Here is a 72,089-nt window from a genome sequence, read left to right on the forward strand (position 1 = left end):
TTGAGAAAAAGATTTTTTAACTTCGTAATGATCCTTGTTTGGATATATACAAAGTGTTGTCTTTTTTAAAGTTTTGTTTTGGAAAAACAGTGATATGTGAAACTGTAATACCCGGTATTATATTGTCCGATTTATCATCATTAATATAATGTGATATGATTAGTGAGACAAATATAATACACCTTTTATTAGTAGGCTTAATGTAATAATTAGGCCAATTAGTAACTATGGGGGCATTATAGTACTTTCACCCTTAATATAGAATTGGGACTTGTTTGGATCCCTCATTCTTTCCTTATTCAAACCAGAATTTTGTGAAGGAGAATAGAAGAGAGGAAGAAACGTGAAAGAAGAGGAAGAGAAGAGAAGAGTCCCAATTTGGTCCAAGCTCCACTCTTGCATGCAACAGAATCTGTCCAAGCTTTGATCCTACCATAATCTTCACCTTGCTCTCAGCATCATCATCATTCTCTTCATCAAGTTCAGATTTTTGAGGTGAGTCCATAGTTAGATGCTTTGGGGTTGCATGTTAGGGTTATGATTGGGGTTTGGGAGTGTGAGATAATTAATAAACATATGATGCTAAATATGTTAATTTCTCGTGTTGATCTTTGTATGCTGATGTTCTTAACTGCATTTGCGTAATATAAATTCGTTGGGACTGTTTTGAGGATGCAGGGAATCAATTAGAGGGGTTTGGGTCTGGTTTAGAACTCCTAAAATGCAGATTTTTGGGTCTGTCAGCGATGTAACCAGTTACATGGTTGACGTAACCGGTTACATGTGTGAAAAAGGGTGAAAAAAGCAGTTTTACAGTGATGTAACCGGTTACATGATTCATGTAACCCGTTACATTGCTGTTGGGCAGATTTTCCAAAACTTCGGAAATTCATAACTTTTATGTCGTAAGTCCGTTTCGCGCAAACTTTATATCGTTGGAAAGCTAGCGACATGTACTATCTAATGAAATAGGTCCCCAAACCAGAATGTTTGATTTGATAATGTTGGAACCCCACTTAGTGAACCTCGTCGGGCGAGATTTTACATTACTAATTCCCCCGAGAGCAGTTCTGTTCCGAATAGAGAACCGAACGCCTCATTAGGCGTGTGAGACTTGTTTAAATTATATTTGAACATGTTAATGCTATTAATGATCATGGATGTGTTGATTCTCAATATGCGGATCATTAATTAATGCATTATATTGATATGCTTTATGATGATCATATTATGTTTATCCGTCCGTTCGATTGACGTTCGGAGATTGTTGCTTGTTTGTGGCATGATGCTTTGTGTGATAATGATCATTAATTCCCGTTGTTTCGGTTAAAAATTCAGGATTGATTGTATTGTGTGATTGACGCTTGTTATGCGTGTGGTATGCTAGAATCGAAGTGGGCCACTACTAGGTGGTAAGGCACCATTGTATATGGACTAGTTTCCAATTACCATTGCGATGTGCTCTTGAGTTTCCGTATGGGGTTTTACTCACTTGTTGTTAACACATTGGCGTTCTTGGTATGATTAACACACCTGAACTACCGTTGCAGTGTGCTTGTGAGGGTCTGGAGGCATTTTACTCACTTGCTGTATACACACTCGCGTGCTCCGTATGATGGCGTTATGCGGATAAGTAAGCCTACGCATAACAGGTAAACCATCTCTAGTGATACCATGTAGGCTACATCATTAGGTTCCTACCCGGATGGGCTCATGCGTCGAGACGGCGTGTTGCACTTGCTGTTAACACCACGTGCGTACAGATGGTTAATGGGACGGTGTCGCCTCTTAGGCAAGGTCATCTCGCAGCCAAGTAGGCTTGTGCGAACCCATTTAATCACTCTTGCAGGGTGCTTGTGCAAGTCTCTTGACAAATAGGCATGGGTGAACCCACCGAGGGTGTGCGTGCAGCCTTGGTAGTTTGGTTGTTACCACTTCTGGATTCCCCGTACATGGGTATGGGTCTTCATAGGTGTTTGTTGTACTATTGTGTACTGTGATGCGATGACTCCTATGGTGGACGATTCATGTGTTTGCTCCGTACTTGTACCGGATGTGAGGTTGAACCCCGGATCAATGGTGGATTTGGTTTGTGATGCATGTACCCTGTAGAACCGAGTGGACCCATAGGATAGGAGGACTCACTGAGATTTAGTAATCTCACCCCAATCAACTTATATTTTTTTCAGGTGCAGTTAGTAGCGTTTGGTCAGTAACAGGTTTGGACTGAAGACTTGGAAGTGGTGTTGGCTCGAAGACCTCGTTGGTTTTGACATTCCGCTGTGCAAGATCCATTGAAGACTCATGTATTATGCTTCTTAGTAGAAAGTCATGTTGTATTTTATATGGATTTTTATATAACTATAGCTTTTGTATGTACTCAATATCAATTTTAACGTTTCATGCATAATATACTAGTCAGTTATGTATGGGGTGTTACAGAAACGTTTGTTGTTTTGAGCAAGCAATTAGGAGATCTACCCTAAGTTTATAAGGTCATTTCTTATTTCATTTAGAAAGTTTTCCTTGACTGGATACAGAAAGAAATTATTTGAATCGTATTTGAAACAGTAGAATTGATTTAGAAAAGAGTAACAGAGGGATTACCCTAAGAGGTGCAAGTGTGATTGTGTTTTATTTTCAGATATGTTATCTTTGAAATTAGTTATCTAGCGCTTCAGTTATTATTCTTGTCATACACGCAATTTTATATGTACAGAAATTAAAGTGCGAGAATGTAAAATGCAGAAAATAAATCTACGCTATTACATCGATTGTGCGAGAAATGTAAACTACACTATTTACATGAATTTGACAACCTATACACTTATCTATGAATTTAAATTGCAATAAGATAAAAGGAAAATATTTTTGGATTTTTGGATGGTTCATTTTAATTAAAATTAATGCATAATTAATTTAATTAAAATGTTAGGAATTAGAAATAAAATTTAAACCTAAAAAATTAAGTTTAAAATATGTCCAAATTGTGTGTCAATTAATTTTAAAATAAAATTAATTTTTTTTGTGCTTTTTTGAAATTGTTTTGGAGATTATTAAGTTAATTAACATATAATTATACAAATAATTATACACATAAATCAAACTTAAAGAGAAAAATATTCTAAATATGTACAAAATTAGTTTATAATATATAAACTTAGTTTAATAAAAGAAAATATTTTTTTTTATTTTTTTGATAGGTTAGAAATAATTAAAAGATAAATATATAAATATATATTAATTAATTAAACAAAATATTTTAATTATGAAGAAAAATAAAATATTTTTACGTCAAAAATTAATATATTATTTTATCACCCTAAAAATATTTTTTGTATAATTTTTTGATTTTTTAAACTATTTTTAATCAAATTAAAAGAGAAATTAAATTAATTAAAGAAATATAGAAAAATTAAATAAAAGGATCCTGTGTGGTTGACTGGAGAGTCCATGATATGGACTAACAAGGCATGTGCGTTGGATGAATGATCAGATTGATCATGTGGCTCAGATGTTGAGGGCGCGTGGTATGGCGTAGACAGCAAAGCATCAGAGTAGTTAGATTTAAAAAAAAAAACGCGTGCAGGGCAGCCAATAAGAGGCTGCCACGACTTCGTCTTCAACCTCCTCTCCGTAGCCAAAAGTCTGCAAGCGTAGCTAAAGCTTTTAGTGACGGTTTTTGTCCGTAGCTACAATACCTGTACATATCAAAATTTCATACAAGCAATATAAATTATTTAAGAGACCATGGTTCAGCTTAAAATCGTCCCCTGAGTTCAAATATGTCACTGGTTTCTTCTAATTTTTCCTAAATCAAAGGATCCCAAATTTTAGCTTAAGAACCCTAGAATGGTATCTCCATGGATACACGACCAAACCTTAATTAAATGTCCAGAATCATTCAGAGCACCAAACTAAACACAAATATGGGATTACATCTTATTGAATGTGCGTGAATAATCAAATTCGAGTTTGTTTTTATTTGAGCAAACCGTGAGCTATATGTGCGTGTTTTTGAGGTTTCAAGGCTTGAAATTGATCTGGTTTGCTTCAGGGATGTTTGAGGATCGTGTTTAGATAGTTATTTGGAATTGAATCTAGCTCAAACTAAAAATTCAAATTTTCAATTTCTTTGAAATTTTCAAGTTGGTACAAGTATGTTTCTGGTTCAGAATTCGTGTGTCTGTGTTGCTGAAGTGTTTTAAGCTATTATATAGGCAAGATTGGTGCTGCAAACTTAAGCTAACAAGCTTTTCTTCCATACTTGAGTGCCTTTAAATCTTTGAATATTTTATGAATAAAAACTTTGAATTTCTTAGCCATGGCTTCAATTTTCTTCACCCCTCTTGCTATAGGCCTGCTGTACATCTCTATGCTGCATAGTTTGGATCAATTTTGATGGCTCATGCTAAGGACAAAAGCCTTGAATCATTATCTTGAACTATTTCTTTTTTAATTTAACCTTAAATGGAATAAAATTAAATTAAAAAAGAAATAAAAATGTCATGGGCCTTATGTTGGTCGTGGGAGCCCTTTAACATCATTAGAAACATGTTTGGATCATGAATACTTGGCCTCTTTTGGAAAAAAAACATTTTTGATCAATGTTGGTTTCATGCATTTTCCTAAAAAATAGCCAACTTCAACAAGGCATAACTCCCTCAATTTTGATCATATGAAGGAGTTCTTGTACTTTTTAGAAACCTCAAGATGTCTTCTACAAGCTAGTAAGGAAACTTTTTGCATTTGGAGAAGTTATCTTGATGTTATGGGCTTTGACAAAAAACCACTTTTTGTTGACTTTGAAAATGACCTGTAATGTCTTGGCTCATATTTTTCAATGGTAAATCCAATGACCATGGGATCAATTTCATTTGAAAGATAATTGAATTTCCTTCAAAAAAAACTTTGGTTGGAATTTTTTGAATGAACGAGGAGAGAGTTATGACCGGTCAAAGTTCAGTTGACTTTTCAGGAGAAAACCCTAATTTTGAAACTTAGGGTTTTGTTGACTTCTGAACTTTTCTTGATGAATTATGATCAACCATTGATCAAATGATGAACAAAATATGGATGTTGACGAAAATATTTCATTTTTGACTGTCTATTGACTTTTCGGTCAAACTGGTCGTCCGTTGACTGTGTGAGCTGCTGACTGTGCGTCCGAGCGAATCGAAGTTTGAAAATTTGTCTAGTGGTACTTTGAGACATATGGAGATCCATGAAATCCATTTGAGGTCTCAAAAAACTTGTTCTCCTGAAAAAAAAAACAAAAACCCTAATTAGGGACTGTTTGTGTAGGAGACAGTTAAGCGTACCTGATTTTTGTGCAGTGTTGAGTCTTTTGCTGATCATGTGATTATCAGAAGACTTCTAGAACAAAAATCTTGGAATTTTGAAATGCAAAAGATTGATTTGACTGATAGGACAAACACGGAGAATCGTGCCGTCAGCGGGTTTGACTGTTAACTGGCTGTCTGGGAATTAACATAATAGTTAAAGTGAAAACTTAACAGTTAAAGTTAATTTTTTTCTTTTTGTTTTTTATTGTGTTAATGGTGAAAATTTATTTACATGAGTTGTTAAAAAAACACAAACATAATAAAATAAAATATACCGTACGCGAACGAAATTACCGATAATAATCTTAAAAAGATTTAATGCACAGAAAAATAAATATTTAACTAGCAATAAACACACATAATATATCTTGATAATTAAACGACAGTACGACAGACAATACAACACTTAATACTGACAGTACAAATATTACATAATATAATGAATAGTATGACAAATATAATGAAAGGTACATTATTTGAAAGCGAAAGATACGACAAACTTTAAGTATGACGATTAAAAACCCATGCTATAAATAACAACATATAGATGCACGGGAGTGTAAGCATCCCAGGTCCGCATTTTTCAGGACTATGCAGGCAGAAAAAGGACATGATCACCACCAAAACAGTGATGACCATAAGAAAAAACGTATCCATCCACTTTGCCATTTTTGCCGGGGAAGAAGAGAAAATATCTATGAGATAGAAATTTGGGAGATGAGTGAAATTTGATGTGAGAATTTATGGAAAAAATGAGGGGTATATATAGAGTGAAAAGAAGGATGGAGACGTTGGGGAATGAAGTGATACCGTACAAAAAAGGAAAATTTGAGTGGTAGTAGGATTTGAAAGAAAGTGTATGGTAGGGTTTGAAAAGAAAGATGTATGGAATAAAGTTAGGATTTGATTTGAAAGAAAGAGATTTGAAAAGAAAGGAAGAGATTTGAAAACAAAGGAAGAGATTTGAAAACAATAATATAGTACAAAAATTAGTGGGAGACAAAAACTAATAATAATTTAATTGTTACCAGTGCAGTCTGAATCCCCGGACTTTGCGCCTGCAAAAATTTAATTTTGTACCAATTGCGTCAGTATTATTTATCTGAAAATAAATCTCAAATAAATAGCGTGTGAAGTGATAAACAGTATTTGGCGTTTGTGTAAGAATAAATTCAACAGTAAACCAAAATACCGTATAAAAAATATTCTAAAAACCAAGTATTCATAAAATCATGATTTTTATGAAATAAAATCCAAGATTATATGAAACTCCCAATTTTTAGACAGAAGTCTGTTGCATTCTCTCTGAAAAAAGATGCGGGCATATTTTGGGGTATAACACATATGAATCTTTATTATTCTTTTTGATGTCTGACAAAAAGGGGGAGAAACGTATTACTGAATTGATTTTATTATATCAATTGCCAGGCTTAAGTCTCAAACATTTTTGTTCTAACAAAAATTGCAAAGTTCTGCATCTGAAAGTTTTTTGCAAGAATGTAATGCTCTAAAGATATCAATTAGAGGAGAGACGTATTTTGATGCTCTGAAGATCTTAAAATCTATGAATGAAATTTCAAAGATCTGAAGCAAACAAAATTTGATGCTTTGATACGCTAGTCTCTAAAGAAAATTCAAAGCCTTAATGTTGTCCAAAGGAAGCTCTGAATCATTTTTAGATAAAGCTCAACTTTAAAGTCTCTTCTGAAGTGGAAAATACTCAAGGAAGTCCATTTATATTAAATTCATCTGGTATTAATTTCAGGGGGAGATTATTCTACTTTCTGATTAGTTTGCATTGCTATATTTGTTTGTTGTCTCTTTCATCTTTATTCTGGATACAAATTCATATCAATTCTATATGTTTTTGTCATCATAAAAAAGGGGGAGATTGTTAGAACATGAAATGTTCTAATCATATTTTCTAGTTTTGATGATAACATTAGAATGAATTTTGTATAAGACAATGTGGTACTCTAATAAGTTACTTTTTCCATTTCAGGAAAAGTATAAAAGAATATGCAATATCTTATCTTTCAGATGCTCTAACCTAGATGTTCTGGATGGCTACATCAGAACATGGTCTTGAAGACATCAGAACATGGTCTTGAAGTTATCAGATCATGACTATTAGAAGCATGCTTTGAAGCTCTAAAGGTATCATGCTCTAAGGAACTTCCATAGTCTGAAGCGTTGAAGTTCTATCTTGCACCAAACGCTGGAAACTCTGATGAACAAAGCAAATCCCAAAGTCTGATTCCAGAAGAAAGCAAATGATGAAAAGCTAGAAAGGCTAGTCTGTGTGTCTAACAAAAGGAACGTTAGAAGTATGGCTACAAAAGGCAAAGTCAGAAAAAGCAGTTGAAGCAAGGCTTGAGGTAGTTGACACAAGCATGTAACATTAAATGCAGCATGTACTATACACGCAAAGCATTAAATCCAGAACTGTTCAACGATCACATTCTCACGCCTATAAAAGGAACATGTCAGCCCGAGAAAAAGGCTACAACTTACATTAGAACTTACAACACACTATAAATTTTCCTCACGCAAAAAGCTCTTGAACAAAGCAAGAAATCTTCATCTTCAAGCTCACATACTTTTGTTTATTTAGTGAGTTCTAGATCATAAATTTAAAGAAAAATCACTTAGTGATTACAGATTTTTAGAAGCATCATTAATCTCTGTATTTTATTATATCTTTGTAAACCAAAAATCCTTGAGTGATCAAGTTGTGATCTGTAGACTCAAGAAGACTTAGAGGTTGATCTAAGTGGAGAACCATTGTAATGAGTTTTTTTATTAGTGGATTAAATCCTCAGTGGAGGTAAATCACCTGTGAGGGTGGACTGGAGGTAGTTTAAGTTCAAACGAACCAGGATAAAAATAATTATGCTCATTATTTTTATTTTCCAAAAAGAAACAACCCTTATTCAATCCCCCCCTTTTCTAAGTGTTTTTCACTCCTTCAGTTTGTTCCTGCTAAAATACATGATGAAGGAAAGATGTCTGATCCAATGTCACAACATCGTGACAGATCACAAAAAACTCATACCATAGTCAAATCCCAACCTATGAAATGTTAGTTATGTGGAAGAAACGGTCACTCAGAGCAAGTCTGTCAGAAGCTTCATGGATATTCGAAATATTCATCTTAATCCAGTACAAACTCTTTACAAATCAAGACTAAGAAGAGCTAGAGAGTAAGAAATATCATTGCTCATACCTCTCTTAAAACTTGATCAAATGAAGACTGGTATTTTGACAGTAGATGCTCCAGGCACATGACAGGAGTAATGAACTTATTAGAAGATACCAAACCTCATACAACTAGTTATGTTACCTTTGGAGATGGTGTCAAATGAGTAATTAAAGGCGTTCGAAGACTAGTTTGTGAAGTATCTCCTAAGCTTGATAGAGTCATGTTTTTACAAGGGCTGGATGCCAACCTAATGAGCATTAGTTAGCTATGTGATCAAGGTCTGAAGGTAAACTTTACTAATTCAGAATGTCTGGTCGCTAATAAAGAAAATGAAGTACTAGTGAAAAGAGACATATCTAATGATAATTGCAATCTATGGACACCTCATGGAATCGGTGATACCTCTACCTATATGTTGTCCAAACAAGATGAAGCCAGTCGATGGCATTAAAAACTCGACCACTTACACTTAAAGGGTGTGAAGAAAATTAGGTCTAAAGAGACTATTAGAGGCATGCTGAAACTCAAAATTGAAAAAGGAAGAATCTGTGGATAATGTCAGATAGGAAAGCATACCAAGATCTCACACCAGAAGCTTTAACATCATACCACTACAAAAGTTCTGGAACGTCTTCATATGGATCTGATGAGACTTATGCAAGTTGAAAGTCTTGGTGCAAAAAGGTGTGCATATGTTATTGTTGATGATTTTTCTACATTCACTTGTGTAAATTTCATTAAAGAAAAACCAAAAGTTTTTTAGGTCTTCAAAGAGCTATGCCAAAAACTTCAAAGAAAGAAGGAAAGTAACATTGTTAGGATTAGATGTGACCATGGTAGGGAGTTTGAAAGTAGCAAGTTTGCTAAATTTTGCACCTAAGAAGGTATCACTCATGAATTTTCATCTCCTATTTCTCCCCAACATAATGGAGGTTTGGAAAGAAATAAGAGAACTTTATAAGAATCAACAGGAGTCATGTTTCATGCAAAGAAGTTACCATATCATTTTTGGGTAGAAGCTATGAATACAACTTGTTATATCCATAATAGAGTTATCTTAAGGACTGGAACAAAAACCACTCTATATGAGTTATGGAAAAGAAGGAAACCTACTATCAAATACTTCCATGTCTTTGGAAGTAAGTGCTACATCTTAGCTAATCGTGAATAGAGGAGAAAATGGATCCCAAAAGTGAGGAAGGAATATTTCTTGGCTACTCAACAAATAGTAGAGCCTACATAGTTTTTAACACTAGAACCCAAGTCATGATGGAATCAATAAATGTAGTGATTGATGACTTAAGCACAAACAATTATCTAAATGTTAAAGAAAATATTGGAAAATCCTTCCAAACGGATGATGAGCCAGAGAATATGGAAGAAGACAACACCAATGTTGAAACAGCTGATGTTGAACCTGAAGATATTCAAGTCAATAAAGGGCCCTCAATCAGAATTCAAAAAGACGACCCAAAAGAACTTATTGTAGGAAATCCTAACCAAGGGATTACAACAAGATCAAGGGAAGTAGTTTCTAACTCTTGCTGTGTTTTTAAGATTGAACCCAAGAATGTAAAGGAAGACTTAACAGATAAATTCTAGATTAATGTCATGCAAGAAGAACTTGGTTAGTTTAAAAGGATTGAAGTTTGGGAATTAGTTCCTAGGCCTGGTGGAACAAATGTTATTGGTACAACGTGGATTTTCAAAAACAAAAAAGATGAAAGTGGAGTTGCTACCAGAATTAAGGTCGGGCTTGTGGCACAAGGCTACACCCAAATTGAAGGAGTAGACTTTGATGATACCTTTGCTCCAGTTGCCAAACTTGAATCAATTAGGCTTCTGTTAAGAGTGGCCTGCTTGTTGAAATTTAAACTGTTTCAAATGGATGTGAAAAGTTCCTTTCTAAATGGTACTTACACGAAAAAAGTTTATGTTGATCAACCAAAGGGATTCATGGACCCTACTTATCCAGCTCATGTGTTTAAGTTAAACAAAGCTCTCTAGGGTTTGAAGCAAGCTCCCAGATCTTGGTATGAAAGGTTAATATAATTTCTTGTTAACAATGGTTATAGGAAAGGAAAAATAGACAAGATCTTGTTTGTCAAGGAGAATGATGGCAAACTTATGATTTCTCAAATATATCTTGACGATATTGTATTTGGAGGGATGTCAGACCAAATGGTGGAACACTTTATCAAACAAATGCAATCAGAATTTGAGATGAGTCTTGTTGGTGAATTAACATATTTTCTTGGAATTCAAGTGTAACAGATGGATGACTCCATCTTCATCTCTCAAAGTAAGTATGCTGAGAACATAGTAAAGAAGTTTGGCATGGAAAATGCAAGTCACAAAAGGACACCTTCTCCTACTCATTTGAAATTATCGAAGGATGAAGAAGGTGTTGTTATTGATTAAAGCCTTTACAAAAGTATGATTGGAAGTTTGCTATACCTTACCATTAGATATCTGATTTTATATTTGTTATGGGAGTGTGTGCGAGATATCAAGTGGAGCCAAAGATAAGTCACATCAATCAGGTGAAACACATCTTTAAGTATATAAATGGTACTGATGACTACGGTATGTTATACACTCATGGTTCAGGAGCCATGCTAGAAGGCTATTGTGATGCAGATTGGGATGGTAGTGTTGATGATAGAAAAAGCACGTCTGGTGGATGTTTCTTCTTGGGAAACAACATGATTTCCTAGTTTAGTAAGAAGCAGAACTTTGTTTCTCTGTCTACTGCTGAAGTTGAGTATATTGCAGCTGGAAGCAGTTGTTCTCAACTTATGTGGATGAAACAAATGTTGAAGGAATGTAATGTCGACCAAGATGTCATGACATTATATTGTGATAGTCAGAGTGTTATCAATATTTCAAAAAATCCAATTCAACACAGCAGGATAAGGCACATTGATATTTGTCACCATTTTATCAGAGATCTTGTTGAAGATAGTGTAATCACTCTAGAACATATACTCAACGAGAAACAACTGGCCGATATTTTTACCAAAGCTTTGGATGCAAATCAGTTTGAAAAACTGAAGGGTGAACTAGGAATTTGCATTATGGAAGAGTTATAGCAATTACAAACATGGAAGAATGGAATTGTTACTGCATCTTTCCTCTATTTTCTGAGGCTAGTGAAGCCTACTCAAATTTCTATGAACAAGGGATGGAACAAAAGATCTATGCAAAATAGCCATAAGGAGTGCAGAAGGATCTTTGATAGGGGTAAGGGGTGGAAGACAACCTGAAAGTGATTTTGTTTTTGTGTTTCCATCAGCTATGTGTGTTCCTTGATTGTAATATTTGTATGCTTCCATTTTTTTTATATTTACTCTATTTTTTAATCAATTTTTGGCTAAAAGGGGGGAGTAAAGTGTCAAGTTGTTTGTCCTGATATTTGTATGCTTCCATTTGTTTACATTTACTCTATTTTTTTTGTCAATTTTGGGCTAAAGGGGGGAGTAAAGTGTTAGGTTGTTTGTCCTGATATTAAGACACATATTCTGCAACTAGCTATTATGGTTGCCTGCTGCAACTATTTAGGGGGGCAGGATAACTTGTCATGCTGGTTGATTGTGTTGCTGCTAGAACTCAAGACTAGAGTCTAGAGACTAAAGAATGTGTGCAAGATGTTCTAACGTCCTGCCTAATGTGAGGCGTTTTATTATCTTATGTTTCATATGCCTCTGATGTGTAAATTGGGATAGTTCATGTTCTGGTATCCCTTTTGAGGGGGAGTACTAGTTCTAAATAAAAGGGGGAGTAATGTACCTTTCTATTTGTACAAGCTCCAAAGAGCTCTGAAGAAGAAGACATTTGTGTAACTGTTGTGTATCTCTAATATATCTTTGTAGTTTGTTGTAAATTTACATGCTATCATGTAAATGTGATTTATCTCCAGGACTTAATTGTGTTTTGGTTGTTTTTGCCAAAATTTTCCAAAGAGGGATTGTTCACTCCATGGTTTTGTGATTGGCATTAATTTTGCTAAAATATGGTTCTTAACTGATGTTGAGCAAGATGTTGAATCATCTTGACCAGCTTTCATGACAAGTTCAGCTATTATGTGTTTTGACATATGTTCTACCAAATATTGTGACATCCTACACCAGAAGATCCTGAATGGTTTTTATCCTTGAAATATTTGATTGAAAAATATAAGAATCTAAAATATTCATATACTCATTACAGGCGCGGGGAATCAAGATATTTGTTTTGGTTTTTAGAAAAACTCTTTGAGGTTTTTTTTTTAAAACTAAAATTTGGTTTGATTTGATTTATTCCTATTTTGTGAGAAGATCTTGTAGCTGTTTCAAAAAGGAGAGGATAGAATTTATTTTAGAGTCTAAGCTCATACTGTAAGAGTCTATAAATAAGAACTTGGGAAACCTAGTTTTGCAAGCATTCACAAATAGAAACCGTGTGTGCAAAATAAGGACTGTTGTTTTGGGATTCCTTCAAGTTCTTCGTGTGTTTTACTTTTTGTGTCACTCATGTATCTTCTGATATATTAAGGTGGACGTGTGTTCTCACTCTTGAAGCTTTTATGCAAAAGAGTTGAGTATTGTTCTTGATGAAAGCTTTTAAGCAAGATCAAATATTGTTCTTAGTTAAGGTTCTTGACTAAGTATTGTTTATTTGGAAGTGTAATCTTTATATTTGGTTCCTTTGGTCACAGGGTGTGTGACTGTTATATCATTGCGGTGATTGGAAGTGGGATGTCTATTTCTCATATCTAGATGTTATTTCAAGGTAGAAGTTGCACTGGGTAAGGATTAGGAGAGAAGTTGTAAAACTGGGATTGTTTAGGCTTTGAACTAGTACTGCTAATAGTGGATTTCCTTCCTGGCTTGATATCCCCCAAATTAGGTGTTATTAGACTGAACTAGATTAACAATTCCTTGTGTTCTTTATCATTCTGCATTTAGTTTTCATTTTTGATAATTGGGTTGTAAGTTAGCAGATGTTATAACATATGTCTTAACATTATGTTGTTAGGACATCTGTCTTGACATCTATTGTGTAAGTGCCAAAATTTCATCCCTTTAAACCTTGCTCTGCAATTATAAAGCTCAGTAATTCAAAACCATGTTTTATAATCCTAAAACTTAGCACCCAAAAACATTTTTTCCACTTTGGCCCTTCTTTCTTTTAAGGGGGACTACAAATGCTCTGACTTCCCTAATGCATAAAAGGGGTATGTAGGCACAAGATATGATGTCTTGCCGAGCATATTAAAACTCTTTTCTCACCACCCACTCTTTTCCCCAATAATTATAACAAGAGTAAACCTAAATATACATATTTCTAAGAGGTTCCTATAGAGTACTATAGATACATAGGGTGTTAATCCCTTCCCTTTGTATAACAAACCCCCGAACCTAAGATCTCTATTTATTTTATTAGTTTTGATTTAAAAACCTCTTAGGCTTTGATTTCGTTCTTTTCCCATTACCTTTGGAAATAATAAAGCGTGGTGGCGACTCTCATACATGTGGTAACATGAACTCCTTTGAGTTAAATGTTGTAGCTTTAACTTAATGTTTAGGTCTTTACTTTCAAACTTTGAAGTCTTGTTAGATATTTGGAATCCAATGATCCATGTGAATTTATTTCTTCTTGATGATACAATTCAACATTGTTTCAAGTTTCGTATAGCCTTGCCTTTGCATGTTAAGATGCCATGAACTCACTTAAGTTAATTTATAAAGGTGTGCCATGATTAGGTTAGGTTGTCACCTTTACCTTTAGGTTTTCGCATGTTTGATTGCCACTTTGAGTTATTTATTCAACTTGAGTTTTCTCATTCTATTAATGATGCATGTCAATGTAATGTGATATTTTGGTTGTTACCTTGTTATAATGCCTTGTCCTACCACTTGTAATCATCCTTGTTAGGATAGATTAAATTTTCATCTTTGTTAGGATATATTAGAATTGTATGCATGTTTAGGAACACCACTTAAAGTTGTTTTGAATCGTTTCTTTATGAAGACTTTTTGGTTATTATTTTATGTTTGAATACTTTGATACTTTGTTTTATAACTTGAATTCATCCTTGGTAGGATATAATAGAATGTTCCCTAATGCATGAGTAAGTGTGAAACTTGAAGGTGTTTGATTCACATAAATTTGAAGACATGTTCATTGTTTAATCTTGTCTAATTATTTTGATACCTCACTTTGTCAAGTATGGTGGCCTTAGGGTCTTGCTTTGTTTCATCCTCTTATCCTGCCATGTTTGGTTGTTCTTTTAAGAACTTGTATGATGAATTTTATCTTGATACCATGTCTTAACCATTTGATTTTATCTTGGTTGTTACCTAGAAACTTAAGCATGATGTTTTGGTTGCCTAATACTTGGCTAAGTGAGGCTTGTCTTAAGTTTTGTTAAACTTAATTTGTGTGTGCTTTGAAGTCTTACTTGGTCAAGTTGGACTTATCTTGAGTTTTAGTTAAGTGCTTGAGATGCATGTTGGTGTTTACCTTTAATGCTTGAAGTTGTTATTTGCTTTAAGTCTTATTAGGCTTAAGTGATGTTTGTTTAAATCTTACTTAGTTAAGTTTGACTTGCCTTGAGTATTTGTTAAGCACTCAAAGGGTAGTTACCAATAAGATGTGAGTTGTTACTTAGTCTTGAGCCTTGCTATGTGTTTAAGGTTTATTTATGGATTGTTATCTCTAATATGAGAATGTTGTGTGCTCTTAAGGCTTTGTTAAGTGCTTGAGATTTACTTTGTGGGGTTTGTTACCTTTATGATTTGTAATTGATACTTGTTTCTTGAGGCTTTATCAAGTACCTAAGATGTTACTTGTGGGTTAATACCTTTATGCTTGTGAGCTTGTTTCTTCTAAATTTATGTTATAACATGCTTCTTTGTGACCTCTTAATTCCATCTTGATTAAGTTTGAATTGAGGTAGACCTTAGGATTGATATCTGTCGTCCTCGGTTTTTTGTGGGATGCGAACTGACTCTTCTTTTATTTTTTTGAGTTGTGAAAATCAGAGAGTCGCCACTGACTTTTATTTTATCCAATTAAGGAAAGGTTTATAAAAGAAATAGAAAAAGACCTTAAAGAGATTTTGGGTTCGAGGGTAGGTTACACAAAGGGAAGGTGTTAGCACCCTTTGTATCCATGGTTATCCATGGGCTCTTAATTGCTTAGCTCACTTGTTTGAATCCTTTGTCTTGCTTTGAAATGCATGTATGTGGTTTTAAATACTTTTGTAAAGAATTAACTTTGTAATGATCCTTGTGCGGATGTATACAATGTGTTTTATCTTTCGAAAGATGTTTTGATGGTTTGAAAAAAAGATTTTTAACTTCGTAATGACCCTTGTTTGGATATATATACAAAGTGTTATCTTTTGAAAGTTTTGTTTTGAAAAAAAACAGTGATATGTGAGAACTTTTGTTGTTTTTGATTGAGCAAGCAATTAGGAGGTATACCCTAAGTTTATAAGGTTTTTTGCCATTTCTTTAGAAAGTTTTCTTTGACTGGATACCGAAGAAAAATTTGAACTTTTGCATTTGAAATAATATGATTGGTTTTGAAAAGAGTAACAGAGGGATTACCCTAAGAGGTGCAAGTGTGATTGTGTTTTGTTTTCAGATATGTTTTGTCTTGAGATTAGTGATCTAGCGCTTCAGTTATTATTCTTGACATACACGCAGTTTTATATGTACAGAAATTAAAGTGCGGGAATGTAAAATGCGGAAAATAAATCTACGCTATTACATCGATTGTGCGAGAAATGTAAACTACGCTATTTACATGAATTTGACAACCTATACACTTATCTATGAATTTAAATTGCAATAAGATAAAAGGAAAACATTTTTGGAATTTTGGATGGTTGATTTTAATTAAAATTAATGCATAATTAATTTAATTAAAATGTTAGTAATTAGAAATAAAATTTAAACCTAAAACATTAAGTCTAAAATATGTCCAAATTGTGTGTCAATTAATTTTAAAATAAAATTATTTTTTTTGTGGTTTTTTGAAATTGTTTTGGAGATTATTAAGTAAATTAACATATAATTATACAAATAATTATACTCATAAACTAAACTTAAAGAAAGAAATATTCTAAATATGTACAAAATTAGTTTATAATATATAAACTTAATTTAATAAAAAGAAAATATTTTTTTTGATTTTTTGATAGGTTAGAAATAATTAAAAGATAAATATAACAATATTATCTAATTAATTAAACAAAATATTTTAATTATGAAGAAAAATAAAATATTTTTGTGTCAAAAATTAATTAAACATTTTATCACTCTAAAAATATTTTTAATATAATTTTTTTATTTTTAAAACTATTTTAAATTAATTTTACAAGGAAAATCAAATAAAATGGAAAAATATAAAATATGTGATCCTGTGTGGCTGATAGGAGGGTCTATGGTATGAATGCATGCTCAGATGCGTTGGATGAGCTGGCAGGATTGATCAAGGGGCTACTGAAGCGAGGAAGCATGGCTTATGATGAGCGCGCAAACACTGGATCCAAGGAACTTAAACTTGCTGACGCGCGTTTTCTGGCCAATCAGGGCCTGCCAGGCTTCGTCTTCTTCCTCCCTTCCGTTGCTAAAGCTCCTGCAACTGTAGGTAAATGTTTTACCTACGGTTTTGTCCGTAGCTACAAGACCTGCAAACAATCAAAACTTTACACAAGCAATATAAACTAATTAGGAGATCATGGTTCAACTTAAAATTGTCCCCTGAGTTCAAATATGCCCTTAGTTTCTCCTAATTTTGCCTAAATCGAATAATCCTAAAATGGAGCTCAAGAACCCTAGAATGGCAACTTCGTGTACAAGCATCCAAACCAAGAGCTATATGTGCGTGTTCTTGAGGTTTCAAGGCTTGAAATTGATCTGGTTAGCTTCAGGGATGTTTGAGGATCGTGTTTAGATAGTTATTTGGAATTGAATCTAGCTCAAACTAAAAATTCGAATTTTCAATTTCTTTGAAATTTTCAATTTGATACAAGAGTGATACAAGCATGTGTTTGGTTCTGAATTCGTGTCCCCATGCTTACTGAAGTGTCCTAAGCTATTTATGAGCAATAGAGGTGCTGCAATCTTAAGCTAACAATTATTGATTGTCTTTGAACTTTTGAATTTTTTAATATAAAAGCTTTGAATACCTTGGCCATGGCTTCATTTTTCTTCACCCCTCTTGCTATAGGCCTGCTGTACATCTCTATGCTGCAGAAGTTAAGCTAAATTGGTGACTCAAGCTAAGGACAAAAGCTTTGGATAATTGTCTTGAACCATTTCTTTTTTAATTTAATTTTAAATGTAATAAAAATTAAATTAAAAAAGAAACAAAAATGTCATGGGCCTAATGTTGGTCATAGGAGCCCTTTAACATCATTAGAAACATGTTTGGATCATGAATACTTGGCCTCTTTTGGAAAAAAAACATTTTTTATCAATGTTGGTTTCATGCATTTTCCCAAAAAATAGCCAACTTCAACAAGGCATAACTCCCTCAATTTTGATCATATGAAGGAGTTCTTGTACTTTTTAGAAACCTCAAGATGTCCTCTACAAGCTACTTTTGAAACTTTTTTGCATTTGGAGAAGTTATCTTGATGTTATGGGCTTTGACAAAAAACCACTTTTTGTTGACTTTGAAAATGACCTGTAATGTCCTGGCTCATATTTTCCAAATGGTAAACCCAATGACCATGGGATCAATTTCATTTGAAAGATAATTTAATTTCCTTCAAAACAAGCTTTGGTTGGAATTTTTTGAATGAATGAGGAGAGAATTATGGCCGGTCAAAGTTCAGTTGACTTTTCAGGAGAAAACCCTAATTTTGAAACTTAGGGTTTTGTTGATTTCTGAACTTTTCTTGATGAATTATGATCAACTATTGATCAAATGATGAATCTTTTGACAAAATATGGATGTTGACAAAAAATTTCATTTTTGACTATCTGTTGATTTTTCGGTCAAACTGGTTGTCTGTTAACTGTTTGAGCTGCTGACTGTGCGTCCGAGCGAATCGAAGTTTGAAAATTTGTCTAGTGGTACTTTGAGACATATGGAGATCCATGAAATCCATTTTGAGGTCTCAAAAACTCGTTCTCCTGAAAAAAAAACAAAAACCCTAGTTAGGGACTGTTTGTGTAAGAGACATTTAAGCGTACCTGATTTTTGTGTAGTGTTGAGTCTCTGCTGATCATGTGATTAATAGAAGACTTCTAGAACAAAAATCTTGGAATTTTGAAATGCAAAAGATTGATTTGAATGGTGATACAAAACACGGAGAATCGTGTTGTCAGCGGGTTTGACTATTAACTGGCTGTCCGGGCATTAACGTAACAGTTAAAGTGAAAACTTAACAGTTAAAGTTAATTTTTTTTCTTTTTGTTTTTATTGTGTTAATGGTGAAAATTATTTACCTGAATTGTTAGAAAAACACAAACATAATAAATAAATAAATAAAATATACCGTACGCGAACGAAATTACCGATAATAATCTTGAAAAATATTTAATGCACAGAAAAATAAATATTTAACTAGCAATAAACACACATAATATTATCTTGATAATTAAGCGACAGTACGACAGATAGTACAACATTTAATACTGACAGTACAATTATTACATAATATAACGAACAGTACGACAAATATAATGAACGGTACATTATTTGAAAGCGAAAGATACGACAAATTTTAAGTATGACGATTAAAAACCCATGCTATAAATAACAACATATAGATGCACGGGAGTGTAAGCATCCCAGGTCCGCATTTTTCAGGACTATGCAGACAAAAAAAGGACATGATCACCACCAAAACAGTGATGACCATAAGAAAAAACGTGTCCATCCACTTTGCCATTTTTGCCGGGGAAGAAGAGAAAATAATTATGAGATAGAAATTTGGGAAATGAGTGAAATTTAATGTGAGAATTTATGGAAAAAATGAGGGATATTTATAGAGTGAAAAGAAAGATGGAGACGTTGGGGAATGAAGTGATACCGTACAAAAAAGGAAAATTTGAGTGGTAGTAGGATTTAAAAGAAAGTGTATGGTAGGGTTTGAAAAGAAAGATGTATGGAATAAAGTTAGGATTTGATTTGAAAGAAAGAGATTTGAAAAGAAAGGAAAAGATTTGAAAATAATAATATAGTACAAAAATTAGTGGGAAACAAAGAAACTAATAATTATTTAATTGTTACCAGTACAGTCTGAATCCCCGGACTCTGCGCCTGCAAAATTTAATTCTGTACCAATTGCGTCAGTATTATTTATCTGAAAATAAATCTCAAATAAACAGTGTGTGAAGTGATGAACAGTATTTGGCGTTTGTGTAAGAATAAATTCAACAGTGAACCAAAATACCGTATAAAAAATATTCTAAAAAAACCGAGTATTCATAAAATCAGGATATTTATGAAATAAAACCCAAGATTATATGAAACTCCCAATTTTTAGACAGAAGTCTGTTGCCTTCTCTCTAAAAAAAAGATGCGGGCAAATTTTAGGGTATAATAATATCCAAGCATGACAACATAGGTAGTATTCCCTTGTATCCTTGACCTTAGAACCGTCTTGTGTAACACCCTATTTTCCCCATCGATAATTAAATAAAAATCAAAGTAATTAAAATTATAAATCAATGTCAAATAGGATGTTACATCATCAACTCATAAATTTTTGTTCAACATTTATATCATAAATACATAACACATTTGTTCGGATGAACCAACATCACAACCATCATAGTGTTTAATTTCACTTTATTAATGCAACGGGAATAACTCAACATGTAGTAACCATCGTCTTCAACAATGTAACATACCAGCAAAACAAAAAAATCAAAGAGAGTTTATAATACTCTCAAAATCTTTCAAAAACAACTAATAACATAATAGCAAAACAAGCGTTCATCCCCAGTATTACGTATCAGAGCAAGACCTGACTCAATCTACGCAATACTAGGTGCCACTCCGTACCTCAAGCAAATCTAATCCTTGTCACCTGCATGTTATCCGTGTAAAGGTAACATTCAAATAGAAGGGGTGAGATATCATAACAATATAAACGGAAATATTATAACGAGCAGATAAAGTATGGCATACAAAATTATAATATTCATACTTCGTGCATCAACACCAACACTCGTCACAACTTTCACAATCACACCTCACAATCATACAATCACAACTTATTCCATCGATAACATCATGATAATGCAATAAGACCAACTCTACTTACTCTATGCATGTGGTACTATATCACATCGCTTTTTCCATAAAAGGCCACATCGTTTTGCCATTAAAGGCCACATCGCTTTTGCCTTAGAAGGCCACATCACTATGAAATGCATGTGACACTATCATGTGACAATAACGTATGCAATAACACAACACACATCAAAGGAATATGCCAACATAGGCCACGTCGTACACATCGCTTATTTTCACATCATTATAACATCATCGCATCAACGGTTCCCATCAATTTCATCATCTTATTCACAACTTTGCATTGTAGAAAAATTACCAGAAAATATATTTTTCAAAAAATGTCCCCAAATTAATCTCATTGGATAGAAAATACTTTTAGCTTTATGTAGGTTTGAACGGCGCGTCAAACGGACACCCGAATCAAAAGTTATGACTTTTCAAAGTTTTCAAAAATGGTTAGTTTCAGTGGTAACCGGTTACCAACTAATGGTAACCGGTTACAACACTATAACCAAAATACACGCTACTATTTTTTCTGTGGTAACCGCTTGCCCAGTTATGGTAACCAGTTACGCTAATTTTTCAAAAAGTCCTCATTCTGTTTAGCCACTATGTAACCGGTTACCCAGTTATGGTAATCGGTTACTATCTCACCAAAAATCCCCCAGAATCCAAAATATTCACGTGGTAACCATTTTCCCCCAGGTGGTAACCGGTTACCACTGCAGTTTTTCTCAAAAATTCTACAGTGATGCATATTGCGATTTTTACACTTTCAAAACCCCAAAACTCACAATTTTAACACCAAAATAGTTTTCTAATATACACCAGGTTGACATAAATATTGCCACATCATAGTATTCATCAACTCCACAACAAATTCATCAGATTCAAGGGATTCACACATCATTCATCATCAACATCTTATCATCACATACACACTAATTCAATTTCACATAAAACATGAACAGAAGATTAAGAGACCTATCTCTACCATAACCCATCATCATATAACCCTTTATAATGTTAGAACCCCATCTTTACCTTAGTGTTCTTGGTTCTCTAAGAAATATCTTGTCCTAACCTTCGTGTTCTCCCTTTTTTTGGTTTCACGATCGATACAAATGTGTTCTCTCTCTTGTTTCTCAATATTAACCCTTAGACCCCTAATATGATAACCCCATATTACCCTTCCTTATTTTTATCATTTAATTAAATCTAATTTATTTATTAACTATATTATTATTACTATTAAAAATAACAATAATAGTAATAATTCTAATAACATTCTAATATTTACACATCCACATCTATCCTCAATTCCACGTCACGACTACCTTATGCTAAGGTATTCTACCCCACAATTTACATCAAATCACACACATCATATCACGTCGCTTATTTCTAATTATAAAATAATTACGATAAAAACGGGGCGTTACATATCACATGACAACTATATACAGATATTTCTTTGAAACTCAATCTTAAGTCCACATTGCATGATGGCAATAGGATCAAGTATCCCTTAGACCTTTGTCTTTCTCTTTGCATCCTTGTAAGACCAAAACTCTTTTGAGATAAAATATCCAAAACACTTAAAGATGTTGAAACATTTTTATAACTAAAGAGGAAGTAATCATGTATCTTTTGTTTAAGGGAACCACTTGAGGTATTCACCTAACGAAAACACCAATAAATGCAAACTCATTTTGACTTAGGGCTCTTTTTCTATTGAAAACCCTTTTCATAAAATGATGGTTATCCATAAAACACACACACAACAAACAAAAACTATTGAGAAGAACTATGGAGCTATGATTTCTCTATTAAACATTAGGGATACGTAGGCACAGGGTTCGGGAAATCCTGGCGAGCTTAATATTAAAAACCTTTGTTTTCCTTCCATAATTCACAGCATACATTCTCTTAGCAAGTAAGCATTAGATATACACACCCTTTTATTAGAAATAACAAGAGTAGATCCCGTAGAGTACTACGGACGTGGGGGGTGCTAATACCTTCCCCTTGTGTAACTGACTTTCAGATCCAAGTTGGTTGTGAGACCATCTCCTTTGATTGTTTGAGGTTTTCTTGATATGTTCCTTTCCCTGTTGGGATGAATACAGTTTAGTGGCGACTCTGTATTTTTTCTTGGTAGCGACAAGGATCACCATGGACCTTGGCTCCAGCACCCTTGGACGTGCCACCTCATATATTTTCTTCTTCTTATTTTCTTTTTAATTTCTTTTATTTTCTAAAATTCATATTAAATTCATTTTGCATCTAAAGATCATGAAAAAAATCAAAAAAATATTACATCAATTTTGAATTTGTGTGATTTTTTTAGAATTTAATTTTTATGTTTGCTATTTTTAATTATTTTTGACTAGTTTGCTTTGTTTTAATTTGTTTTAAAATGTTTTTGTGTTTCCAAAAATATCCAAAAAATTATAAAAAAATTAGAGACTATTATGATTTTTCCATTTTCTTATTTGCAATTTATTCATTAGTTTGAATTTAGTTTGCATTTTTGCTTTCATTTTCGATTTTAAAACATTTTAAAAATAGTTAATATGCATTTTAATTGTTTAATTGTATTGTGAATTGTTTGGTTGTTGATGACCTTGGATTGTGACTTATTTGGTCATAAATTTCATCAACATCAATGGAACTTAGGTGTTAATAGGTCTAAAAGACCAAATCCACCAAAATGGATGATTGAATTTGATGAAGTTTGACCTAGTTGTGATCCAATTTGGTTTTTGTTCGTTTCTTGATCTTGTTGTTGTCTTATCTCTCCATTTCCTTCTCTTTCTTTTTCTTTTTCTCATCAATTGGATGACGATGATTCATCTTGTTAAGTTAGGTTTGGATTAGTACTTGATGAACTTTCATCAATTTAAATATACTTTCCACTTGATCAAAAGATAGTGTGAATTACTTTGAGCTGATGATTAGTTTGTCTCATGGTATTAAGAAGTACTTGATTGAATGTAATGATCTCATCTCCTTGACTTAGTCTTGATCACCTTGTTTTGACTTATGCTATTTATTTTAGGAGAGTGATCTCTATCATTTCTCTAGCAAATATGATACGTAAATTTTATTGACCGATCTCATAGATGCTACTTCTATATAAGTACATCTAAATTTTCCCGAATCGGTTGATTAATCATCTTGCTAACAACTAACCATATTATTGTACTAACGTTACTTTAATGTAATTTAATTTTTTTCTTTAGTTCTTGCAATTTAATTCTTACCTTTACTTTATGCAATTTATCTTTAGCATTACATTTTATTCTACTTGTTTATGTTTATGTTATTTTTCTTTTGTCCCTTTGGACATTTTATTTCTTTTTGTCTTAAAAACATTAATCAAGGCAAAACCTTAAAAAAATTAATTTCTTCTTTGGACTATAGCTATTATCCCTTGCTCAAGGAGTTAGACCTTTGGACTTAGGACTAGAACTTTGACTTGGAGCTTTTCATATGATACTAATGTATCTAAGACCTTGGAATTTTATATGTTGGTTGCTTGGTTTGTCTGGTTGTGTTGTGTGTGTGCAGTTGTTCTATTAATTTAAAACTTTGAAAGTTTATCTGATACAAATTCATCTGATTCAATTTCATCTTATACAAATTCATCTGAAACAAGTTCAATTTTTAACTGATACATGCTTGATTGGATTTTTATTTTGAACTTATGGCTATTGGTTATTCATCTGCTCAAGTGCTTTGGTTCATTTGATGTTATGCTTTAAAGTTAATCCAATGAAAGGAACTCTTGTGTTAATTTGTTTGACTTCTTCTTGGTTAGATCTTTCTATTTGTTATCTTTTACTTTGTACTTTAGGATAGTCCTTTCATCTCTTGCCTATCTTCTTAAATTTCAAAATCTTCCACCTCTTTACAAAATCTTCTTGTTTTTCAAACTCAAACTCTTTTGATAAACCTTGACTTTGTCAAGTGATCATCAAACCTTTTCTTGAATAAATGCTAAGATACTTAAGCATATCAAAACTATTTCAAAAATTAAAGGAGGAAGTGTTAAAAGTATCTTTTGCCTAAGGGGCCCACTTGAGATTGTTCTCCTAAAAAATTAAAAACCTCATCTAAACCTTTTGCCATTTGGCTTTTCATTTTAATTTTTTTCTTAAAGATCAAACATGAGTAATCATCATATTTGAGATGTAATTCTCCTATCCCCATGATATTGATTGATATGGTGTTCATTTTTTTCCACTTGAAAGAGCAAATGGCACACTTGTTGATCTCTATCCAAGTTGGAGCCCTTCTTTCATTGTGATGCAAAGATCCATTTGTTCTCATGTTTATGGTTGATTAGTTAGTTTTTTCCTTTGAGATGACAAAGTATCTCTTCATTTAAAATCAATCAAAACAAACCTTCGTGTTTTCTTTATGAGAAGAACTACAAATGTTCTGACTTCTCTATTGCACTCAAGGGGTATGTAGGCACAAAATGCGGCGGCTTGCCGAGCATAAATAAAAACCCTAAAAAATGTTCTTTTCTCATCCCATCCATTTTTTGCACATAACTCTTTATTTTAAAATAGATTTTCAAAAAGATTCTCATGGAGTAACATGCATGGATGTGATGAGTGCTAATACCTTTCCCTTGCATAACCAACCCTCATACTCTTTTCTCTTTGTTTTATTAGTTTTATTTTTAAAATGTCTTTGGGTTTTATTTTCTCTTTTCCCATTCCTTTGGAAACAATAAAGATCAATGGAGACTTTGGCTTATTTGCGAGTTAAATTAATCAATAGCTTAATCCCAATTTTCCCGCGTCGACAGATTGACGTTGTATAGAATTTCTTCAATCCGAGTCAGCCTCTCTACCGAGATTTGGGAGTTTTGTTGATACAGTATTTGGTTTATGTTGTTCAGCAGGTTGTCAGCTCCTTGCAAACCAAGATTAGCCTGCAAAAGATGAAAATTAGGAGTCATTTCTCACTTGGGCATAATAGGTCGTGGTAAGGGTCTGAATAAAGTTATGCCTAGCAAAAAGTGTGGTGCAGATCCAAAGAATGAAAGTAGTTAAAACGCTCCCTGATTTGTCATAGGTTGGACATGATCCTGTGGCAGGGAACAGATGGAGCGGTCATCACGATTTGATCGTTCGTCCCTTGAATGGAAGTCATAACTTGTCATTGGATGGCATAGCAAGTAGCTTTGGAAGCCGCCATCAGTCAATCATTGACTGATCTGATGGATGAATTGAAAGAGGGGAATTGAACCTTAATTTGACGGAAGTGATTAGGAAATGGAGATTTGTGCTTTGATCAAAGAAGATTTGAATTTCTAACGTAGAAGATTTAGTTGAATATAGAGAAGTTTGATAGTAGAAAATCACAAAGATCAAAAGTCGATTCTCACAAATGACGTCAATATTCAATAAGTAATTGTATATATTATTTTAGTAGTTTATAAATATGTTTATTTAATTGTGTAATTTTATTAATATTTTTATATGTACACATAACGTGTAATAGGTGCATGCGTGTACTATTTTAACACATTCAGACGCCTAAAAGATATATCCAATTAAGTAAAAAAAAAAGGTGAACACTCCGGTACCCTTGAGTTTAGATGGGTACCGGTACCCTCAACCAATCAAATATTATAATTTCATGCCATGTCACTTATTTATTTTTATTTATTTTAAAATAAATTAATATTTAATAATAATTTACACTAAAGGTACCGGTACCCAACTTGAATTCATGGGTACCAAAGAATTTACCAAAAAAAACGAAGAATTTTGTGCTTGTCAAGCTAACTATTAAATAAAGTCATTGTTTGTGACTAAAAACAATTATTTTAAGTATTTAGTGCATTCATCAAAGCTTCTTCAAGTAAACTTTATTTTTCACATTCCATACAAGGAAAGACGCCGCACCGCATCATACCGCATATATCATATATCATCATCATCATGGAGGTAACAATTGAGTATCTTTACGCAGTTGTTGCTGGTGTTTTGAGCATACTACTAGTTACTTATTCTGTGTTCTTTAGAGGTGAAGCACAGCCACGACCCAAGCTTGCACCTTTAGCTTCTGGTGGATGGCCTTTGATCGGCCACCTTCATCTCCTAGGCGGTTCAAAGCAGCCTCCATACATAACCTTAGGAGACTTAGCAGACAAATACGGACCAATCTTCACCCTTCGAATCGGTGTTCACAAAGCCGTTGTGGTAAGCACTTGGGAGTTAGCCAAGGAGATTTTCACCACACACGATGTCATAATCTCGTCCCGTCCAAAATTCACCGCCGCAAAAATATTAGGACACGACTACGCTAATTTTGGATTCTCTCCTTATGGAAATTACTGGCAAAGGATGCGTAAGGTCACGGCTTCAGAGTTGTTATCTGTTCGGAGATTTGAATTGCTTGGTGATATTAGAGACTCGGAGGTGAAGAAATCGTTGGCAGAGATTTATAACAACGATGGATTTGATGAGTCTGGTGATTTAAAAGTGGAGATGAAACAGTTGTTGGGAGATATGAACTTGAACGTGATTATGAGGATGATTGGTGGGAAGAGATATTCGAGTGATGGTGGTGATGAGAGAGAGGTGAGGAAGGTGAGGTGGGTTTTCAGAGAGTTTTTTCGGTTGACAGGTTTGTTTGTGGTTGGAGATGCGATTCCGTTTCTTGGATGGCTTGATCTGGGAGGACATGTGAAGGAGATGAAGAAAGCTGAGCGTGAGATGGATAGTGTTGTTTGTGGATGGTTGGAAGAACATCGCAGGAAAAATAATGATTTGGGAGAGATTGCTAAGAATGAGCAGGATTTCATTGATGTTTTGTTGTCTGTTCTGGATGGTGTTGATCTTGATGGTTATGATCTTGATACTGTCGTCAAAGCCACATGCTTGGTAAGCATCACTACCTCTACTATAACATCATTTTCAATTTGAGCATTGCTATGCTTACACTAAAATTCCTACACATGAGTATGAATAATGTCTCAAAAAATATTTTTAGTCTATTTTCACACATGAGTATGAATATGGTTAATACTTAACATGATAGCTTTTTTTAGAGTGTCCAAAAGAAAAAAAAAAATTGTTAGGCTTATGATTAAATAATGTCTCAAAAAATATACTCTCAATTAAAGCATAATTAAGGATTCTATTTATTTTTGGGTTAACTAAATTTTTGGTGCCTATAAATATTGCAGTTTTTATTTTTAGTTTCTCCCTGCCTTTAGACAATACTCCCTCCGTTCCTTTTTAAGTGTCGTTTTAGAAGATTTTTTTTTTCCTATTTAAGTGTCGTTTTATAATTTAATGTTATAATTTGTCATTTATACCTTTATTTTCTTATTAACTCCACCTTAAACTTTTCAATTAGTTATTGGAAAAAGAGAGTTTATGATTGAATTTATTTGGAAAGATAAAAATAAATAAGGGTATACTAGGAAAAGTAACTCTAATAATCCACTATCTTGGTAGAAGAGCTTTTTGCTAAAACGACATTTAAAAAGGAACGGAGGGAGTAATTTTACAAAAAAACTTCGTTGCCAAAACTAACTAAAACCGTTGTCAAAACTTAGGAGGGAGTAAAAATAAAACTGCAATATTTATAGAGATAAAAAATTTATTTAACCCTTTATTTTTCAATCATTAAATTGTGACTAATAGACTTAAGACTCTTTAAAAATTTTGAGACAACCCTAATATTTAAGTCCATGCTGTGAAATAGAAAAGAGACAGAAATATGCATTAGTAAAATATTTTTACAATATCAAAAAATAGTGAAATTTTACACCGACATTGTACAAATTTAATATCAAATTACAAATAAAATTGCATATAGATTTTAATTAGTATCCACTCTGAATCATGTAGTAGAAAAAAAGTACGAGTAGAACTGAAAAAGTTGCAGATAGCTCGTATAGGTGAGGTTCAACATAATTTCATTAAAAAAAACATCAATTATTTTAATGTAAGTGTAAAATGCAAACTAACAAAGTTTTACCCGCAACATTTCAACTTTTCTTTTGAAATAATGATAATTAGGAATTTGACTATACACTATAAAAAGTTAAACTTAAATTTTAGAATATTATTTCATTAATAGGTGGTATGTTTTTGTAAGAAAGCATTCAAAGTTGCATCATAATATCATTTGGTTATTTTAATTTCTAACTATAAGTTAATAATTAAATAAGATAAAATTAAGTTAATAATTAAATAAGATAAAATTAAATGATGTAATGTGATTGATAGAGAAGTTATAGAATAGTAATAAAGTTACTTATGTGGTTAATTTTTGTTAGCAATTGATTAAATTATTAAAGACACTTCACACAATTAAGTTTAATTTTTATTAACGAATTCAAAAGTTAATTGACTGGCCCGCCAATAGCTCTAAATAGTTTTTTCTTTTCTTTCTTTAAGCGAGTGTACCGCATAAACTTCTCCTCTCTGTTACAAATTTCTTAACTACTACTTTAAAAAGTGTTAAATACAACGTGTAGCAAAGTCACCAATTTTAAAAGTCATCCCATCCTTTTTCAAAGTTTAGTTTTTTTTTTTTTTTTTATAAGCGAAATTGGATTAAAAAGCACTAGGGGTGCTAAACCCAAAGAAACAAAATACACAACATAGAAAAGAGTTATCGGCCTAACCCACCACTTAATCCAAAGAAAGCTCTCGGGTCTCGGAACCAATCCTCCCTCGAGCCATTACAAAGGTTCCTAAAATAAACTCCCATCCAATCCCAAGATAAAGATTTCAATAAAGATAAACCATCGAAAGAGTCTAAAACTAAGCCATTAAAGATAACATCATTCCTACATTTCCAAATAACCCAACAAAAAAGTAAACCGAAGAACCATTTAAAATCTATACCATACTTCTCTTTTAATTGATGATCCAACCAACACAACCGGGCTAAAAGCGAATCGACCAAAGAATCATCATGCAAATTTAACCAAAGAAGCAATTCATTCCACCAAAGCTTTGAAAAAGGACAACCAAAGAAAAGATGATTGACATCTTCCTCAAAAAGAAGACAAAGCGGGCACAATAAATCAGTTGTATTAACCAAAATCCCACGTTTTGCTAACTCCACCTTTGTAGAGAGCCTATCCCAAATCAACCTCCATCCAAAAATTAAAATTCTACATGGCACTTTAGTCTTCCAAAGACAATTAAAAGCCACCCTTAAGGTCGAATCCGGCGAGAGAAGCAAAGGCTCAATTAAAGAAATAGAATCATAAGCATTACTAACCGTGAAACCGGATGCATGACGCCACCACTTGAAACTATCTTCTTCCATCCTACGGGGCTGCACCGGCAAAAGAAGATTACTAAGATTCTCCAATTGCGAATCCACCAACCGATTCAAAGGACGCCACCAAGACAAGAAATTCCACCGCCAAAAATCCCCGATCCACCTACCCATATCCGCCACTTTGCAATGCGGGTTCTCTACCAAATGAAAAACATCCGGATATAAAACACGCAAAGGAATGTTGCCAATCCACACATCAAACCAAAACTCCACAAAAGTCCCCGATCCGAGCTTTAAAGCTATGGAGTTAAAAAACCAATTCGACCAAGAGGAAGAAGTTTCAACTCCTAAAGTACAAAGATCCTTCCACCAAAGAGAGACTTTGCTTCTAGAATGAAAGGATGGAATTCGAAGCATAGCTCTTTTTAAATCACCGTACCTACAAAAAAGAAAGTTAGTCCAAAAAAAATTGTCACCACTCAAGATCCTCCATTTCCACTTGGCAAGAAGCGCCAAATTGAATCTACCACAATGCTTCACCCCTAAACCACCATCTTTTTTATCCCGACAAACATTATCCCAACTAATCCAACACACCTTCTTCCTCTCCTCACTACCACCCCAAAGAAACCCACGTTGAATGGATATAATCTCCTCTATAATTGCCTTAGGAGCCTTATAAAAGGAAAACAAGAAGATCGGAAGACTAGTCAAAACGGAATTCAAAAGCACCACTCTTCCGCCTATAGACAAATGCTTATGATGCCAACCACATAATCTTCTTCGAAACTTCTCCACAATCGGCCTCCACACCGAACATCTTCTCGGATTCACACCAATCGGAATTCCAAGAAAAACAAAAGAAGACGAGCCAATCACACAATTGAGAAAAGAAGAGGCGGCTTGTCTAAAATTAGGATCAAGATTGACACCGAAAAGCCTACTCTTAGTCAAATTGACTCTTAAACCGGAGGCAAGTTCAAAACCCCTTAGAATAGCTTTGAAAGTCCACAAGTTAGACCAAGAGTCCTCACCCACAAGAACGGTATCATCCGCGAATTGGAGGATTTCCAATTTGGAATTGCCATTCACGACGAACCCTCTAAAGTCTCCCAACTCCGATGCCACCTTAACCATACCTGATAGGCCTTCTGCCACCAACAAAAAGAGAAAAGGTGAAAGTGGATCACCTTGCCTCAAACCTCTAGACACCGCGAAATCCCTCGTAGGACTCCCATTCACAAGGATAGACATAGAACTATTAAAAACAAGGGCCTCAATCCATCTTCTCCACTTGACCCCGAAACCCATCCTGATAAGCAAGTATCTAAGGAAATCCCACGACACACAATCATAAGCCTTCTCAAAGTCGACCTTCACCATCATACACCTCTTTTTGAACCTCTTAGCATAATCCAACGTTTCATTCAGAACAAGAACCCCGTCTAACATGTTACGACCAGGAATAAAAGCAGATTGACAGGAAGAAACAAGCTTACCAATAACCCCCTTTAATCTCGACGCCAATAACTTCGACAGAATCCGATACATGCTACTGATAAGACAAATTGGCCGGTAATCATCCAAAGAAATAGGATTATCCACCTTAGGGATTAACGCCAAAAAGGAAGCCGTTACCGCTTTAGGAACCACCGCAACAGAATGAAACTCATGGATAAAATTCATCAACTCCTTTTTTAAAAAAGGCCATCCTACTTTGTAAAAACCCATAGTGAAACCGTCGGGCCCGGGACTCTTATCCCCATCGCAGTTAACAAGCACCTCCCAAACCTCTTCCTCCGAAAAAGGGCACTCTAAAGAAGAAGCTTCCTCCGCCGATAGGGAACCAAACTCAACGCCATCCAACCGAGGCCTCGAACCTAAACTCTCCTTAAATCTAATTTCAAAGTGTCTCCTCACCTCCTCCTTGACCAATTCCACTTTATCAATCCACCCATTTGAAGTGTTTAGCCCCAAAATCGCATTCCTCCTCACTCTATGATTGACAACCTTATGAAAAAATTTGGAATTAGAATCCCCCTCTTCGAGCCACAACGCTCTAGCCTTTTGACGAAGAATACTCTCCCTTAACTTAGACACCTCCCACATTTTTTGCGTTGCTTCCTTCCTTTTAAAAGCCAAAGTCCCCGAATCTACCACATTACCGTCAGAAGCTACCTCATCAAGCACATTTAAATCCTTAATTGCATCTTCAACTTCAAGATTTATCAAACCAAAAACCTCCACATTCCACTTTCTAAGAGCCCCCCTCAACAATTTCAACTTTTCTTTAAAGACGAACGCCGCCTTACCATGAATAACAAATCCTTTCCACGTATTTTCAACAAAAGAATAAAATTCCTCATGCTTAGTCCAACAAGAAAAGAATTTAAAAGGCTTTGGTCCCCAATTCAAGGAATCTAATTTTAGCCATATCGGACAATGATCAGAATAATCCCTCGCACCTACCACTTGTCCACCCGCCTTCCACTCCTTCACCAAAAAATCCGACATCAAGAATCTATCCAACCGACTCATAGCCATACCATCCAAACTAAACCAAGTGAATCTCTTACCAATCATAGGCAAATCAACCAACTCCATCTCCTCAATGAATCTATTGAATTCGTTCATCTCCCTTCTATTGAACACCCCACTCCTACTATTACGCTCAGCTTCCACCCGAATAGAATTAAAGTCACCCCCCAATAACCAGACGCCCGACGGCAATTTCCCCTTCAACTCCACCAAATCACACCACAACTTCCTCTTCTTATCGATGAAACAAGAAGAATAAATGTTAATAATATACAACATCGTACCTTTCCAATAACCACAGACCCCCACAAACCCCTCCCCCGCAACACTGTACAGAGCCGAAAAAAAACCTTTCTTCCATAACATCAGTAAACCACCCGAATTACCAACAGCAGCTTTATAAGACCACTCAACCTCCGTTCCACCCCATAGTTCAAAGATAATCCTATCGGAAATCAAACCCAGCTTTGTCTCTTGGAGAAGACAGAACTCAAAATTCTGATTTCGAATCAAATTGCAAACAGCTTTTCTTTTGATGCTGCTACCCAACCCACGTGTATTAAAAGAGACAATATTCATAAGATACCTGTTGAAGACACCCCCTTCTGAGCTTTCAAATTTCTGTCCCTCTTCTCCATAGCTTTAATTTCCTCCACCATAACATCACGAGAGGCTCCCCCGTGCGCCCCAAACAGAGAAGCTTTCTCCCATAATTTAGATGCCACCTCCTCTCTATCTTTCTCCAAAAATCTATCATTACCTCGAATAACATCTGAATCTGGAACCTCCCCAAATCTTGAATCTGTCTCACTCCCCGCCATCACAGACTCAGACTTGTTTGAATTTTCTAAGCGCTCCTTCTTCTTTTCCAATTCCTTCTTAGCTCCCCTCCCTGTCTTGCAACCAACACCACATGGTTTCCTTAAAGGCTGGAAAGAATTACGAACAGCCACCGGCGTTGGCGAGAAACCCTTCCCAGCTAGCGAATCCTCTTCAGGTTCCACCGTTTCGGCACAAAACGATGAAGATGATGCTCCTTGAGACAATAAAGCTCCCTCCGGTGTTGTAGAAAGCGACATGAGATGCCCCTTATCTGAAGCCGTAACGGACAGAAACGTAGCAGAAGACTCTGCCTCCATCTCCTTGCAACGTTGGAAAGGTAAACTCGGGCCTTTCCCAATAGATCCAGAACCAATCAAATGGGCCTCACACCCAGCCACACCTAGGCCCAATAAAGCATCCTTGGAAAGACTTCTGTCCACTGAATTTGCAACTTGAAACTTGTCCACGTCATTTACTTTACTAGAACAAAAACCCTCTCGTACACACGGTACCGATAGACTAGGTTTCTGAATAAACCGAGTGGGCCCCACTTCCACACCCTTGGGAACCAAAACCACACAATCTTTGGATACCCCACCAACCTTGTCGCCGCCCCCGTCAGATAAAAAATCACCTCCTTTGTCTGTTTCAAAAGGACAAGTCCCTTTCACTTGGTCAACTTCCACAACAAAGGAAGTGTCAACACACCTTTTGTTTCCCACACGATCAGAGGCCAAATTAATGTTAACATCGGAACCCTCACCCTCTACACCACGCGTCGCCGGAAAAGCCCCCGGACCTTCGGAATCCGAACCTCCACCAACAACACTCTCATCGACGTATTCCTCCTCTGAGCTAGAATTGGACATACCAAAAACTGAGTCTACCACCCTGAGAGGCCCTTGAGAATCTTCCACCATCTTCAGCCTTACCACTGTTCCATTAATGTCCACATTAAAGCATTCATCAATCCCAGCCATGCAACTCGTATGAATCAGAAAGCGAGCCACATCAAACCGAGATTGATTATGCGTAACAGAGTCAAGTTTAATAAAAGTTCCCACCGGTTTGGAAATGAACTCAAAAAACTCTTTACACCAGCATTGACATGGAAGCCCAAACAGTCTCACCCAAACCACCCTCTCCCTATCGTGAACTTCGTGATTCCATTTAAAGATCTCCGTAAACCATTTATCCACCCATGGTTTATCATTCTCTAATAAATTTGCCACCGCTCCGTCTTCTCTGTCCTCCAAAAGGCATAAGTTTGCCCCTAGCGCCGTTACCTTCACCCCAAAGAAACCCTCCATGTCAAATAAATCTTGGATATTATAAGTCATTCCCACTTCAGCCACCTTCCCCACCATCGCCTTCCTAAGTCTGCAAAGCATCTCAGAATCATCATGCTTAAACACCAGATTCTTATGAGTGTTAAGCGGATTATGAGGATAAACCACCGGAGCTGGAACATTCCGAATAACCGCAGCAAAGGATCTTCCTGGCACCACCCCATGTTGATAAACTCTTCGGTCTGAATGCACAACCTTCGTATTCCTCCTACCAAAACCCTCCTCAACCTCCTCTACACCTCCTCGCGCTCCATGCAACGACCCCTTGCCTCTCTGGAACCGAGGAACATTGACAAACAGCTTCACATTATCAATGAAGATGTTATCCAGCTTCACTGCTAACCTATCCACATCCATGACGTCGAAGAAACGAACAAAACCAAACCTTTTTCCACCCTTATCCCTCCTCCCTGGAATGATAACCTCATCCACATCTCCAAAAGCTTTGAACACATCATATAAATCCCTAGCTCTCTTCCTCTCAGGAAACGATTTGAAGAAGAAGGTCGAGGACTTACGAATAAAATTCCGCTTCTTACCGCCGGAGTGATCCCACCGAACCCTAGCCCTAGGAGAACTCCGTCCCCCCACCTCCAACCACCTTGCTCCTCCCTCACACGAAGTAACCTCAGCAAGAACCTCACCACGCTCACTAACCTTATCAGTGTCTCGCTCCCTCTCAGTGTTTCTCTCCCTCTCAGTGTTTCTCTCCCTCTCAGTGTTTCTCTCCATGTATGACTCGCTCCCTCTCAGTGTTTCTTCGTGGTTGCTAATAATCTATACGAAATACGAAATTTAAGTTAGAGAGACAAATAAGTCAAATAAGTTAAATTCAAGATTACAAAATTTATATTTATAGTAAAAATACTTTACTTGTATGGTGGACTACTAAATTTAGTCATGATGGTAATTTAAGTAAGTTGATATCCTCTTAATTTCTTCAAAGAAATGAAGAGTGTTATTACTAATATTTTCTATTTTTTATGTATAAAAAATAAAGTATACAAATTATATGTCACACTGTTTAATAATATAAACTGTTTAATAATATAAACGTATTATATTTCAAAATTTGATTAATGGTATTTACTATTTCTTTTAAAAAATACAAAATTTGATTAATGGTATTTACTATTTCTTTTAAAAAATAGAGAGAAACCTAACTCAACTTAAGAGATTGATACTCCACATTCAACTCAATTTCTTCCATTTATCCGCATCTTCCATGATCCATCCTATCCCTACATACGCATATTTCTTCATATGGTGGTGTACTACAAAAAGAAATTCTATTCGTATTTCTTCAATGAATCTTCTAAAAACATTCATTAACATTTTTCTTAAATTTAATACTTAATTTCAATACAATTCCCCAATTTGATTTGTTTGAGATCTATATATTGTAATATTAGGAACGAATGTTGCATTTTTAAAATCTTGAAATTGTTTGATGCTACTAGTAATTACTAGCATTTTTTTATGCAGACGTTAATTGCCGGGGCAACGGACACAACAACAGTAACAATAACATGGGCACTCTCATTACTGCTGAACAATCGCCACACATTGAAGAAAGTTCAAGATGAATTAGACGAAAAAGTTGGAAAAGAAAGGCTAGTGAATGAATCAGACATAAACAACTTAGTTTACCTTCAAGCCGTGGTAAAAGAAACACTCCGACTATATCCTGCTGGACCATTCTCAGGTGCGCGTCAATTCACTGAAAATTGTACCGTAGGCGGATACCATATTCAAACAGGTACTAGACTGATTTTGAACCTTTGGAAAATGCATAGAGATCCACGCGTGTGGTCGGAACCATTAGAGTTTCAACCAGAAAGGTTTTTGAATACTCATAAGGATGTTGATGTGAAAGGGCAACATTATGAGCTGCTTCCATTTGGAGGTGGAAGAAGGTCTTGTCCTGGGATAACATTTGGTCTTCAAATGACACATTTGGCATTAGCTGCTTTCTTGCAAGCGTTTGAAATCGCAACTCCGTCGAATGGTAATGTTGATATGAGTGCGACGTTTGGACTCACAAATATCAAAACCACCCCGCTTGAGGTTATAGTGAAACGCCGTTTGCCATACGAGCTCTTTGTTAGTGAAAATTAGCCAATTATATTAATGAATTGGTGCGTGTTCAGAATAAAGTACAACTTTTGCCAAGAAAATTTGTGGATTAAAGAGATTGAACTATGATTTTAAATAAAAGAAGCGGTCATACACGTGGTTCTATATATTGTGATTTCGGTTGCATGAACAAAGATTGAATGTTGGGGTTTTGTAATCTACTATCAAGCAGTCAAGCAATTAAAATTAAAGTCCACCACACTACCAATTATGCCCTTTTCTTTAAAATAATTTTCAAAGCTAAAAGGTTATTTTTGTCATTTCATAATCAACTCATTTTATTCACCCCACATTCAACCCACTTTTGCCACCTATCTTCCATTCATTCTCTCTCCTTCAAATTTCATCCTCTTATAATATTACTTTTATTCTATCTCACTTCTCTCTTCACATTTATTTTTCATTTCATTTCTATTTACTTTTCTCTCTCTCTCTTACAATTTTCTCTTCAATATTTTCACTTTCATTTTAATTTTTTCTCTCAAAATTTTAATAAATTGAATTAATATAATTATTAAAAAAATTATTTTCAAATGTCAAAATTATTCATAATTTAAAAAAAAAAATTTACATGTTAAAATTTCTATTTTTCCCACGGATCACTATGAACAAAATACCTATTTTATTTTAATTAAGATTATACTTATTTGAGACACAAAATTCTTATTTTCAAATGTCTAAATTTTCTATTTTTCTCACGGGGCACTATCAATAAAATAACCATTTTATTTTAATTAATAATTGTCTTTATTTGAGATACGAAATTCTTATTTTCAAATATTCAAATTAAATTATTATTATTATTATTATTATTATTCATTTTATAATTAAATAACTCATTTCAAATTTACATGTATATTTTCATCTAATCTATATCGTATTAAATAAATTTGTAGCGGGATACGATTAGTTAAATTCACGCAAATTTATTTTTGATAAAAATTGCTTTCAATATGCATTTGAATACAAATTAACTATACAAAATTATTTTAACCTGTACAAATTCATGAATATCTAAATTTTTATATAATTATATTTATCATTCAATATTCTAAATATCTAAACAAATCAACTATCAACTATCAAGCTATTAAAAAAGAAGTCCACCATTCTACCTAAATTACCCTTTTTTCCCAACAATTTACAAAGCAAAAAGGACTAAATTGTCTTTTCATAATCCAACAATTTTATTCAACTTCCAAACAAATCAAAATGCAACACATGTCTCTCAATCTTTCACTTTTCAAATTATCATTTTTTTCTCTCTCCAATATTTTCACTTTCATTTTAATTTTCTCTCTCTAAAATATTTAAATGTTTATTTAAATAAAATCTATATTATAACATATAAATTTGTAACGGGACACGATTAGTTAAATTCACGCAACTTTTTTTTTATAAATATTTAATATGCATTTGAGTATAAAACCACCATACAAAATTATTATAACCTATGTAAATGCATAATATCATTATTCTTTATACAATTGTATTTATCATTTAATATAATAAATATCAAAACAAATTATATATATAATATCAAATAAATATACCCGTGCGGCAGCACGGGTGATTTCCTAGTTGTAATTTTAATGAGAAATATTGAACAAACATGGTCCAAATTATTTAATACGAATTCTAATACAGTTAACACACGTGACTTAAAACCACGCTGCAATTGTATTTTAATACTATTGCGAAGGAAATACATGAGAAGTATTGCAACCGCAATTGCATTATTGAAGAAAATGCTCATAACAAAAAATCTACCCGAATGAACAGAAAGATAACAAACTTCTTAGATTGAAATATTCTCCAATACTCTTAAAGTGTATACAGAGTTCAACATATATACTTATTACAGAAAACTTATACAATATAACTAACTTTTATTAACTAATTACAACCCTATGATCAGACTAAATTAATAATAGTCATTAGATCAACTAGACTTTATTTACTTCATAGTCTCTCTCTAGCTAAAGTATTATAGACGTCTATCATGTCAAACTTGGAAATTAAGGTGTTGAAATTTGGATGAACCAAACCCTCGGTAAGAAAGTTAGCTACATGTTCTTGAGAGGGAATGAGCAGAAGTCTAAGAGTCTCTTTATTCACCGTTTTCCTTACTAGATGACAATTTATATCAAGGTGTTTAGTTATCCATGGGAAAACAATGTTTGAAGCAATGTGAAATGCACTCAGACTATCACAGTATAACATTGGTTGCCTTGTAGAAGTAATGTGCAAGTCTTTAAGCAAATGAAGCACCCATTCTAGTTCACAAGTGGCAGTGGACAAAGCTCTGTACTTTGCCCCAAAGGAAGGCCTAGAAATAGTTGGTTGCTTATTAACACACCATGATATTAAGGAGGAACTAGTGAATAATCAATACCCTGAAATGAATTTCCTAGAATCATTACATTTTGCCCAGTTAGTATTGGAATAGCCCAGTATTTGCACTTCAGAAGTTATGGGAAATAATAGTCCTCTGCTATGGTAGTGCTTCAAATATCTAACCACTCAATACAACAATCGGCTTATGAGTCTTCTGTAGGCAGCTATATCATTAAAAGGTTTACCATTATCCTAATGCAGTTTGACATAAGAACCAAGAGAACTTGCAGCAGGTTTAGAACCAAGTAGAATTTTAAAATTAACAACCCAATAAATCATCTCAATTTGTAACAGACAAAAATCCAAAAAGCATAGTAATTTTACCATTTTAAAATAAAGTAAACACAAAAAGTCAAAAGTGAAACATGTACTGATAATGAAAGCAACCCCACGTGAAAAAGCTTACTCTCAAAATTCAAAAAGTTTCACAAACGTGTTTTTTCTCTCTATAGAAAAATAAAACACTCCATCGAAACAAGTGGGTTTTCAATTGACTCTCCCTGCGAAACGATGTCGTTTTTCTCTCCCACTTCTTCACTGGAAACGATGTCGTTTTTCTCTCCCACTTCTTCACTGGAAACGATGTCGTTTTTCTCTCCCACTTCTTCACTCTCACTCTTCTTCTCCGTTACATTACACACGATGTCGTTTTTCTCTCCAACCTCTTCACTCTCACTCTTCTTCGCCGGAGCTTGTTTCCGGCCAACTCCGACACCTACTTTACCCGACCCTCCGACTGTACGAGAACACGACGGAGACCTAGACCTCCTGCCGGAACCCTCACCGGAGTCACGGCGAACAACGGTTGAACCTGCATTGACTTTACGGTTTGCAACGGAACCGGATTCTCTTCCACGAACTAACCTAGACCCGCTCTTTATTTTCTTCTCCGGCGACGGTGACGGTCTTCTAGCCGGTGATTTTACCCTTCGCTCATTTCCACCGGTGACGTTTGCATCAGCTACGAGAGGACGCTTTCTCGATGGAGATCGATTCCACTTGTGAGTCGTCGTTCTTGGTTCTCTGCTGCATGGTTTGCTTGTTGCTTCGTCTTCTCTTTTCTCCGTAACAGTAGCAGTGGTGGCGGTAGTGGCGGTGGAGAAGCTCTCGGTTACCGTGCAAGATTCTGAAAGCTGAGAAACTAGTACTTCTTCTGTTACTTTCTCTGTAGGAACCTTAATTTCGAATTTCTGAGATGGGTTTTGAACTAATGGCGTTTGGGTCTTTGTTTCTGGTATCAAAATTGGAACTTGGGGTGGTTTCAAAATGGGTGTTTCAGAGAGAACTTCTTTGACAAATTCCTCTTCTGGTGGTTGTGGTGGGGCTTCTTCATGATTTGATTTGGGTGGTGAGGATGTTTGGTGGGGTTGAGTGTTTTTGAGGGAGTTTTGGTTTTTGGTTGTGGCTTTGGTGAAGCAACAACCCATTTGGAATTTTAGATTAGAAGAGAAAGTGGGTTGAATATACAAAAGTGGGACAGGAGTGAGGAGAAGTGAGAGAAGACAGTGTTGGAGTTCGAAAAGATTTGGGTTTTGAAAATCTTAATGACACAAAAATACAAAAGGGTAACGGCTATTGTGTATTCAAATGTGGTTGGTTGGTTGGTTCCTTTTGGAAGACACAAAGTTTATTCGAGGGAAATTTCTTTACCCACCTCCTAACCTTTTTGGTCACCTCTGGTGAATTTATCAAAATATTTCCTGTTTCGAAAATACATCTCCGAAAAAGTGCTTTTATTGGAAAAAATGTGTTTTCGGAAATGTATTTCCGAAAACGTGTTTTTTTTATGAAAAACACTGATTTCGGAAATGTAATTCCGAAATAAAGTTGTTTTCTAGAAAATTGGTGTATTCGGAAGTTCATCTCCGAATTCACCCCCCTTGGAAGAATTCAGAAATGTACTTCCGAAATAAGGTCTGAACAGAATAAAAATAACAAACAACAACAATTCGCTTTATTTAATCGAATGAAGATTACATCGATCACATTACATAAGATTAAAGTTACATATTGTTAAACACGGATAGGTGAGGATGAGTCAATATTTTGATAACGTCGTCCCCCGATCTTTGAAGCTTCGCTCGATCGGACCCTTCGAAGAAAATCGGTCGAAAGTTGTCCACAAAACCGCTAAATCTTCGTCGTTCTTGATCTCAAAAGGTGTGAATTCAATGTCTCCGTCGTCGTTAAGCGATGGCGAGCGGTACTCGAGCTTGACAACCTTTCGATTTTCCGGATATTGCAATAGCGTGTTGAGCGACGTTATCAACTCCGCAAACGGCGTGTCGCGTGAGAAGCAAAATTCGAACGGCATCGGGTAGCCAGTGGTGAAGTAGACGAATGCTAGGTGGGGGTAGGTTTGTGTCATTTATGTTTTCTGGTGTGAAGAGGATGAAGAAGAGTGTGTTGTATTTATAGACTTATTGAAGCAATGATGGCCCAACAAACCTTATCCTGCATTCAGTGGTCTTTTCGGAAATGAACTTCCGGAAATTGGCTGAAAACAAGTATATTTCAGAAGTTCATTTCCGAATTATGTAGAAATATAGGTGAATTTTGCATTTTGTTGATTGCTGAGTGTTTTGTGTAAACAATACCAAAAGCATTCAAAATAGACATAAATTAGACAATGATGACATAAAACATACTTATATTATATATGTATTGAATCGGTCCGATTTTACATGGTAAACGATAATACATACAAAAACGGTCCTTACAAACAAAAAACGGTCCCGAACAAACTAAAATTCACCGAACCAATCGATGGCTCCTAAATCTAAAATAGGTATCTTCTTCAACCGCTCTATTTTGCTCACGCTCTTGGCTCGTCATTTCTTCAAACTCCGCCATTCTTGAAACGAAAGGATCCGGCCAAGTCTCCGCCTCATTTGAATGATGTGTCGTCCATTGACAAAAAGTAGCCGGTATAGAACACCCCGGTTTCAAAAACACTTGGACGAAGTGCCGCGATCTTAGATACCCGATGCATATGATGCGGCTCGACGCGTTCAATGGCGGTTGACTATGAAGTGGAAAGAAAGTCTCACTTAGTCCAAATCTCGTCAAATCGACACACACCCGATCATATGCACTTGTTATTAGATGACCCATATCGGGGAATGACATCCACTTCGAAACCGGAGCGATACCGGTAAGTGATGGAACAAGTGAATCATGAAGTTTCGCAAACTTTTCTTGATTTTCATATAGTTGGGCGTAGATGTCCCGATGCGAAGTCAACTCCGAAAGAAGTTCCCGTCGAACTAAAGTGTGATTTTCTTCCCCTTTACCGAGCAAACCCGCAACGGCCCGATATCCACAATTGTCGTCGTCTCCAACATCAACGATGTTATCGATATATTTGTGCATAAAAAGTGGCATCTCATCAATGTAGATAATAGGTGATTTTTGGATCCGCGGTGTACGAGGTGGCTTCGAAATGCGGGCTCCTTTGTTACCACTACACTTGGACTTTGGTGTCGGTGAATCCGGGAACAATGCATCAACATGTTCAAAATAGGAAGGAGATCGTTTTGCTGATGTGTCTTCTTGTGTATTTTTGGACTTTTTCGGTGCACCTTTCGTTTTAACCGGTTGAGATGGCGGTTTCAAATCGGTGGTATCCGGAAATGCAATTTTTCGTAATTGTTCTTTTATGTGCATTTTCATTGTGTCATCCGCATTAGCAAACTTCTCCATTATCACTTCCAACTCGTCGGAGATGGTGATTTTGGAGACATTTTCTTTCGGCGGGTCAAAATCATCAAAACGAAGCTTCTTCCAATAATCAATTACCTCATCCATGCGTATCGGTGAATTCAACTTCATTTTTTTGAAAGTATACAAGCACATGGAAGGCTGTATGTCCGTCTAATGGTGCACCCACATAAAGAACTATTCGGACCCGTGGTCTCCGCCCGCTTTGCTTCATGAAACATAAAATTCAAACCCAAACGGGATATGTTGTAAATCAATTGGGAGAATAGAATTTGGCCCTTAAATCGATGTTCCATAACTGTCTTGCTCCGACCGAACGATGTTTGAATTTCATTGTGTTGATTTTGGAGCATTTGGTTCACGGTGTCCCATCCCCGACACAAATCTCCCTTGCTATCACCCAACCACCTCTTCAAGACCGCATGTGCGGATTCAACTCGGTTAGTCGTGGTGCAACCAAGATGTCTAACTCGATTTGTCCAAGCGCACACAACTTTTTCCTTGACTTTGTCAAGAATGGTGGATTCGATGTAATGACAAAAAGTCTTAATGGAACCGCACAAAGACCTAAAGTGTACCAATTTCTCGGTATACACCTCTTCGGAGTGTGCATCTAAAATCTCCCTCCATGCCGCCATTATCCTCTCCACAACAACACCGGCTTTGATAACTTTACAGTTTTCATTCGGCCTATCTTTTGTCCCAACCGCGGGTTTCAACTTACTTCTCACGTTGCAAGTTATGTGATACCGGCAAAGTAACGCGGTCGATGTCGGGAAGACGGTATCGACCGCATTCATCAAAGCATTGTCCCGGTCGGAACAATGACGTTTGGCATAACCTTTTGATCAACCAACAAAGACTTGCATATTTCCAATGCCCATGTAAAGTTTTCTTCTTTTTCACACTCCAAAAAAGTAAACCCGACCGAATAAGTCTTGTCCGTCGAGGTCACACGGACTATCTCTAGAAGAGGAAGCCTATATTTGTTTGTCTTGTACGTCGAATCCATGACAAGAACGTTTGGAAATGTGTTGAACAATTTGATACTTTCGGGATGAGTCCAAAAAATATCACGCACCGTAACTTTGTCCTCGGACGTTCGGAAGCTTGACACGTATTGGTTATCGCCTAATAGTTTCAAAAGTTGTTGCATTTCTGACCGAGGGCCCATTTTCAAAACTTTGAGATTGTGTAGTTCATTGTAAACTTGCTTTATATTTGAAACGTTATCCGGTTTTTTCCGTTTCAAATCGGCAAGTATGTTGCGAGGCGCCACTTTAACTATCGATAAATCCGAAATCACAATCTTCTCTTCGCGGGACAAACGACATGCCATTGGATGCCCGTGTAACTTGGCATCCGAGGCATGATTATGAATTCCACAAATGACGCTTAAACGCCACAAATCATCAACCATCCGAGTCGCGCGCAACTTAAACACACCCGCACTTTCTCGATCCCGTGCCTTCGTGTTTTAACAACGAAAGATTTCCGCCTACTATTTCCATTGTCGGACCTTAAAATAATAATTCCAAATTCAAGTTTACTAGCTTCGTTACGAACCCAATCAATCAATTGTTCGCGACTAGCGAAGCTCCGATCATTTGTAAATTTATGCCGAACATCAATCGCATCGATCATCGATTTAACATCGATACCCGGATCGCTACTAACGTTGACAACTTCCGCTTTAGCTACTACGTCGTCGTGCACAATGTTGTCCAGATGCACCATACCTAACATATGCAAAAATTAGCAAAATTGGCCAAAACTGTTTTTTACTGCCAGGGCTTATTTCGGAAGTACATTTCCGAAATTTGTTAGGTAACATATTTCGGAAGTACATTTCCGAAATTTGTTAGGTAACATATTTCGGAAATGAACTTCCGAACCATCGCAGGTTTCAGCAGAAAATTCATCAATCAATGTAGTGAAATAGGGGATGAAATGAGAGATGTTTACCTGAAATTGTAGCTTTCTATGCTCCCTTTAACGTGATCAACGGTTTGAAACTTGATTTTGAGACGAAAAATGGATGGAGATTGATTGAGTTTTGGAGAGGGTTTGGAGAAATTTTGGAGAAAAAATGATGAAATAGTGAAGGAGGGAAAATTGTATATGCAGATATATTTTCGGAAATGAACTTCCGAAATACTCCCTTTTTTGAATTTTCATGCATTTCGGAAACGCATCTCCGAAAACACCACTTTTTTGGTGTTTTCGGAGATGCATTTCCGAAGTAAAAAAAATCTAAAAAAAAAAACTACTTCGGAGATGCATCTCCGAAGCAGGGGCAAATGGGGGATTTCGCTGGGGGTGACCCCCATAGGGAGGTGGGTAAAGAAATTCTCTATTTGAGGGAGATGCACTAGTGTAATAATAATACTACTAGTCTACCTCTACTATACTATCTACTATCTACCCAAAACCTGTCCATTTTGCCATTCCCTTATAATTTCTTTACCCATACAAAAGGTTAATCATGTAATTAACAAAATAAAAAATAGAACATGTCAAACGTTGTGTTCTCATTAGTCAGTTTTTTTCATATCATTTATCTGTCACAACATTTTCATTCTCTCTCTCTCTCTCTCTCTCTCTTCCATTTTCTCTCGTCTCCCCTCTCTTCTCCATTAAACCCTAGCCGCCGTCGGCTCTTTCTCCGGCCACCACCACCTTAAATGAAAATATTAAGCCCATTTTCATATTCCCCATCTCACGGGTGTCACAAGGAACGGGTTGGATTTTTATTTCGAGCGATCTCGCTGTCGCCCATCGCCTCTCCTTCTTCGATACTCGCAAAACAACCGCATCAATGGCAAAGCAGATCCACGAGATCAAGGAATTTCTCTTGACGACGCGTAGAAAGGACGCGAGATCTGTTAAAATCAAGAGGAGTAAGGATGTGGTACTGAAGTTCAAGATTCGTTGCTCGAAGTATCTGTACACGCTGTGTGTGTTTGATACTGATAAGGCTGATAAGTTGAGGCAATCTCTTCCTCCCAGTTTGATTGTTCAAGATCTGTAGATTGAGTTCAGTTTATCGGTTTTGTTTTACATTTTTTGAAATTTGAAACCCTAGGTTTTGTGACTTGGTTTTGTGTTATTATAATTTATACTTTTATATGATTTTTTTTGAGTCGCTATGTAAAAAAATACGATTTCTCTTCTCTCTCTCTCTCTCTCTCTCTCTCTCTCTCTCTCTCTCTCTCTCTCTCTCTCTCTCTCTCTCTCTCTCTCTCTCTCTCTCTCTCTCTCTCTCTCTCTCTCTCTCTCTCTCTCTCTCTCTCTCTCTCTTTTCCAGTCCTCAAAACCCTAATCATGATTCATGCATGATGATTATGATGACAACAACATTTGGATGACATATAGAGAAGGAAATGGAAGACGAAGCTACTGCTTTGCGTGAGATGCAGGCCAGGGTCGAGAAAGAGATGGATCTGTGCAAGGTGATTCCTGTTTGTCCCTATTAAGATCTTTGTGTTTTTAGTTTTATGTTATTTTTGTACTTTATTTTTCAAAAATTTCTGGTGTGTGGTTTTGAAAATTTTCACATCATGTTTGCAAGCAAGCAATCACACGTTTAGCGTTTCTTCTAAATTTGAATTGTTCTATTTCAGGCTTGATGGCACCAAGAATGCATATGTTAGGTTGACGCCTGATTATGATGTGTTGGATCTAGAAAACAAGATTGGTATTATTTAAGGTAATTGTTGGTTGTGTCAAAGACAATTTTTATTTTGTTAAGGTTCCTTTCTTGACCAGCAAGAAGCAGTTTATTATAGTTTTCGATGATTTTAAAGTTCTGATATTGTTTGCTTCTTTCAAAAATATTACGATTACTATTACTATTGTCGTTGTGTTAGCATTAGTAACATATGCAGTTGCACGAACCTTCTACGATATTGCAGCATTGGATTCACCGTGCATTGATCTTAAGATCAGTAAATTTAACCAACAAAAATTACTTCAAAGACTCAAATAATTAACCGTGCATTGATTTTGTAATCATGCAAGAAAATATTATTCAGTACTTCTGGATGAGATTCTCATGAAAATAATGTGTTTTCCAGGAAAGTTTATATAGTTGCAGGTTGCGGCAGCTGTCGTCGTGGTAGGCTATGTCCATCATGCGAATGGGTGGTGGGACGCACGTACCCTAGACCCGAACCGAAGATGACCTAACTGTTGGTTTCTGATTTTACTATTTTTTAGTTATATTTAGCTGCTGAAATGTTTTAAGTATTTTTAGATGATTCAAATTCACTTCATTCCATGCTGCCTAGCTTCATAAATGCAGGGTACAGATAGAGATAAATGAACAAAATTACATCCAAGTTCAGGTACTATATCAACCCGTGTTTCATGTACAACCAACTACGTAACTCTGGTTTTTAAGCCTACCTCATCTAAATATGCTGATATAATCCCATGCTTTAATAAAGTGAATGTCTAAGCCAAAATTAAGTCTTATCAATTTGGCCAATTGCTTTTCAACTGTTTCATAAGTTACAATTTAATTCAATTCACATCTAAGCCAAAATTAAGTCTTATCAATTTGGACTATGTCAAAAAAGAACTTTACCAATTCGGCAACTATAACTGCGACGAAACTCAACTTCGTTTACCACTATTGAAGGTTTGTCATGTGCTTTTTCTGAAATTTTTCCTGTTGTAACAAGTCAGATTCGAAGTGACTTAGGCAAGTCAAGTTTTTTTACCGCGGGTGCTATATCAGGTTGTATAAGTTTTTCAGGGTTCATAATGTTGGGTTAATATGCTGTTAGTAATTAACTATTTTAGAGATGGAATTGAGGTAATGTTGGGTTAATATGTTGTTAGTAATCATCTATATATAAATGTTAAATTGAAGGTTTAAGGGCTTCAATGTGAACTTTGAAATATAGCTTGGTCTTAATTTTGTATTTCCTTCTGCTTTGGAATTTGTGTGTTGTCTGCATTTCTATTTTTCTGCTGCTTTGAACTCAAACATTAGCCATAGTATTAGTGCTGCCAGAGATAGGTCATTTAGTTGCCTGTGAAAGTGATATCAAATCTCTTGATGTTTCTAACAAGTAATATCAACTTGCTGGTGTTTCACATAAGGTAAACTTACGCTTTTGATCTGAAATGGTGAGAAATGTCTGTTATTTTCACTTGCAAATATTTGGACTCTGTGTATAGGATTTTTGAAAATAACTAAACCAGGTCAGTAAAAGGGCTCTCTTTGTTTTTAGTGTGTTTATATTCAATTGAATAAAATGCATATATGTAGCATGAGGTTGATACAACATATGTGTACAAGCCAATATGCAGGACTGTTTCAGATGCAGTTCATGTGCTTAATGTAATTGTTGGGTTTGATCCAAGAGATTACGAAGCTACGAAGGCAGCTGCGAAGTTTATACCTTCGGGTGGTTATAAGCAATTCCTCAATAAACAAGGGCTTAAAGTAAAGAAAATAGGTGTTTTGAGAAATCCGTTTTTTATTCCTTATAAGGGATCCAAAGTCATTTCCATTTCCAGATTTTCATTTTCACAAATTAGTATGTGTGTCGGTGTATGTCAATGTTTCATAGGTATTTGATCAGTTTAATTTTGGTAGTTTAACAGTGAACTTTTTGTGTTTTTTCTTGTAGCAGGAAAAAACTGATGAGTATGAGCAAGATTTCTTTATGGCAGTAAAGATGATGGACCTATTGTCAAAAAATGGGTTTGAGTGATAAAGGAAAATCAATTGGATACATTGTTGGCCATAGGTTCCAATGTTTGAAATTGGAGGTTATCCTGCAATCACTGTCCCAGCTGGGTATGATAGCCAAGAGATGCCATTTGGAACTTGCTTTGGAAGGTTAAAGGGAACCGAGCCAAAATTGATTGAGATTGCTTATGATTTTGAGCAAGCTGCCAGTGAAAGGAGGCAACCCCCTCGCTTTTTGTTCACATGAAGAAATTTAAGGATGGTGCCGGACTTGACTGATGTGTTTGTGGTGATTGTAGATTTTGATTAATGAAAGTACAATATCGCATAATCATGATTCGTTGATGTATATCTTTTACCTTAGTTTCTGCAATTGAATTGTGGATCTGATTTTGAACTAACAGTCATCATATCTTCACTCTAAGATTTTCAACCATTTCAAGATTTCATTTATTTTGCTCAGGTTCTTTTATTACTCATCTAATATGATATCTTGTATTCATCTTTAAATGATCTTTCTCAGTGAAATTTGCAAACATGCATGCATACATATACATACCCCCTCTGTCTCAATTATATACTTCTTTTTCTTCTTCCATCTCGTCTTATATAACAAGGAACCGTTTTGTTATATTGGTATCAACAAAATGGAAATGGATTTCAATGCGGTTGGAGAATGCAGCTTGAGAATATCAATTGTTTCACTATATCTTTGGGATATGTTCAACTATTGGAGGAATTGCCTTTTAAAGTTGAAAGTAGGGGAGAAATAAAACAGGAGTATTTATTTAATTAGAAATAAAACAATCTTATTTAGAATGGATGTTTTTGTCTTTTTCTATAATTTAACTTTAATTAAATATATACATTTTATTCATTTGATTTTTAAACATTATATAAGAATGTGATAATGAATCTGAACCATTGGATTTTAAAATAAATAGTGGAGATTATGGGTGAATCTTTTTTTTCTCTCTCCTACATTTTGAAATAAATGATGTAGGAGAGAGAAAAAAAGATTCACCCATAATCTCCAGCATTTATTTTAGGGTTAAATACGTTTTTAATCCCTATAAATATGCGACCCTGCATTTTTAGTCCCTATAAAATTTTCCTTCAATGAATGGTCCTTATAAAATTATTATGCACCTAGTTTCAGTCCCTACTGTCAAACCAATGTGTATTTTAGAATGATTATTTTGCAGACGTATTCATAATGTTTTAAAAAGTTCCTGGAAAAAAAAGAAACTCAAAATTTAATTTCTAAGTTGAGATTTTCATTACTTTTATCATTATTTTTTGAAATTTGAAAAATTCATATTTAATTCTTCTCGTTTTAAAAAATTCTAAAACTTGGTAAATAAATATTTTCCAGTATTCTAAACATATATAAAAAACAATTATTCAAAAATTTAAAAATTAAAGGGTAATTAAACAGTTTTTAAAATTTTAGAAAATAACAGGGACTGAAATTGCATGCATAAAAATTTTAGAAGGACGATTTATTGAAGAAAAATTCTATAGGGACTAAAAATGCAGGGTCGCATATTTATAGGGACTGAATACATATTTAACCCTTTATTTTAAAATCCAATGGTTCAGATTCATTCTCACACTCATATGATATGCCCTTATATATATATATATATATATATATATATATATATATATATATATATATATATATATATATATATATATATATATATATATATATATATATATATATATATAGGAGAGATCAAATTACACCCGAAGAGTTACACCACGAGTTACACTCGTTCAATAACTACATTTCGAATTAATATTTTTTAAATTCAACCGTTGGATTGAAAGATAATATCATATAGATCATACCTATAAAGTTTGAGCTTAATCTATAATGATTTACTATACGATCAAGATATCCAAAGATTAACGTCAAAATGAGCTTTCATATAACGTTAATTTTGATGTAATTCAATGACATAGTAAAGCATTATAGATTAAGCTCAAACTTTATAGGTATGATCTATATGATATTATGTTTCAATCCAACGGTTGAATTTAAAAAATATTAATTCAAAATGTAGTTATTGAATGAGTGTAACTCGTGGTGTAACTCTTCGGGTGTAATTTGATCCGTCCTCATATATATATATATATATATATATATATATATATATATATATATATATATATATATATATATATATATATATATATATATATATATATAGGGCATATCATATGAGAATGACATATTTATATGAGAAAATGAGAATGAATCTGAACCATTGGATTTTAAAATAAATGGTAGAGATTATGAGTGAATCTTTTTTTTCTCTCTCTCTTGCATCTTGAAATAAATGAAGTAGGAGAGAGAAAAAAAAGATTAACCCATAATCTCTACCATTTATTTTAAAATTCAATGGTTCAGATTCATTCTCACATTCTCATATAAATATGTCATTCTCATATGATATGCCCTATATATATATATATATATATATATATATATATATATATATATATATATATATATATATATATATATATATATATATATATATATATTTAACATCAATACTAATTCAATTTAACGTCAATACTAAAAAATAGATAAATAAAAAAATAGCATCATATATACTATCTTTGCTACTAATTCAGTTTAAAACACTTTAGTGAGAAAAACTTTTAACATCAATTGTCGAATGGTTATAGAATAATTGTTAGAGTGAATTACGTTACAGTTTTTTGACATTAAAATTGTTATTAAGCGTTTTGGAAATATTAATCGGAGATTTTAATATTTTTAGTATTAGAAATATTAATGAGCTAATATTTAGCGTTTTGAGAATTTTTCGAGTAATTAAGATTAGACCGGAAATATGAGGCATTGAGTAATAAGTCGGTATATTAAATAGTCGGATTTTATTTTAGTGAAATTTAAGTGGAAATATTATTTTTACATTAAGTGTAAAAATTAATTTGGGCTTATATTATGATATCTTTAAGTATTAAGGGGTGTATTTTAATAGTGACTAAATGGTGGTGGTCTTTCTATTTTGAAAAGTAGTAGTTTAGAAGAGTAAATCGAGAAAGAAAAAAAAAAGAAAAGAGAAAGGGGGTTAGGGTTGTGAAGAGGAGAAAAAGGAAACCCAAAAGTGTTGTTCTCGAGTGCCATTTTCTCAAAATCTCCATTGAAATTCCTTAAAGTTGTACTCAATCCAAGGTAAGGGGGGATTCTTACTACCTAAATGGAAATATGATGGATTTTATGTAGATTTGGGGTATAGATTATTATTGTGTTGTGTTAATTTTATTCCTATCATTGTTTGAATTTGTTGTTGTTGGTCGTTGAAATTGGAAATATTGTGCATACGAGGGAAAACGAAACAAAGTAATGAAAAGAGGGAAGCCACTTACTGTTTGTTCATGTGAATCCTTTGTGAGATTCGATTATGTTATTTTTCATTCAATTTCATACCTATGCCATGTTTGTTTTCATGTTTTTCATAATATTATTTAATACATATAATGACTTTATTCTATGGTAATGAAGCATGATTATGAAATGATAATATAATAGTATAAAAATAATGGAAATGAACAATTATGAATGATTATATAAATGAAACAGTAGATAATCAACGTGAATGATAGAGTAAGAATTAGGATTAAATAAGTATTTTAGATATTAAATTAAGAGTAGAATTTATATTAGTATTTTATTTTATAATGCTCTCTAGAATGTTCTTAGGATCTTTAAATGTTGTTGAATTGGGCTTTAATTAGTATTGGGCCTTTAGTTTACTATCCATTAGATTATTATATATATGTAATGTCTTTGACACTTGAAAAGCAATCAAGAAATGAAAAAGTCTTTATTTTCTTAGTCTAGTTTTATTGTCTCTTTTAGTTTACAGCTTTTATTAGTTTTGTTAGGGTTCCAATCCAACTTCCTAACATTGGTGCTTTCATTCTTGCACTCATTCTCTCCCATGGAGTATTCCAACTACACACCCCTATTTCATCAATGGAGCATTCCTCCAACCCATCCTTATTATTCCACTGTTTCAACCACACCACCTTTATCATCTAGCCTATGCAGATTATACCCACCATCACATATTCCACACATTTCATACCCTTCACCTATCCCATACATTTTACACCAACAACAACCTCAGAATTCCATTTCACCATCAGAAACATTTTACCAAGAGTTAGAAACTCTAAAACAATATTTGATTGAGTCTCATGAGATTTCAAACAAACATAGAGAGGATTTGAAGAAAGATATTCAAAATCTTTCAGATTCATTCAAAAACTCACAAAAGTTTTTGAAAGAGAAATATATTCAGAGATCTAAACAAAAACAGCAGATGGAGGAAGAGAAAGATGATATTAAAAAAAATTATGTTTCACAAAAATCAACTCCGGCGAGCATTCCGGCAACACATCCGACGAAAAATCTGGCAACATTTCTGACACCGGCAAGATCTATGACGTCATTTTCGGAAACGTCTCCGACAGCATCTCCGGCGAGATCCCCGGTGACTCTTCAGCCAGAAAAAGAAATAATTTTTTTTTCTGATTTACCAAAATCGTCTCTGGTGGAGGTATTCCTGGCATCCGCACCGACGAATATTCCGACGAAACTTCCTGATTTGTTACTTCCTCCGGCAAAACCTCCAGATCAAAATTTTTATTTTCAAGTTTCGTTCACTGTTGTATCTCCAAAATCATTTCTCTCGCCTAAGCTACTTGACAAAGTATCATTCCTACTTTTGACACTATTGCCGCCTCCAAAACCACCAGATCTACAACATCTATGGAGAGTGAATTATGTTATGATTTTTTTTAATTTTGGATTTAGATCTGAAAAAAATGGAGAAAGAAAAAAGAAGAAAAATGATTTTGCAGAAGAGAGAAAGAAGGTGGAAAAAAAATGGAGAAAAAAAGAGAGAGAGAATATTGACAAAAAGCTTGAAGAGCAATTTTTTTTCCTTGATTCGTGCCACTGTTATCTCCCATCACGTGAAGATATTGGTTGAATAGTACATCCACCTTTTGAAATTGCTACACTACATGACAGCTAATGAAGTACTACTTCTTATCATTTCAATACCACATGATATTTATTATATTTTCACTAAAGCTGCACCACCCATCATTCACTTTGGCCACGTAGACTTTAGAAAAAGAAATGAAATGGAAGTCTTGTCATTTCTTTTTAAATAAACATCTCTTAAAAAAAAAAAAAGTGACATTATTGTTACAACCTTGAGGACAAGGTTGTTTTTGAAGAGGTGAGTAATGATAGAGTAAGAATTAGGATTAAATAAGTATTTTAGATATTAAATTAAGAGTAGAATTTATATTAGTATTTTATTTTATAATGCTCTCTAGAATGTTCTTAGGATCTTTAAATGTTGTTGAATTGGGCTTTAATTAGTATTGGGCCTTTAGTTTACTATCCATTAGATTATTATATATATGTAATGTCTTTGACACTTGAAAAGCAATCAAGAAATGAAAAAGTCTTTATTTTCTTAGTCTAGTTTTATTGTCTCTTTTAGTTTACAGCTTTTATTAGTTTTGTTAGGGTTCCAATCCAACTTCCTAACATCAATAGCAATGATAGAACAAAATGTATTTCAAACAGTCTCGTTTGACCGAAATAACTGAATTAAACGGTATAATTAGTTGTCCGAAATTTGATGAAAAGTTACGTGGTAGCTAAGTTTAATTAGTAGATTAACGTCGTGGTGTTATTTTGTTGAAATTGTGATATTTTACGAATCGACCAAAATTGTGTTTGATTTAAATATTCTTTATAAATAAATGTTGATTTTGTGATGGAAATTGACACAAATTTTAGGAATAGAATATAATGGAATTGGAATTAATATAGTGTGATATTAATCGGTTGATTAAATTAAATAGTAGAATTAATTTTAATTAATTGGAATATACTTAGACTTGGATAAATTATTCGGTTTATCGGTAAATTACGGTATCTTGAGAATTTGACCGTAATCGTGATTTGGTTGAATATTTATGTTGAGAATAATATATTGCTATGCCAATGATGTTGTCTTGATAAATAATATTATGTCTAATTGAATTAGTTGATAATTGGAAGTTGATTCGGTTTACTTGATAAATTAGCATGTTGAGATTATCTTACGAATTGATCAAAAATTGTGGTTTTGATTTGGATGACTTTGTTAATATGTGAAATTGAGTAATTATGCTGATGTGCCGAAACGTGATGATAATTGCAATAATCTTGATGATATGCGACTTATATATTTGTGACGATTGTGTTAACACACGAAGTTGTATGTTTGTTGTGATATGCCGAAGCATGAGGATATATATGTAATGACTTGTTTATATGTGAAGTTGTATAATTGCGATGATGTGTCGAAACATGACGATGTTTTGTGATGATTTGTAATACATGATGTTGTATATATTTGTGATGATGATTTTGTGACTAAGTGAAGATGAAATATTATGGTGACGTGAATTACCTCGTATAGATGGTAATTGATTGTGATATAGGCTTATGCTTCGTGACGATATGTGATTGTGATGAGTATGATGTATTGTCTTGTTTGTCGGGTCATATTTCATATGCATAGTCTGTGATGGCTTGAATTGGCAAACTAGTGACGAAGGCTTATGCCTTGTGCCTCTGAATTGGGCAATTGGTGACGAGGGCTGAAGCTCAGATTGGTACCACATGCATATGCACAATTTAGTCGGATTTTAGTCGTTGTCCATTGTTGTTGGTTGGAGGTGTTGATTATGCATTGCGATGCTTATATGACGATATAGATGCTTATATGTTGACTTGTTGAAAATGCTTCTAGATTGATAATGACGCTTATATGTTGACTTGTTGAAGATGCTTATATGTTGACTTGTTGAAGATGCCTATGTGTTGACTTGTTCACGATGCTTATATGATGACTTGTTAAATATGTTTATATGTTGATATCATGACTATTCATCGATGAAGTTCTTTGTGTTGTTTATATTGATGTTGTGTGAGGCGATGATTCATTTATATTCTTTACCTAATATATGATTTATCATAATCCTATTTATATAGTTTGATATCTCACCCTTGCTGCTGATGTTTCTCCTACCATAGGAAATGGGCAGGTATTCAAGTATAGCTGTGGAAGTTTGTTGCTTCATCAAGTCTTGTTGGTGTGTCGCTCTGATACGTAGCACTCGGGGTTTTTTATATTGTTGTTCTTTGTTGTTAATGTTTTAGTTGTTGTTATTATAACCGTTGAATCCAAGTTGAATAATATGAAGTACTTGTTATACTTCCAAGTTGTTTGAGTTGAATAAAGCTGATAGTTGACTATTATTCGAATGTTATGTATCATTGTTAAATGACATACAAGTTGAAGTTTTAAGTTGATATGTGATACTCCAATCTGTTGTTTGAAATTTTAAATACTCTGATATTTTCCGCATTATAATTTCGGAGTAAAATTGGGGTGTTACAGATACCATATGATTGGTCCATATGCACGCTTCACTTTGTAGCATTAAGGAGGATAGTGCTATAAGGGAAATTGATTCAGAACGCTATATCTTCCTATAAAATGAAAAGTGGAGGGACTTCAAATGTTTTCTTGTATCGAGTAAAGAAAATTGGAGGGGTGGGGGTGGGGGGGGTGGGGGGAGGGGGATGCTAGACTAAATAGGGCTCGAATCTACATTATTATTGTTATGAGTAGTACGATTCAACCAATTAAACTATAAATCTCCATATATCTCTCAATTTTCTAACTATATTGTATATCTAACATATAATTTAAAATAACATTTAAAACACTAAGACAATTGCATTCAACAAAACATTTAAAATTTAGCATTCATTCACAATTTAAAGACATAAACCATATACATCGAATATCACATCCAAAATATTGCGACCATCCATAAATTAAAGGCATAACATGCCATTTACATCCAAAAGACATAACATGACATTAACATATACTCCCTTCATATGAGTATGACAATTAAATTAAGATATGACAAAAACATTATTAAGTTCTTAGACATATGAGTAATACCATGATTCCTTTCGTCCATCTAATTCTTATCAATTAATATTAAATTAGTCCATAAATTTATCTAAAATTTATCAAATAAATCACTGTATGAATGAACAACTCTAGAAATACATTTATCAATCTCTATGCAATTGACTATTAATTATCAAATAGGTATCAGTAAATATCCATTTTTATATCGTATAAATATTTGTTTGTATGAACAACATAAAAATTGAAATTTAGAGATTTATAATTCTCCTTGGTTTGAAAGGTAAAGCGTTTAAGGTACCGTAATAGTGACAAATATAAATAATTTGAAAATAAATTAAGAATATTTGAGAAGAAGAATGAAGAGGAAAATTAACAATAATGAAGAAGATTGATGAAAAAAGAAATAATTGAAAAAAATGAGATTATTACTTTAACAATTTAACAAAAAAGCATAGTAAGTTGTAGTTATGTGACATTTAACTTGGCACATAAGCACTATTAACACCCTTAAAGCACATATATTAACAGAAAAATTTAACTGAAAAACGTGAGACATTCAATAATTAACTTAAAATATTAATCGAGTCAGGAATATGTGAATTTTTTTTTTGAATATCAAGTTTTTTAAAAAAAATTTCAAAAATAACCAAGTTTTCAAAAAAATTACAAAAATGTCAGTTTTTTGCTAAATACACCACGTTGTCGCCAGGGGGGGTGGCGACAACACTCAACCCAATACATACTCGCCAGTGGGCCTGGCGCCTTCCTTTTAAAATTAGGTGTTGTCGCCACCCCCCTGGCGACAACACCCCCCCTTATTTTTTTTTTTCATTTTTTTTTTGTAATTTTTTTTCGTTAATATATTTTCTCCTGAATTTTTTTATAGTTTTTTTTTCAACTATTTTTTCAACATTATTTTTTTATATAATTTTTTCGGTAATTTTTTTTCCATGGTGGCGACAACACCCCCCCTTATTTTTTTTTTCATTTTTTTATGTTATTTATTTTCTTTAATATATTTTCTCCTGAATTTTTTTATAGTTTTTTTTTCAACTATTTTTTCAACATTATTTTTTAATATAATTTTTTCGGTAATTTTTTTTCCATGGGTGCATCCATTATTTTTTTGGTAATGTTTTCTGTGTTGTTGTAACCCATAAAATCTATGAAAAAAGTTCATTCCATTGAAAAAGTAAATTACAAATATCATCGAAACTAAAAACTATGTTGTGGAGCTAGATCCACGATTGGGACATTTGGTCCTATTATGTCCTACCTCACGACATATACTACACTTCCTCTGCATTTTTTCAGTTACGTCCATCTCGGTTCTAATACGCCTGCTGTTTGGTCGACCACTTTTATTCCGATGCATTAAATCGTTATGCCAAACTGTTTCCCCCTCGTACACAGGCCAATATGCTTCCATTGCTACCACCGGAAAGTAATTGTCGTATACGTTGAACAACGTTGATACCTTGTAAATTTCTGATACCAAAGATAATGCATCAAAGTGAGTATGTGAACATGCTGCAAGGACATGGGAGCAAGGCATGCGATATGCTTGAAATTGGCCACAGTCGCACCAACGATCTGGGATATTGACGCGATACTGTTGTCGTGGAAGTCCCTGGTTGTGGTCAATTGTTTCCTTTACACTGAAGGTGTGGCCATGACGGTCGAACTCGGTCACTCGGTGAGTGTTACCCTTGGCAGATTCCTGTTGTATATATTTCATACACACATCGCTGTAGACCTGTTGTGTTTGTAACACTGAATTCCACCGCTTACCTCTTGTGGCGAACAGAGTTGCCATCCGAAAATACGTAGCACTAACCAAGGCAGTTACAGGTAGGTTTCGAATGCCTTTGAAAACCCCGTTCATTGATTCCACAAGATTTGTAGTCATGTGACCCCACCTAGCCCCATCGTCGTATGACCTAGTCCATCTCGCTCTGTCAATGCTGTCAATCCACCTCCCTGCATCTGGATTTGTCAACGCTATTTCTCGGCGGTAGTATTGAAATCCAGGTTGGTTTAAGGCATACCCCGCGTTCACCAAGTGGTTCTTCAAAAATTTATCCTTGATCTCTCTCATAAAATTCTGTGCTATATGCCTAATACAGTAGACATGCTTAGAGGGAGGGTTGTGCCAACCATTTGCCGGATTGTTGTATGCGCTGTCAATAGAAGCGTGCCTGTCATAAATCAAACAAAGATTAGGTTGTGGAGCGACTCTAGCTCGGAGATTCTTCAGAAAGAAACCCCAAGCAGCAGCTGTTTCCCCTTCTACCAAAGCAAAGGCTATTGGAAAAATGTTGCTATTTCCATCCTGCGCGACCGCCATCAACAAAGTTCCCTTGTATTTCCCATACAGCCACGTTCCATCAATTTGAATAATCGGCTTGCAAAAACCAAAACCGACGATGCATGGTCGAAACGCCCAGAATAGTCTATGGAAGATTCCATTACCTTCGAGAGGGGTTCCGTCCTGGGACTGTGCCGGCAGTGTCTCCAATATACTAACAGTCCCAGGTGAATACAATTGCAGTGCAGCCAGGTAGCGAGGAAGTTGTTGGTACGATTCCTCCCAGTTGCCGTAGACTCTTTCAATTGCTTTCTGTTTCGCCAACCAAGCCTTTCTGTACGAAGGTCTGTATTTGAACACAGAAACGCAATGAGAAATAATTGTCTTCACCTTCAGGGATGGGTCAGTTTCGACCAGAGGAATGATGGTATGACATATCATGTCATGACTGAGTTTTCGATGATCTTGCGCCATGTTAGTGGTGACGCAGGTGTGGGCTTGAGATATCGAACGTATCACCCACGCGTTAAACTTCTTTCTGAATGATGCCTTCAGCATGTATCCACATTCCGGGTTTTTGCATGCAATAGTGACTCTCTCTGGATTTGATCGATCGGCTTTAAAATCAACACAATTTGCTAAGTGCCAATTTTTTATAGCCAACAGACAATCATCCTTCGAACGAAACGTGTCACCCTCTTTTAACTCCTCGCTTGACCTCATATATGGATTGTAAAACATATCGGACGATGGCTCGTCCTCTCCTAAATTAAGCGTTGTGAAATGTGCCGGAGGTGAATATGCATGTGTATCCGGTACTCGATCCGGTACTGGAACTTCTTCGTCACCTTCATCTTCGGATTCACGATTCACCAGCTCATCAACAACATCTTCTATATCAGTTTCTTCGTCAATGACATGCTCGGGTTGTTGTTCGTCATCAACAACAGGATCAATAACTTGTGACTGAATATTTTGCGAAGGAGCATTTTGTTCAACCGCTATGTACAGTTCCAGATAATCATAACCAAAATGTTCATGGGTGAGGAACATGTTTTGAACCTCTAAGTCAGTTGTTATCTGTGATTGACAAAATATGACTGAGTTGTTAGGTTGAAGAAGGGGTTGTCGGTAAAATATCTGAGACACTTGTTCTCTTATTTTGGATTCGATTTTCCTTTTTAGATAAGAGAAATCTGATTGTCTATTTAGAGCAAAACGTGTTGAGTTTGTGTTTCTAAATAGAAAACCGTTTGTGTCGCAGTGGTATGTCTCACCATTCATATGAACACGAACTTTGAACTGCGAGGTGGATGCCATAATTTTGATATGTGTTTGTGAAAGAAGAAATGTGAGAATTGTGTTGTGTTGTAAAAGGAAGAAATGTTTGGGAGAGTTGTGATGGTTGTAAAAAATAGTATGTGAAGTAGTTCCTATATATCATGCAAGAAATCTTACACAAGGGTAATGCATGCAAGAAATGAAGCAATAATTCTGCACAAGATAGTAACTTTGACATGACTAATGCATGCCACAAGATAATCTCGTCCCCACCTCTTACACAAGGGTAATGCATGCAAGAAATGAAGCAATAATTCTGCACAAGATAGTAACTTTGACATGACTAATGCATGCCACAATATACATATGTGTTATTTTCTTAGATGTTTTAGTTTCTTTGTTGGTTATTGTCAATGTACCTTTTTAATTAATGAATGAATTAATGTTTTCCATAATATATATATCTGCGCTAGTTTAATATAAAAGTCTCAAAATCTATTATAATTGTATGTTTTAAATGAATTAAAAATTATGATAATGCATGTCACAAATTATGATAATGAATTAAAATCTATTATAATATAAAATTCTCAAAATCTAACATAAACATGACAAGACCAGACTAATGCATGTCACAAAAGATTCTCGTCCCCACCTCTTACACAAGGCTAATGCATGCAAGAAATGAAGCAATAATTCTGCACAAGATTCAAATATGACATGACTAATGCATGACACAAAAGATTCTCGTCCCCACCTCTTACAGAAGGCTAATGCATGCAAGAAATGAAGCACTAATTCTGCACAAGATTCAAATAAGTATATGTGTTAAATGAATTAAAATAAAAATAAAAACATCTAAATAAAAAATAAAAGTATATGATAAATCGGTGCATGCAATGGTTTAACATAATTTAGCATGACAAGAATGCATGCCTCTATAGCAATCTAGTCCCCCCACCACAGACATACCAAGACAAGACACTGCAGGGAATCTCGTCCCCACCACAGACATGACGGGACAAGACAATGCAGGGAATCTCGTCCCCACCACAGACATGACGGGACAAGACACTGCAGGGAATCTCGTCCCCACCACAGACTTGACGGGACAAGACACTGAAGGGAATCTCGTCCCCACCACAGACATGACGGGACAAGACACTGCAAGGAATCTCGTCCCCACCACAGACTTGACGGGACAAGACACTGCAGGGAATCTCGTAATAACCTATGCATTTTGGCTATAAATATGTTCCCAAACTTGTTCATTTTCTTCATCACCTCTTATACTTTCAACAGAGCAACTTATCATCAGAGCAACTTTGTGTTTCATCATCAACAAACATGTCTCTCCTAACTATGGGTCAAGAGCATCGAGGCACCATTGCAAACATTGCCACTTATGTAAGTTTGAGTGAACACTTAATTTTTTTTACTTAAATTTACTAATTTCAAATACTTATGGGTAATGTTTTTTTTATAGGATGTCACGAGATTTAGGACCTGTGCTGGTAAGATGAATGCTCCTGACCCTTTGATTGTGGACTACGTTAAACGTGCGGGATTTGGTGAGGTAATGAACTTAACACATACCTCAGTTGATATGAAGTTTATATTAGCATTGTGTGAGCGTTGGAGGCCTGAGACTCATACTTTTCACCTTCCAATGGGTGAATGTACCGTCACTCTAGAGGACGTGTACATGTTGTTGGGTCTCAAAACAAATGGAAAGGCAGTGTATGGAAATGTCCAACAACCAAACGCCCTATGCGTCGAATTGTTGGGTGTGGATTTAATAGAGGGTGAGGGGCAACAAAGGGGTAGGGGCCAAGGTATAAAGCTTGCTGGCCTTCAGCTAGCTTATGCTGGGCTTCAATTGGATCAGTTTTCTGACGAAGAAACTATACTGCAGAAAACTAGGATGTATATTATGTTGTTGTTTGGTAGGTTTCTATTTCCCGAAGGCACGGGAAATAGTGTTAATTTTATGTACTTGTGTTTACTTGGGGACATTGATGCAATAAAGACATATAGTTGGGGTTCGGCTGTGTTGGCATACCTATATAGTTCCTTGTGCAAATGTGCAAAAAAGGATAGTTGTACATTTAGTGGATGTGCATTCTTGCTACAAGCATGGGCATGGTGGAGGATGCCGGTATTGGCCCCTGCAAATCCAAACAGTTACGCCTTCCCTTACGCTTCAAGGTAACTTTTGGATCTTATTTTAATTATTGCTTTTTATTCTATTATTATTTGTAACTATATTGATTTATATCTTTTAATGTGTTTAGGTTCAATGCACTCGGAATGGATTGGTCCAAAACGCCTGATTCCAAAATCATTTTCTACCGCCAGATATTAGATCGACTAGGACCCCAAGAAGTAATACCTCTAAAAATGTCCATTTTCTAAATATATTTTTAAAAATAACTATCTTCTATATTCTGAAATTAATATTATTTGCTTTGCAGTTTATTTGGCGTCCTTACTTGGAATTGGACCACGTACCCGACCTTGACGAGGCGGCTATTTGGACAGCAAAATCACCCATTATACGGTTCACCACTGTGGAGATGCACCCGAGTGACCGTGTGAAGTTCCAATTCGGCATGCATCAAGGTATCCCTGACCCACCTGAGCCTGACTGTTTGGGACGTTGGCATCTTGCGAAGGTTAGCGAACAGTGGTACGTAAAAAATTACAAGTCCTTTGCCATAGATCAGCGTAAAATATGGGCTCGTCGATCAAAAACGGTTCTAGAATTTCCTGTGGCGCCGGGAGAAATGAAGCCAACTGTTGACTATGTAAACTGGTACAGATCCGTCACAAATCCTGAAATGATTGTGTCTGCCCCTTTCTATTTAGCTGACCCGCGAGCACAACCTCCATATTTTGGAGGACAACAACAACCACCACCAAATTACCACCAACAACAACAACAACCACCGCCACCAAACTACCAACAACAACAACAACCACCACCAAATTACCAACAACAACATTACCCACAACAACACCAACAACAACAACAACAAAGTTACCACCAACAACCAATGCAACCACAAACACCTTTTTACCAACAACATTCCCAACAACTCCACCAGTTTTTTCCATCCCAAACTCAACCACAAAATCAAGAATTCCATGCAGGGAGCTCTTCTAGATCATATTTCCAGGAATTCCATGCGGGGGGCTCTTCAAGATCACCACCAATGACCCCCGACATGGGCATAGAAGAAGAATACCCGCAATACACCACATTCGACCAACACACATCACAGTACCCCAGCCAACAATTTGACTTCAACACACCGCCACAACCATTGTATTTTAACCAAACCGGATCCACCACCAACTTCCAAAACTTCCAGGCCGCACCCACTAGGAGAAATTTTAACCCGCCTAGACACAGCTTCGACAGCGCCGCGGGCACCCGCCTATCCTATGGAGGGAATTCTATAGGTCAAGATGTTGAAGACCCAGGTTTCATTCAGGGACCGTCGACTATGGCACAAGACGAACCAAATAGAGGGGGGCGTCGTCGCAGAAATAGGGGGCATTACCAACTCGTGACCCGTCTACACGACCCATTCGACAACCTCAATGTGGATCGTACCATGGTCCACGTGGCGCGCAATAAGATTTTTATTTGTATCGTGAATGTATTTTGTAATGTTTTTAATTATAATGTATTTGTATCGTTAATGTATTTTGAAATGTCTTTAATTTTAATGTATTTGTATCGTCAATGTATCGTTATTGTATTTTAATATATAATTATTTTAACGAATGTCCAACTTTCAAAATAATGAATCCACCACCAACTTCCAAAAATAATTTTAACAAGATAGATAAAAAAAACAATATAAAAAAATTATTGAAAAATTATATTTATTAAAATGAATGTAGTTAAGAGAAATTATGTTAAAAAATTGTAGTTATTAATGAATGTATTTACTAAAAAAATGAATGTATTTACTAAAAAAAATACTAAAAAATAATATTAAAAAATTGTAGTTATTAAAAAAAAATACTGAAAAAAATTTAAGAGAAATTATGTTAAAGAAAAAAAATTACAAAAAAAAAAAGAAAAAAAAAATAAGGGGGGGTGTTGTCGTCAGGGGGGGTGGCGACAACACCTAAAAAATACACATAGGCGCCATTGGGCCTGGCGAATACACCTCTAGCCCATTGTTGTCGCCACCCCCCCTGGCGACAACGTGTAATATTTTGCTAAAAAGTGACATTTGTGTAATTTTTTTGAAAACCTAGTTATTTTTGGAATTTTTTTTAAAAATATGGTTATTCAAAAAAAAAATTCTGAATATGTTTGAGAAAAATTAGAGAATTTATTTATCCACCTCCCTATCTTCTTGGTGACCCTCAGCGAAATTTCGTAGTTGCCCCTTTACTTCGGAAATGCATTTTCGAAGTTGAAAAAAAGACTGATTTCGGAAATGCATTTTCGAAATCACCTTTTTTTTACGTCAAAAAAATATTTTGGAAATACATTTCCGAAAACAACATTTCCGAAATGCATTTTCGAAATAATGCGCGTTTTTGCTGTTTAAACAAAACAACCTCCCCCCAAAATCATTTACCCTAAATCATTCAAAAATCCAAAAATTCGTCTGAACCAGTTGCATAACTACCAAAGAAAAATTCAAAGACCATCAAAGGCTACTCCAAAGGCTCTTAAACTACTTCTAAAGCACCTACAACAACATCTCAAATCTGTAAGTTTTCTAAACTTTCAATGTAGGATTGAAATTGATATTAGGGGTGTTATAGTGTAGTTCATTTAAGTTATTACATGTCACCGGTGTTGTTTAGATAGGAAAATTGAGGTTTTGATGCACTTAGGGCAAGCTTTTGGGTTTTTTGTAAAAATGGTGTCACAGGTGTTTTCGGAAGTGCATTTCCAAAAATACCTCCCTGACTAGTTTCAGAAATGCACTTCCGAAGTTGACCCAAATGTTTTTTTATAATTTTGTTGATTGTTTAGCCTTCTAACCTGTTCGCTTATGGATTTCAATTGTTTCGAGAAAATGGCAGGAAACCCAGCTAGAATTAGACAGGGGAGAGAGACACAGACAGCTTCGGCTAGACGCGAGCGGGCGGCGCATCTTGCATCGACGCGGGGACGGGTTGGAGTACGAGCTCCCGTCCAGACAGATGAGCCTGGTTCCTCATTTGGATCGAGGAGTCGGGTGGCTAGGGTATCTTCTTCCCGTCAGGAGGAGGTACGGGAGGAGGAGGAGGTGAGATACCAGGAGGCGGAAGAGGAGATATCTGATGCTGATCCTCTACACGGAGAGGAGGAGGAGAAGGAGGAGGAGGAGGAGGGCTACCTGGGAGGGCCTAGGGACATGTCTGTGCTGATTTCCTACCACGAACATGTCGCTCGACGTGTTTGGGAGGGAGAGGTATTTTTTATAATTTATCCGACTTTATTATTTAACCGTTTTTTATTTAGCTTTTTATTTCATATTTTCTTAACGGTCTAATTAACAATGTTTTTTGTTTTTGTTGTAACAGGAAAGGCCGACTTTAAAAATGGTGAACCACGCGCGGATGATTTTTGGTCTATTAAACCATAGGTGCAGTGGTTTAATGATGCGGTGACTGCTTCCAGGCTAGGTGGGTTGTGCATGACCGGGTATACCACCATCAGTCACGGCATGCAGAGGGCTTTTGTGGAGCGGTGACATAGGGAGACGTCTTCTTTCCACTTACCGGTTGGGGAGATGACGATCACCTTGCATGATGTGCATTATCTTCTCCACTTGCCGATTAAGGGGATACTACTGAACCATTCTCGGATCCAGAGGGTCGATGCGATCGAGTGGATGGAGATCTTCTAGGTATGGACCCTTATATGGATGATTGTGAGTGTCGGACGATAAATGGGCCTCATATCTGGTTCTCAACATTGAGTAAGCTGTATGAGCACCACTTGGTGGCGGCGGCCGATTCCAAGGAGGCGGGTAACGACCTATTTGTGGAGTATCACCGTGCCTGCGCTCTCCGTTGCTAGTTCATGTTATTGGTAGGAACTGTACTCTTTATGGACAAGAGTGCAAGATACGTCGACGTGACCTACCTCCGCTACTTCATGGACGTGACTACCATTCACTAGTGGAACCGGGGTCAACTATTCTGGTATACATATACCAGAAGCTGAATGAAGCCTCCAACTCAACTCGAGGACCAAGCAGATGACCGGATCCGCCACACTCCTGACGGTACGTTTCATTTTAATTGTTTCACATTTATTTATGGTTCGTGTTCTGGACCGGCCCAATTATCTCAATTGGGCCATTCCACTCTTTGATCCAAGGCGTCCTGGCCCAAGGCATCTGGGCAAACACTAGATGCAACCGAGCACGTTGTAGCCTCGTGCTCGATAACGACCAGCTCGCGTGTCACCTAGTCCAGCGCCTCGCAAAGAGGAGCCTTTTCCGCCTGGGACAATCCTATAAATAGCCCTCTAATCCTTGAGGGCAATTGTTTACGGTGATTTCCGGTAAACAACCGTTAGTCCTCCAAACTATAAATATACTTTGGTTACTCGCAGGATCGACTAGATTGATCCTAGGACATAGTCAAATAGTTGTCTCTCGAGATAATTTGGTTCATGTTTGTTGGTCTTTTGCTTCGAAAACTTGGTTATGGTATGAACATGTAAGTAACTTGCGAAATAAACTAACAAAGAACGTACACAACTGATACATAAACTAGTTATAAACGTAAATGTAACTTTGACAAAAATGTAAACTTCAGAAATGTAAAGTGCAGAAATGTAAAGTGCAAGAATGTAACGTGCAAGAATGTAAAGAATAATCGAAGAAAATAAAGAAACTTAAACTACAAGAAAGACTAGGCGAAAAATTAAAGGGATTAAAGATACTTTGATTCTGTAAGTAGAAATACAAACACATTAAAAGTGTGGTGTCATACGTACATTTCTCAGCGAACTCTTTCTCTTAACACTTGATACTTGAGTGATTTGTACAAAATGAACACACCGGATCCTGATACTAAGACCCTTATTTATACTAATTCGACCCTAACGGTCCTACGCTAACGAAATGCCACGTTGCTCACATGCATGCGTTTCGAATTCCTGGGGCGCCATCTGTCCTTGTTCGGTTACACAGAATGTTTCAAAATTCAAATCTTCCCGCCTGAATCCTCTTTCGATATGTGGCAACGTGATTTTTAGTGAGAATGCAACAAAATACTACAAGCTTCAGTACTCTTGTATTTTGAAAAATGCTTAAGTCTTGAAGACAATCTATCTTGATTCAGCTTCAATTTCAATCATCTTCATCATAAACAACATCCTCGGAAATGGCCTTTAAAAAGCCATTTATTCTCAGGAATGGCCATTGAAAGCCATTTTATTCTTCGAACTCTAATTCTTTAAGAAACATATTCTTCAATCGAAATCTCCAGCTAACAAATTTCCCCCAATAAATGCCTGTTTCGACAAACAAGAGAAATAGGCGTTTTTTGTCATGATGAGATTTCGTTTTACTCATATTTTTTAGAGTTCCAAGACATCTGACTAACGTCATAATCATTTATGACTTATCTTTCAAAATGTCTTGTCATTTTCAAAAACGTCTCTTCAAAACGTGTGTCCCCACATTTTGTCATTACTTGTGATCATTGCTCCTATATACTAGGAGTAAGGCTAATAACTGTTTCAACCGCCGTTAGATTTAATCATCTCTTGCCGCGTGTCCTTTTGACCTTTATTCAAACAGATTTGAAAAAAGTTCTTACTAAACCTTTAAATACTCAAGCTTTAGCCTTCAGGGTTTTCTCCTTACTACACGACTTTGTTCTCTATCCTTCTGAAACTAAACACACAAAAACCCTTTTTAAGTTTCAAACCTAATTTTTGAAGCAATTTCATCCATGGCGTCTTCTACCATCCAAACCTCCACATCGGAAACTTCAAATGCTCTCTAACCTGTTCAATAGTTTCAACGCCCTACACAGGTGGGTAACCAGCAATACATTTCAGACCCAAACTTAGCACAAACTCGTGCTATTTACGCTTCTCAGGTAATCATCCCTTTTGTTCTTTCTGAAAAAACTCATGCTTTTATGGGTCCTTTACCCGGAGATAGTAGTTCTTCTCTGGGTAAATTCTTTCCTACTTATTATAAGACTAGGCCCTTAGTTATCAAGAACCAAATAGATAAAGAGGGTAACCTAATCTTAGCTGAAACTACCAATGCGGGTGATGCTTCGACTGAAGTCGCCGCGGCTCCAGAGAAAATTAGATTGAATTATATGACCAACTTTCTCAAAGTGTTTAGATCAATCCCTTTAGCAAAGGATCCTGAACTTTACTATGCTTGGTTGGCTAAAGTAGAAACCAAAAAGGCTTCGTTCTGGAAAGACTTAGGGATTTATGATTTGATCCAATTATCTAAGACAGGCTTAAAATACAACCAAGCTATGTTAGTAGAATCTGTATATTTTTGGGATGCTTCTCACAACACCTTTCATCTTCCTTGTGGAATGATTACCCCAACCCTTTTCGACATAGCCGCTATCACAGGGCTTCAACCAACAGGGGAAGTGTTTGATCCCAACTACATGGATACTGACACTATTCCATTCATCCTAAGACACCATGACACCTCGACTGCTGAAGTGAAAGATGAAGAGCATATTGCATTCTTAGCACTTTGGCTCTCAAGATGTGTTTTTTGTTCTAGATCCCTCTAAGTGGCAAAGAGGTACCTTTGTATGGCTAACCAGATAAATGGTGGAAAGAAATTGAATTTAAGCCAGCTAATTTTAGGGTACCTTTATGAAAATCTTGGCGAAGCAACAAATCTCGTCAAAGATTACAAAACTGGATCTCTTCTCTTCGCTGGACCCTTCTGGTTACTACAGCTGTGGCTCAATGCCACCTTCAAAGCTTACCTCCCACGCAAAGGAATCATGGATGAAGAAGATATGGCCATACGAAATCGAACAGTCGAAGGGACTAGACTAGCCCACCTAACTCCCAAAGAAGAACCAGGAAAGCTTCGTGAGACTTTTCGAGCGTACATGATGTTGTTCGCTAAACGTTACCACTTCAGTCCTTCTACGGCTCCATTTGTGAAAAGAGAGGTGGGTCCTGAATGGTTCACACGAGAATTCCCTGCAACTTCTCCAGATCAACAAGCTGAATCCATGGTTATCTGGGAGGCTTTTCTGATGCCTAAACTGTTGTACCATCGATTACGGTCCCCAAAGAGCCATTGTTGTCTTATTTCTTATCAACCAAATCTCTTATCAAGACAATTTGGGTTGGTTCAACTCAAGCCAAAATGCATGTACGAAAAGAGAAATCATATGTGTCTGCATACCATGCACTCATCTGAAGAAGACTATGAGTCTAAAATCTCCAAATATGTTGGCATCACGACCCTCTCTCCCATTGCCTTCGAGCCTGATTTCTATTCTACCATAGATTTCCATCAGTGTGGACAGAATATTATAACAATTAAATCTTCGATGCAGATAGCCTTTTGCAAGAACTAACTGAAGCTTTTGCTGATGTGCAGGCGAACTTCAAAAAAGGTACTTCAACCCATATTAAAGAAATTCAAGCCTTTCAAAAGTTCTTTGAAACTATCTATAGGCCTGATGACCTTAGTCGGACCGTTCGTGAAGCTGCGGTCACTTTACGTGAAAAAATTTCCACTAAACTGGATAAGCTGAAATTGCCCACGTATGTTCGACCTGAACAACGTCATGAAGTGGCTTTCAAACTTTATCCTCCAAAATTCCCTCCACTACCTAGTGATGATTTTGGTGTGGCTCTAAGCCCTCCTTTTCCAGACTGGTTTGTGTGTGGGAATGTCCCCAAAATCCTTTACGAACAATCCAAAAAACCCGCTGAACGAGTGGTTCCGACTAAACATACCTTGGATAATTTCAAGGGACATCTTCATATAAGTCTCGAGCACGTTCGTGTTTTGACTCCAATATCTGAAGGTTGGGGCTTGGATAATCTTTCGATTACAATCCTTTCTTCGTCTGTATACTAATTTTGCTTTGTTCACTGTTATAGGTCTAAAGTAAGTTATCAAGGAAGCGGCTGCACAAAAAGACGTTGAAGCTTCGAGAAGCAATAAGGCAAGTGGGGATGATTCTGTTAATTCTGGCAAGAAACCAATGGTATGCACTTTCATATTCTAATTTGTGTTTGTATTATGAACATTACTCAATTTCCTTAGTATGAATATTTTCAGAGTTCGAAACCCCCACCAACTCCGAAACAGAAACCTTCGAATACTAGTGCTTCAGATGATGAAGACAGATCTCCTCCTCATACCAGACAAGCTGCGAAAAAAAGACAAAAGGCCACCATTTCTTAAGCTAAAGGAAAAGGATCTGGGACTTCAAAGCCTACCTCATCAAGTGATAAAGTACCCTTTGATGAACAAATTTTGAAGACCATTGGTAATGCCCCAGTTGTCGAAAGTCATAATTCGAGCCCAGATAATGTCCCTCCCAAGGTATCAAATCTTGGACTTTAATAATCCACTATGCTTAACTTTTCATGCTAAATTTACATTTTACCTTGCATTTGTAGGATGATGCAGGCACAGCTACTTCTGATCTCAAAGCTTCAACTCTCAATCTTGACCTTGATAATCCCCAAGGTATACCTTTATATGCTTTGAATCTATCAATAATTTTCCGTAGCTTTTATCTTAATGTATCTTGATTTTTGTAACAGGTGTTCCTCAACAAAAATCTCCCATCCTTTCTCCAGTTCTTGAGGATGATGAACCTAGTAACAAAGCTGCTTCCCCTGAGCATTCTGAAGATACTCATTCGAATGATGCATCCCCCCGTTATCAATCAAGACGAAGATATGGAGGATAATCCTCAACATTCTGACACTGGTGAGGTATCTGAACAATCTACCAGAAATGAGGATACTAACCTTGGGAATGAAGCTATGAACGAAGTCTCTAGTTTACATAAATCAAGCAATATTGAAACTTTGACCTTTGGTGCTATTGTTGCACCTGCAACCACTTCGACCAAAACTTCTTCTGAACTCACTCTAGCCGAATTAGAGCAACTTAAGAATACTGATCCTGTAAGCTTCCTCAAAGCCATGATGAATGCCAAAAGCGTTTCGCCCCTCATGGTTGGGATTTCCTCTAACATCTTGGTGGAAAGTGATACAAGAATCGGTGCTCCCACCCTTCTTCGCCAGAAAAAGGAGAAGTTCTTTGAGACTAACCTTATCGAAGTTTTGAGTAAAGATTCCACCAGCTGTTTTGGGTTGAACAATCTTTTAAAGAAGGTGGATTTACTCCAAGTTTCTGACGAAGTCTCACAAGTGATTGTTTCACTAAGTTCTTTGCTTGATCAGTTTCAAGCTGATAACCTTCGAAAACGAGAGGTTGACCAAAAACTCAACACGAAAGTAGCTTCTCATAGCTCTTCGTGGAAAGTTGCTAACGAATCAACTGCTAGAGTTGGTGCCCTCGAACTTGAGCACGCAAAGCGCCAAAAGGAGTATGAAACTTGTGTGGCAGATATCAAATCTTGGGAAAAAGCAATTGAACGTCTCTAGGCAAAAGTGAAAGCTGCCAAATCTCTCCGGGAAGAGATCAAGCAATCCAAGCAAAAAGAATTGGATGAAGTGGTGCAAGCGAGGATTC

The 72,089-nt window shown here is 35.5% G+C and overlaps 3 protein-coding genes and 1 long non-coding RNA gene across 4 annotated transcripts; 3 read left to right on the forward strand and 1 right to left on the reverse strand.

Annotated features, from left to right (window-relative positions):
• Positions 1-16,985: 16,985 nt before the first annotated feature.
• On the forward strand, positions 16,986-37,063 carry LOC131604729 (cytochrome P450 CYP82D47-like). Its single transcript, XM_058877153.1, has 3 exons — positions 16,986-17,187; positions 26,647-27,701; positions 36,261-37,063. Exons 1-3 carry the CDS (start codon positions 16,986-16,988, stop codon positions 36,891-36,893), a joined length of 1,890 nt encoding a protein of 629 aa, XP_058733136.1. The 3' UTR covers positions 36,894-37,063.
• Positions 37,064-39,754: 2,691 nt separating this feature from the next.
• Positions 39,755-40,735, reverse strand: LOC131604731 (uncharacterized). The gene has a single exon (XM_058877154.1). It carries the CDS (start codon positions 40,733-40,735, stop codon positions 39,755-39,757), a length of 981 nt encoding a protein of 326 aa, XP_058733137.1.
• Positions 40,736-45,629: 4,894 nt separating this feature from the next.
• On the forward strand, positions 45,630-46,059 carry LOC131606671 (large ribosomal subunit protein eL38z/eL38y-like). The gene has a single exon (XM_058878843.1). The coding sequence runs from the start codon at positions 45,847-45,849 to the stop codon at positions 46,057-46,059; it is 213 nt and encodes a 70-aa protein (XP_058734826.1). The 5' UTR covers positions 45,630-45,846.
• A 5,765-nt stretch (positions 46,060-51,824) lies between these two features.
• LOC131606672 (uncharacterized) lies at positions 51,825-56,176 on the forward strand. Its single transcript, XR_009284963.1, has 2 exons — positions 51,825-51,946; positions 55,883-56,176. It is a non-coding gene; the product is annotated as an uncharacterized LOC131606672 (long non-coding RNA).
• Positions 56,177-72,089: the final 15,913 nt, after the last annotated feature.

Source organism: Vicia villosa, linkage group LG5 (genome assembly GCF_029867415.1).
Source record: "Vicia villosa cultivar HV-30 ecotype Madison, WI linkage group LG5, Vvil1.0, whole genome shotgun sequence".
NCBI classification, from domain to species: Eukaryota; Viridiplantae; Streptophyta; class Magnoliopsida; order Fabales; family Fabaceae; genus Vicia; species Vicia villosa.

Bases quoted from the DNA above. Each gene is read 5' to 3' on its own strand.
- LOC131606671 (XM_058878843.1), top strand. From the start codon at position 45,847: ATGGCAAAGCAGATCCACGAGATCAAGGAATTTCTCTTGACGACGCGT.
- LOC131604729 (XM_058877153.1), top strand. From the start codon at position 16,986: ATGAATGCATGCTCAGATGCGTTGGATGAGCTGGCAGGATTGATCAAG. The intron at 17,188-26,646 runs GTAAATGTTTTA...AATTATTTTAAG, and splicing joins TAAAGCTCCTGCAACTGTAG to TATTTAGTGCATTCATCAAA. The intron at 27,702-36,260 runs GTAAGCATCACT...TTTTTTATGCAG, and splicing joins TCGTCAAAGCCACATGCTTG to ACGTTAATTGCCGGGGCAAC.
- LOC131604731 (XM_058877154.1), bottom strand. From the start codon at position 40,735: ATGGGTTGTTGCTTCACCAAAGCCACAACCAAAAACCAAAACTCCCTC.